Source organism: Cornus florida, unplaced genomic scaffold (genome assembly GCF_030987335.1).
Source record: "Cornus florida cultivar Cherokee Brave unplaced genomic scaffold, ASM3098733v1 CherokeeBrave_3.0.0_Hap2_Chr10, whole genome shotgun sequence".
In the NCBI taxonomy this organism is placed as follows: Eukaryota; Viridiplantae; Streptophyta; class Magnoliopsida; order Cornales; family Cornaceae; genus Cornus; species Cornus florida.
Window position 1 is genome coordinate 37,256,766 of NW_026775580.1, and position 72,089 is coordinate 37,328,854.

Genomic DNA, 72,089 nt, shown 5'->3' on the forward strand with positions numbered 1-72,089 from the left:
ACTTAGAATAAGATTTGTCTCCTTGCATCTTTGAAGCACAAGAGATAGATTTTGGAGATATGAGTCAAAAGAAGATCCAAAAATGGAAAAATCATCCATGAATACTTCCAAAAACTTTTCAACCATATCGGAAAATATGGACATCATACACCTTTGGAAAGTTGCAAGTGCATTGCATAGCCCAAATGGCATGCGTCTATAAGCAAAGGTTCCAAAGGGACATGTGAATGTGGTCTTCTCTTGATCTTGCAGATTAATTGCCACTTGGTTATAGCCGGAATAACCATCACAGAAACAATAGTAGCTTTTGCCGGCTAGCCTTTCTAGGATTTGATCAATAAATGGAAGTGAAAAATGATCCTTCATAATGGTAGAGTTGAGTTTTCGGTAGTCAATGCACACACGCCACCTGGTGGTGGTGCGTTGTGGCACGAGCTCGCTCACTGAATTTTCAACAATGGTGAGGCTAAATTTCTTGGGAACCACTTGAGTGGGGCTAACCCACTTGTTATCAGAGATGGGGCAGATGATTCCCGAATCTAGTAGCTTAATCACTTTTTTCTTGACCACTTCCTTCATGTTCGGATTCAACCGGCACTGTACCTCTCTAGAAGGTTTAGTGTCATCCTCCATATGAATGCAATGCATACAAATAAAAGGGTCAATTCCTTTCAAATCAGCCACGGCCCAGCCAATAGCTTCTTTATGCTCTTGTAGCACCGCTAAAAGGCTGTTTTCTTGGTCCTTTAAAAGGTCCGATGCAATGATGACTGGAAGAGTTTTATTTTCACCAAGAAACATATACTTGAGGTGGACTGGAAACGGCTTTAACTCAAGTTGTGGTGGAGATTTCGAGGAAGGGACCAGAGGAGTAGTGGAAAGTTGAGGAAGTGGTTCTCTTGGCACTTTCCAATGAGGAAAGTCCATGTTAGCACCAATGTCGAGTAAAGAATTTACTTCTTGGATGGATTAATTGATATCAAAGTTTGCAAAATCAAAGTGAGACATGCAAGTTTCAAAAGGATCCTTGCTTAGAATGATGGGGAGAGATTCTTCGACCACTTCATCTACCACATCAATGAGAAATCAATCATCCTCTTCCGAAGGATGTTGAGTTGCATGAAAAATGTGGAGTTTGACTTGTATATTTCCAAAGGCAATATCCATCACCCCGGTTTGGTAATTTATTGAAGCATTAGCCGTAGCTAAGAAAGGCCTACCGAGGATCACATGAATATGTTTCTTTGGATCATGGACCGGTTCCGTGTCAAGAACCACGAAGTCTATCGGAAAGTAGAATTTGTCCACTTTGATAATGACATCTTTTAGAATGCCCCGTGGGTGCTTGGCCAATCTATCATCAAGCTGGAAGACCACTGAGGTTGACTTAAGATCCCCCAACCCAAGTTGTAAGTAAACTGAATAAGGAATCAAGTTCACGCTCGCTCCTAAGTCAAGGAGGGCCCTTTCTATCTTATTGTCACCAATGACAGACGAGATTGTTGGGGCACCTAGATCCTTATACTTTGGAGGGGTGTTGTGCTAAATTATCGCACTCACCTGTTCAGTTAGTCTTACCTTTTTCGGTAAATAACTTTTGGAAGTGCGCTTTTGAGTGCACAAATCCTTGAGAAATTTGGCATAGGGAGGAATTTGCTTGATAGCATCCAAGAGAGGTAGGTTGATCTTTACTTGCTTAAAGACCTCCCACATGTCCTGAATTTTACAACTTTTATTCCTTAAATGTGTTGACTCTTGGAGACGTTGAGGAAACGGAGCTTTAAGCTCATAAGAAGTCTTCACATTTGGGGTGACAAGCTTGGAATTTTCAGTGCTAGACTTTGGATTTTCAGGAGTGAAATTTGGATTAGATGAGATAGGATTTGGATTTTTGGGAGGAAGGATTGTTTCATGTTTTCCTCCATCTACCTTGTTGTCCACAATTCGACCACTTCGAAGGGTGATGATTGCTTGAACTCGTTCATTAGTAGGCCCACTCGGAGGAAGGGCTTCGTCAATCACATGCATCCCTCTAGGATTCTCAAATGGTTAAGTGGGAAGTTTTCCCTTATCTCTTTGAAGAAGTTGGTTCATTGAATTAGCTATTTGTCCCAGTTGATTCTCAAGTTTAGCTATTAACTGAGTTTGTGAATGAACCATTTAGAGAGTAGGCTGCAATGATGTCAACAGTTGCTTGTTAGATTCTAACATTTGTTTGTTAAGGGATCCCATCATTTGCTTATTTGCAGCGAGAATTTCATCAGTTGGAAACACAGGAGATGGAGTAGAGACATTTGGATTATAGGGTGGACAGTAACTCAAAGAGGCCTGAAAATGCCTATTTGAAAATTGAGAAGAGGGCTGATTTTGATGCCCTTGATTTTGAAATGTCAAATTTTGTGGGACAGGTTACCTCCACGAAAAATTCGGATAATCTCTCCATACCAGATTGTTGGTATTGAAGTAAAGATTATTTCTGGGCCTGGAAAACATAACATTTGCTTACTCTTGATTGCTACTAGGAAATTACTCCAGTGTGGGGCAATCTTCCGAGAGATGGAATGGGCTAGTGCATGATACACACAACGCACTTGCCGAATTTTGAGATAAGGAAGGAGAGAGATATGGTGCCATTAATTTATAGAATTTGTGAGCTATGGCATCCACTTAAGAAAATTCTTCCTTCAGTGTCTTTGGTTGACATAAATTGGTGTTCTTTGCATTGGTTGAGGTTAGAGCCCTACGAGAATTATGTTGCAATGAGTTTTCACTCAAATTCTTGAGTAAGGTCCAAGCCTCATTCGCATTCTTAGACATGAACATCCCTTCACATGATGAGTCAACCATGAGTCTGTGTGGGTCAGTTAAACCAGTATAAAAAGCTTGCACCAGTTGCCATATTGGAATTAGGTGGTGCGGACATTTCCTAAGGAGGTCTTGAAGTCTTTTCCAAGTCTTATGAGTTGTTTCCCATCGATTTGTGCAAAGCTAAGAATAAAACGCCTCATTTGGTTGGTCTTACTCATAGGATAGTATTTTTTTAAGAATTCTTGTTACAATTGAGCCCATGTAGTGATAGAATTTGCAGCAAGGGAGTTCAACCAATATTTTGCCCTATCTTTGAAGGCAAATAGGAAGAGATGCAAATGGAGAGCATTTTCAGGGAAGCCCCTCAGCTTGATGGTAGAACAGATTTCAAGGAACTCATCAAGATGCTTATAAGGGTCTTCATTTTCAAAGCCATAAAAGATGGAAGCATTTGAATTATGCTAGATTTGATCTCATATTAGGCTGCCTCGATATTTGGCATCACTATACAAGGAGGAAAGGCATAAGTGGTAGGGATAAAATGGTCCCTAAGAGTCATAGGTGCCACATTTTGAATTTCAGCCCTATCATTATTAATTCCCTCATTCCCGACATTTTCTTCATTATCGGCCATTGTATTAAATTCAAGTTCAATTCCTTTTAAGTTTGCAGATTCCCTAAGGTTTCTTCTAAGAGTCCTTTCAAGCGAATTTATGTCAATGGGAGATTCAAGAGTTGGTAAATATAATGACCTATGGCCAAACATCAACAACACACTTCACAACAAGCACAACACTTCTTCACCATAACATCCACATACAATGTTCCCTTTTTCCTTAATTATCAATAAGACTGAAAATAAATGGCCACAACAAGGACCGATGCTTTATAAGACAGTAAAATAGGAATAGCCTCGACAAGGGCTTCACAAGTTAAATATCACTAAGTTAAACACATGCAAAATATTCACAATTGTTGAGACAAGAACTTTGAAAAACTTACCTGAAGTCCTCCAGATTTATGATATTTTTAGTTTTCCCTCGGCAAGCCTTGAGTCCCTAGAATCTCACAAGAATACTTAAAACACAATGTCACCAAAACTGAATAAGAAAATATTCACAAAACACAATATTCACAATCAAACCAAAGTTAATCCTTGAACCTTGGTTACGAAACTGTTTGCAATCCCCAGTAACGGCGCCAAAAATTGTTTGGTCTCAATTATAATCAACCATTTGCAATAGTACAAATTATTGTAAAATAGGGCTATTGTACGAGTAAGTTGAACCACAAGGATTGCTAGTTTCTAGCAACCAAGATTGTAAAATCGCTTTTAGTTTGATGAAGGAGGTATAGAGTTTTTGTTTGGTTTGTCACTTGGAAACTTAGAATTAAAGATTGCATAAAACAATAAATGCAAGGAATTCAAAAGAGAAAGATTTATGTAAAGAGGGCTAGGGAAGTGAATCAACTACCTACCATATAAACATGCTAGATTAGGATGAACTTGGGGAAACACATATATAAGTGGCCATGATATGTAGCAACACATGGTTGCTACATTATCTTCAAGAAATTCATGAAATCAAGAGGCAAGAATAACCTATCAAAGTTTTACATGCTTGAACTACCTAAACTAGGGTGTAGCCTTAGACATGCTCACTAAGCTAAAGATTATCAAACCCTCAATCAAATGATAAAGCACATGAAGTTAAAAACCAAGAATAGTCCATCAAAAGAAGGCCCTGAGCTATGGACTATCAAATTTCTTAAACAACATGCCATTAAAACCATTTCACAATCTCATTTCCATTGTCACTATGAAAATGCAAGCCATATGATCATGAGAGAAAACAATCTAAGACAAGATAATAAACTCAAAATGATCATTTATAAACATTAATATCCATTACAACATGTGTATAGCTCTAGATTATGAAACTTGGCCCATACATATATTTTATCCCCCAAATTTAACTAAAACTAAGACATGCTTACAAGGAAGGGTTTCATCACCTCCCTAGAAAGGGAGTTAGTTACCCATAGAAGCAAAGGAGGAAGGAGAAGAGGTGATCTTACCCTCCATTTTTGCACCTAGAAGCCACAATACACACACACCCTCAAGAACTCAATATTTCTCTGTCTAAAACCCCTTAAAATATGAGAAATGTCTTACATGATACAAGCCACCAAATATATCCTAAAAATCTTATCTATCTCCCCCAATTCGTGGCCCAAAAATCCCTAGAAGGAAGCCTAGCCATTCATTCAGTCAAAGGGAACAACTTAAGCAAAACCATAGAGTGGGTGGCCTACTTTCTGCAAATTGGCGGGCGCCCACAGCGCAGGGCGGGCACCTGTAATTTTACAAACAATCTGCCCCATTTGGTGGGCACCCGCAAGGAATGGCGGGCGCCCGCAATGCTATAGCCTTGGGCACCAATTTGCTTCATGAACTGATCTTTGCTTAGCCCGTTTTGGCGGGCATCTTCCTTAGCACTTTTTACAGGGAAAACATGAGATCAATGGGTCACTGGCATGGGCAAAATGAAAGTTCTTGACAATGGCATGCTTTGATTATTCACGAACTCAACAAAACCTCACATTTAACTATCTTTGGGGAACCAACCTGAAAGTAAGCAAAAACACACAAATGAAGCTAATATATACAATATGATTAACTAATGGACTTCACTAATGCAAATAAGGGCATTTGAATATGCAATATTCGGCACTTATCGGAAGCTCTTCAATGCTCTGTTGCGCAGTCAGCATCTGTCTCAGTACCATCTGGCCATCCTACAGCTCGGCCACCCTGACTTGTAAAGCTCTAATCTCAACTTGAAAATAACTCTCAGGCTGGGCTGCAGGAACTAGCCTCCTCCTCGGCGGGGTCTAGCTATCTGAGATATCCATCTCGTCCTTTGTAGCCTCATCATCTGCCCTCCTAGCAGCAACTACTATGTATCCCTCATCACCAAACTCTACTGCATCACGACGATGTGCCGGCATATATGCCCATACTTTATTCCATTCCTTCATCCCAAACTTTGGAAATTCCTCACATAACTCTTCTTTTGGACCTACCATAAAATCATGTAGCTCTAACAGCCTGGTAATCATGTATGAAAAGGGTAGCATATGGGTAGGAACAGTCTTATATGGTCCAATTTCTGACCAAAACTCCAGTAGCTGGCAGAAAATCATCCTAGGGAACGAATACCAATGCTCAAACTGAATAGCATACAATGCTTGGAGAAAATCAGTATTCCTAATATTCTTATGTCTAAGAGGATGAACATTTGTAGAGATAATAGAATCTAAAATCCATAACCTTTTAGGAATTTTGGCTTTAGTAATACTACTACGCTTTCTCCTAGCAAATCTACCATCACACAACTTTTGAATTAGATTTTCTGCAATTGGTACTCTAGGAAAAGGTGTGAAAATAGAACAGCTACGTCTCTCATCGATCACCTCAGGAAGCGCATGATAGCATTTTAGAGCTGCAGCAATAGTATCAGGATTAATAATCAACTCATGCCCATCAATCTTAGTCCTAAGTTCCCAGGGGTCATCCTCACTATAAATAAGATTGAGGTAAAACAAATGAACAAGAGTAGGATAAGCAATATGTGAAATTGGACCATGAGATGAAGAAGATGCCTGTAACTAAAAGCCTTCATGGCCCATCTAGTGCGAGGATCATTAATGAATTCCTGTTAATCAAAGGTAGTTTCATATGAAATTGGAATTATCTTCCAAGCATTTGGCACAACATCCTTAGTCACCCTAACGCGCTCAGAAGGAGCAGAATGAACCACCTCTAGCTTTAATTAATAGTATCTTGCAATAAAATCCCAAAAATCACCCAAAATTGTCCAAATCCTGTAATTCTGGGAATTGAGGCTCGAGCTTGAGCTTTCGGGCTCAAGCTTCACTCAATGCTCGAGTTTAAAGTGTCAAGGCTCGAGCATTACCCGAATTTCACCTAAACAGATCTCAGAAATCAGCTCGCAAATCAATCATCAATTGAGTCAAGCAACTAATAAATGTTGATGATGTATACAAGTTAAAAAAATCATTCATCCAAGTAATAACTCATGCTCTGGTCTCTAGATCTAAAAATTTGTTGGACTAAGGAAGAGTTAATGGAAAAAGGAAGAAGAAGGAGAATGTTACCTCTATTATTTCTATAAATCTTTAAGAAGAATGTGAAGCATCACTGGATAGGAATGTGGAGAAAACCTTGAGAGATTCTATAGAGGAAGGACATCCTTTGTGCAATAGGAGACGAAGTACTCAGTTTCCTTATTTTAAACTTTTAGATCCTAAGGTTTGAGCTTGAAGGATTCAAGCTCAAGCTTGCCAACACAAATCCTAAAGTTCACAATGATGGAAGGCCTGAGCTTAAGCTACTAATGCTCAAGCCTTTAGTAGCTGATGCTCGAGCCCTAAGGTTCAAGCTCGAGCATTGAGACAAATTTTTGGATTTTTCTTAATGTTTTAATTTTTTTTTTTCTTTTTTTTATTTTATCTAAACCTAAACTACCTTAAACCTAAAATTTAAAATAAACCTAAAACCTAGAAAAAAAAATAATTAAATCAAAAACTAAAATAACTAAATAAAAATCAAATAAAAATACGGCACAACATACAATGCTAAGTTTAACGTCGATAGCTCGACAGCATGCTAAGTTTAATGTTGATAGCTCGACGAAAACCTGACCTCTGTAGTCCAAGTAAATAGGATCAAGAAGTTCTACTCCCTCCACTATGCCACTCTGCACACTACCCTCTATGCAGGGCTTTAGTCTCTGTCCATTGACCTTAGACAGTTGTCCAGTATTGCAATTTTGTATCTCAATTGCACCGTAAGGTGTAACAGAAATAACCATATATGGACCTTCCCAATGTGACTTCAGTTTGCTAGGAAAAAGTTTTAATCGTATGTTAAACAACCAAACTTTCTTCCCAGGCTCAAAAGTCTTAAGCAAGATATGTTTGTCATGAAATGCCTTAGTTTTTTATCTATAAACCTTAGCACTCTCATAAGCATCATTACGTAATTCTTTGAGCTTTGTTAGTTAGAGTTTCCTATTAGATCCAGCAGAGTTCATGTCAAAGTTGAGCTTTTTTATGACCCAGAAAGCTCTGTGTTCTAATTCTACAGGAAGATGACACCATTTACCATAGACAAAACGATAAGGTGACATACCAACCGGAGTTTTATAAGCTGTTCGATAAGCCTACAAAGCATCATTCAATCTTAAAGACCAAACTTTACGATCTGGCCTAACCATTTTCTCAAGAATTCTTTTAATTTCACGATTGGAAAATTCAACTTGGCCACTTGTTTGGGGATGATAGGGAGTAGCAACTTTATGAGTGATGGAGTATCTTTATACTAAAGTAAGAAAATACCTATTACGGAAGTAAGCACCCCCATCACTAATAATAACTCGTAGCATACCAAACTGACTAAAAATGTTCGTTTGAATGAACTCAATCATGACTGCATGATAGGCAATTTTAGTAGCAACTGTTTCAACCCATTTAGACACATAAGCAACAGCCATAAGAATGTATTCATTATGATTTGACAGAACAAAAGGACCCATGAAATCAATACTCCAAACATCAAAAACCTCAATAACTAAGATTGGAGTTAAGGGCATCATGTTTCTTCTATAAATTGATCCTAACTGCTGGCATCGAAGGCATGACCGACAGAACAAATACACAATCCCAAAAAGGTGGTGGCCAAAAGAAACCGCATTGAAGAATTTTAGTTGTAGTTTTCTTTGCACTGAAATGACCTCCACAAGCTAAACTATGACAGAAGGTTAGAATACTATGAAATTGTCGTGACCCGAGTTTTATTCAACCCAGTGTGTCAGTGATGTCCCGAAAGTCGACCCAGAAACGGATCCTAAATGCGGAAGCAAATGATAAACTAAAGTCTCTAGAGATAGAAGTCATTCCTAAGGCACTAATGTGACCTTCCATGACGTCATGGAAGTTATAGTGAGCAAAAGAGGAAATGAGATTCAAAACGTGCTAAATCGGTCAGTTAAGGGTAAAATGGTCAATTCACAATTTAAACGGAGAAATTTGAATCTAAACAAGTCAAAAAAGATGAATACAACCTAATCTAATCATTTCACAACATTCCAAGAGGTTCTAAAAACTTTGGCCAAGAATTCCCCAAAAATGCCCTTTCCCGGTTTAAGCAAAAACTGACCCTATCTCACTAAAACATGGATGTCTCCCACTATGATTAAAATCTAAGAATGGAATTGGTACCATTGGAAATCTTACTCAAAATCCTTGAGTTTAGGCTCAAGAATCACCCCATTTGTGTTATAAATGAAGGAGATATGACCCACTGAAGTTGGAGCTTTAGTGCTGAAACCAAATCTGGAAGGCAGGTGTATGAGGGGAGTTTCGATCGACCGAACTGGAGTTTCAGTCGACTGAACTAGACACAAACTTACTAAAAACATGTATTTTTGAGAGGAGGGAGTTTTAGTAGACCAAAATTGAGTTTCGGTCGACCGAAATGACTTTGAACACTGAAAAAGGCTACTGGAATGGATGATTTACTATACAAAAGAATTCCCAAAAGCCATAAGTCGACCGATTTGGTGTTTCAGTCGACCAAAACACCTCGAAAAGCTGCGAAAGGACCTGTTATATGCCAAATATGTGAAGGTTCAATCAATTTTTCAATTTCCCTCATGGATTGGTTCAAAAATGAGAGTTTAAAACTGATTTTCAAGGAGTTTTGAGTGTGTGAACATGTCGACAACTTTAATATGCATAATTGAATGTAAAACAATGGCTCATGGCCTCATATACATCATTTACAAGAATCTCAAATGCTAAATCTCCAAGGTTGGTTAAAATATGCTTTTAAGGCAAACTATTGCACCAAATGAATACAAGTGCTAAAGTAAACATATTTGGCCCTTGGCCTCATTACAAACATATCCATAGAGTATCAAAAGGTGCATTTAAGTGCACATTACAAGGTTTGAACAATGAATACATATTTTGTCGTAATAAGCAAAATGAAGTGTGATATGCTAACAAGTGCATATTTTAACATAGCAAAAGTACTCCAAGTAGTCTAGCAAGTCTAAGATTGTTGTGCAACCCACAATATTGCTTCTTTACCTGAAAAACACCCGGTAACTTCAGGGTGAGTAAAAAAGTTTACTCGTGGGGAATGAGCACGCATAAGTTTAACTTATTACAAGGTTTGCAATTATATATAATTCAATCCATACTATTAAAGTGACATTAAAACTTTTAACATAGCATAATGAGATGCAAATTCACAAAGTTAACAACTTGGAATTTAAATGTGAAATCAAACCAAAGTGGATACTTGGATATTGCCCGGATTAAAACCGTACTCTTGGGATCACTTCCCCTAGTGCGCACTATAGTGTAGGGAGCTCTCTATCTCCCGTACTAGAACCAAGTCCTAGCCAAGTCATGTTCTTGATAATATCCCAAGTTTCCAAAATCAACACGTTGAGCAACAAGTCATGACATGTGATAAAACACAATAGGTTCCATGAATCAAATGACTAAATCATTAGAACAATGAGATAGAAATTAATTAAACTAATTAAGTAATTTCTCTAGATTTTAAGAGTAATCCAAATGATTCCAATTAAATATATGACAAAGAGTAACTCATGGATATGCCATATATCAAGTAAAAAATGGAATTTAAGCATGGCACAATTAAGTAGAATTTAAATCAATTTAAATTAAATAAATTCTCTACATTTAAAAACTCATTTAAATCATGCCAAATTAATATACAACAAGGATCAAGTCATGGCCATACCATATATCAAGTCTAAAGTGAATTATATGCAAGCTACCATTAGTCATTTATTTCTTAAATTAACATAGGACATGCATACAACTTTTATATCACTATAAGAACAATTAAATCACTTAGAAAAATAAATTATAACACCCCTTACCTCACAAGAGGATTGTCCCTCTTGAATCCAAGGGAAGCAAAGGAATTTCATGTTTTCCTTCTAGGGTTATGAAGAGGAGAATGAGGCAAGGCTTTTGTATTCCAAACTTAAAGGTTTAAGGTGAGTGGAGGGGTATCAAATATGAAGTCAAAGCTCTAAGTCAAGCTTTACTCCAATGGTGGCTAAGTTAGGATTCTTGAGAGGAAAGAGATAAATGAATTAAAAGTGAAAACCCTAAGTTAAAATGGTGGGATTTTCCACTCACTAGGTGCCCTTACACTACCTCTCACACACACACTAATGCAAGACCAATTGTGAAGCCTACACTCGTCATGAATCTAAGTAAGCTTCTAAGATTAAATATTAAACCTACACTTGTCAGCCATCCATGCCAACAAGTGCTCCTATCCTAGGCCAACAAATGGGTAATTCTCCACCCTTCATATGTCATGAGATTAAGCCTCCAAGTGGTTCCACCACAAAACTAACAAGTGGCACCTTAGAAATGTGACACTTGTCACATTTTTCAGAAATTGCAAAAAGGTCCTTTTTGAAAATATCTTCCAAATTAAATTGTAAAATGGTCCCTAAGACGAAAAATAATTACTTTATTTAATTACACAAAAACCCCTCAAGTTTAGAGTAATTACCAAAAGTTATACATTTATGCCCTTTACAAGAAAAGTAAACATTTAACTTGCTTTTCTACAAAAGTGAAAATGTAGATATCATAGAATTTAAATATCACGGATATATGTAAAGCTGAAATCATCCGAGTGCAAAAAGTGAGGTTATGCAAGAAAAAATGAAAAATGACTAAAGGACGAAATAAGGAAAAAGACGAAAAATGAAATTTCTAAAAAATGAAAAGAAGGAAAATGACCGGGTCATTACAACCTACCCTCCTTAAAAGAGATTTCGTCCCCAAAATCGAATCGTACCTGAAAGAGAGAACAAATGGGGGTACCGGGAACGAACCTCCTACTCGAGCTCCCAGGTAGCCTCTTCAACGCCGTGGTGTCTCCACAAGACCTTAACCAATGGAATGGTCTTGGTCCGCAAGACCTATTCCCGTGAATCAAGAATCTAGACTGGACCTTCCTCGTAGGTCACATCCCCATCAACAACAGCATCTGTCCATCATAAAATATGTGATGGATCTAGCTCGTACTTCCTCAGCATAAAAACATGAAAAACATCGTGAACCCTATCCAGGTCTAGCGGTAAAGCCAAATGATAATCAACTTCACTGACACACTCCAATATCTCAAATGGTCAAATGAATTTAGGAGACAACTTACCAGTCTGGCGAAATATCAGAAGTCCCTTGCGCGGAGAAATCTTAAGAAAAACATGGTCCCCTACTTCAAAAGACAAGGATCGCCTCCTTTTATTAACGTACTCTTCTGCCTACTCTGCGTGGTAGCCAACCGCTACTGAATCAACTTGATTTTCTCTGTAGTCTTAATGACAATGTCAGGACCCAAGACAACGGTATCATCGACCTCGGTCCAACATACTGGAGATCTGCAAGGTCTTCCATACAACGCCTCAAAAGGTGCGATGCCAATAATGGTCTGGTAACTGTTGTTATAGGCAAACTCAACCAAAGGCAAGTAATCCTCCCAACTACCCTCGAAATCCAAGATACAAGCCCGTAACATATCCTCCAATATCTGAATGGTGCGCTCTGACTGACCATCAATCTGAGGATGGAATACCGTGCTAAAATGAAGCCCCGTGTCAAGATCCTCTTGAAAACTCTGCCAAAAGTGAGATGTGAACCGCGGATCCCTATCCGAAATAACGGATACAGGAACCTTGTAAAGCCTGACAATCTACCTCAGATACAGTCCACTCAGTCTTTCTGCACTATCTATCACTGCCATGGGCAAGAAGTGAGCTATCTTAGTCAACCTATCAACTATGACCCAAACAGCATCATTCCCTGCCTGAGACCTCGGAAGTTACAAAATCCATAGTGATATGCTCCCATTTCCACTCAGCTATTGGTAATGGTTGTAACAATCCCGCCAGTCACTGATGTTCTGTTTTCACTTGCTGACAAGTAAGGCATCGAGCAATAAACTGTGAGACATCCTATTTCATGCCCTACCACCAAAACTGTCATCGCAGATTATGATACATCTTCATACCACCAAGATAAACTGCGAGTCGAAAATGGTAAAAATCTTAAAGAACATCTTCACGACAAGACAAGGGAACAAACATCATGCCCTTATACCTGAGACCACTATCTGAATGTAAGGTCCAACCCTCTACATCCTCACCACCTGAAATCTGAACATAGATGGCCTTCATCTCCCCATCCTCCAACTGTGCCTCAATAACCCTATTAACAAGAGCTGGTTGAGCCACAAGGCTAAATAAAATAGCCGGTTAAACATCCTCATAAGATTGTAAACCAAGATCTACAAGCTCTTCTAGCATCTTCCATCTGCGAATGGAAATGCTAGTAAGAGTCCCCCGTGACTTCCTACTCAATGCATCGGCCACCACATTGGCCTTACCCGGATGGTACTGTAACTCAAAGTCATAGCCCTCCATGAACTCAACCCATCTGCGCTGTCTCAAGTTCAAATCATTCTAAGAGAAGAGATACTTGAGACTCTTGTGATCGGAGAAAACCTCAAACTTCTCCCCGTATAAATAATGTCTCCACCCCTTCAGGGCAAAGATAACTGCTGCCAAGTCCAAATCATGTATCGGATAGTTCAACTCATGAGTCTTCAACTGCTGAGACCAATAAGCAACCACCCGCTCTGTCTGCATCAAGACACAATCCAAGCCTTCCCATGAAGCATCACAGAAGATCACATAACCCAAACCACGTTCAGGAATGATCAACACTAGAGCTGATGTCAACTTGACCTTCAACTCCTAAAAAGCAAACTCACATGCCTCGCTCCATACGAACTTGACCCCCTTGTGGGTAAGTCCAGTCATAGGAGCCGCCAAATGAGAGAAATCCCAAACAAATCTCCGGTAGTAGCCAGCTAGGCTAAGAAAACTCTAAATCTCAAACACTGTCTTCGGACGTTCCCAATCCATCTCTGATTCAATCTTCGACGGATCCACTGCAACACCGCCCCCTGACACAACATGTCCAAGGAACTTCACTTCCGATAGCCAAAATTTGCATTTCTCGAACTTGGCATACAACTAATTATCCCTAAGGATCTGCAATACTATCCTCAAATGATACTCATGTTCCTCTACCGAAGTTGAGTATACGAGAATGTCATCAACAAAACCCATAACAAACTGATCAAGATGGTCACTGAATACACGGTTCATCAAGTCCACAAAAGCTGCTGGAGCATTGGTCAAACCAAATGGCATCACCAAAAACTCATAATGGCCATACTGTGTGCAGAAAGCGGTCTTGGATACATCTTCATCCTTAACCCTCAACTGATAGTAACCTGATCTCAAATCAATCTTCAAAAAACATGTCGCTCCCTTCAATTGATCAAACAAGTCATCAATCCTAGGTAAAGGATACCTGTTTTTGATCGTTATATGATTCAGCTTGTGAGAATCGATGCAAAGTCTCAAAGACCCATCCTTCTTCTTCGCAAAAAGAACTGGTGCTCCCTAGGGTGAAGCACTAGGACGAAAAAGGCCCTTAGCTTACAAATGATCCAATTGAGCTTTAAGCTCATCAAGCTCTTCCTGTGCCATACGGTATGGTGCCATAGAGATGGGTGTTGTACTGGGAATGACATCAATGGCAAAAATAACTTCCCTTAAAGGAGGTAACTATGTCAGCTCCTCTGGAAAGACAATCAACAAAATCCTTGACAACTGCCAGAAGAACATGGCCCAAATAACTATCCTCATCGACTAGTAAACTAGCCAAGTAGGATCTATGGTGACTCCAGTCACCAATACTGAAAATCATTGTCGAGTGGGAATCGCTCCGATCTCCCACGAAGTGAAAACAATCTACTGTGGGAGTACAAAGACTCACCTTCCCGCGAAAGTAATTGATCGTAGCACGAAAAAAGGATAACCAATCCATCCCGAGAATGATGTCAAAGCCCGTCATGTCAAAAAATAACAAAATCGATCTCTAAAGTACGCCCAGCTATCTCGATAGCATAACCCCACAAACATGGTCCAAAAACACTAGACCCCAACTGGTGTGTCAACACAAAGGAAACCATCCCGCTGCGTAACTTCCAGACCTAAAGAATGTGCAAATGAAGTAAATATGAATGAATGTGATGCACTTGTGTCAACAAAAACTTTAGCCCAAGAACTGAAAACTGGAAAGATACCTCAAACTGTAGAAGTCCCAGCAGAGGTATCGGCCTGTGGCAATGCGTAAGCTCGTCCCTGAGCCCCCAACTGCTGAGAACAGCCCTGGTGGCCCAACTAATGTCCGGAAGTAGTAGGCGTAGAACCCCTACCCAGATAAGAACCAACTAGCGGCGCCACTGGCTGTGGTACCTGAGGCACCCTGAAACCTGACTGAGCAACTGCAGACTGTGCTGGTGTGGCCTGTGAACCTGTGCCACTCTATGCCCTGCTCCGTGGATAAGGGCAATCCTTCCTCATGTAACCGAGCTGCTTGCAATAGTTGTAAGTCCCCTGAAACCCTTTTGTCGAAGCTATAGGCTTACTAGCCTGTGATTGACTGGTCTGTGGCTGAAGCTGCGGGCAACGAGGCTTGATATGCCCCTACTGCTGATAATAGTGACAAATCACTCCTCGGGCTGACCCTGAAGATATAGGAACTGCAGATGCAGACCGAGCCTATTGTGACTGTCCCTAAGTGCGTGAACTGTCCCCGGCTTTAGCCTTCTTCCACTGATTCCCAGAAGATGATAGAGTGTCGCTGCGAGGTTGTTTATGTGAACCCCTAATTTGTAACTAATCTCGTTCCTCTGCCTCAGCTAGCATTGCCCTCTAGACCACCTCTCTATAAGTCTTCAAGTTAAGAATTGAGACCCGTGGCCTAATGTGAAGATGTAGTCCATCCTGAAATTTTATTGCCCTGCCCTCATCTATCGCCACCATGTCCTCGGCATAACGAGAGAGAGAAGTAAAACCTATCTCATACTCAATGACACTCATTGTGCCCTGATAAAGACCTGTGAACTGTATCCTCATCTCTCGCCTCATAGCCCTAGGAAAAAAGCGGTTAAAGAACAAATCTTTGAACTCATTCCAAGTCATCACCTCTACATCGTGGATATTGGTCATAGACTTCCACCAAATATCGGCATCTCCCATGAACATAGAGGCTATCAAGGAGATCCTCAATCAGTCTATAGGTACTGCCATGCTATCGAGCTTGCTTACCATGAGATAAAACCACGCCTCTAAAGCAAGCGTATCCATACTCCCTGTAAATTGGTCGATCTTAACCCTCTGTAACTTTATAAAGTAGTCTAATACCTCATTAGCAACTGGTGCCAGTGCTGGTACCGGTATCGGGATCTGCATCCCTGCAATATGCTGACGAAACATCTGCTGAATGGACTCTGACCTCCCCAAAGCCACTCCATGTGCAATCTACTCCTCATAAGTCGGCATTCGTGGTGGATTAGGATCCACACCACGAGGTCGAACCTTGGGCCTCCCTGGACCCCGTGTGAGCCTGGTGTCCGAAACTTGCTCATCCACTCCATCATGACAAGAAGACTCTCTGCGAGCCAAAACCATGATGCTAAACGCACGGAAAGAAAGAGGTCAACAATAACACAAGTTATTATGACCGAATGTAACTCACGCTACGAATGCACGAAACAAGAAGCATGTCAATGTATATGATGTACAGTCATGCTAAAGCAGGTAAGCATATACAACATACTAAATGAATACTAAAAACTTCTAGGTACTTAAACACGTAAGCACATAGACATGTTATCAAACTAAGCACGTAAACATGTTATAATACTAAAACATGTTATCAAGGTATATGGATAAATCAATATACACCAACAAAAGTATGATATGCACCCAAAACCCATCATCCTAGGTTTTTGAACCCAGGAGCTTTGATACCACTTGTCGTGACCCGAGTTTTATTCAACCCGGTGTGTCAGTGATGTCCCGAAAGTCAACCCAGAAACGGATCCTAAATGCAGAAGCGAATGATAAACTAAAGTCTTTAGAGATATAAGTCATCCCTAAGGCACTAATGTGACCTTCCATGAAGTCATGGAAGTTATAGTGAGTAAAAGAGGAAATGAGAGTCAAAATGGGCTAAATCCGTCAGTTAAGGGTAAATTGGTCAATTCACAATTTAAATGGAGAAAATTAACAATAAACAAGTCAAAAAAGGTGAATACAACCTAATATAATCATTTCACAACATTCCAAGAGGTTCTAAAAACTTTGGCTAAGAATTCCCAAAAAAAGGCCCTTTTTCCCGATTTAAGCAAAAACTAACCCTATCTCACAAAAACATAGATATCTCCTACTGTGATTGTAATCTAAGAATGGTATTGATACCATTAGAAAGCTTACTCAAAATCCTTGAGTTTAGGCTCAAGAATCACCCCATTTGGGTTAGAAATGAAGGAGATATGACCCTTTGAAGTTAGAACTTCAGTACTGAAACCTAATCTGGAAGGCAAGTGTACGAGGGGAGTTTCAGTCGACCGAACTGTACACAAACTTACTAAAACATGTATTTTTGAGAGGAGGGAGTTTCGGTAGACCAAAATTGAGTTTCGGTCGACCGAAATGACTCTGAATAGTGAAAAAAGCTACTGGAATGGATAATTTACTGTACAAAAGAATTCCCAAAAGCCATCGATCGACCGATTTGGTGTTTCGGTCGACCAAAACACCTCAAAAAGCTGCTAAAGGACCTGCTATATGCCAAATATGTGAAGGTTCAATCCATTTTTCAATTTCCCTCATGGATTGGTTCAAAAATGAGAGTTTAAAACTGATTTTCAAGGAATTTTGAGTGTGTAAGCATGTCAACAACTTTAATATGCATAATTGAATATAAAACATGTGTATATTTTAACATAGCAAAAGTACTCCAAGGTTGGTAAAAATATGCTTTTAAAGCAAACTATTGCACCAAATGAATACAAGTGCCAAAGTAAACATGTTTGGCCCTTGGCCTCATTACAAACATATCCGTAGAGTATCAAAAGGTGCACTTAAGTGCACATTAAATGGTTTGAACAATGAATACATATTTTGTCATAATAAGCAAAATGAATTGTGATATGCTAACAAGTGTATATTTTAACATAGCAAAAGTACTCCAAGTAGTCTAGCAAGTCTAAGATTGTTGTGCATCCCACAATATTACTTCTAACCTGAAAAACACCCAGTAGCTTCGGGGTGAGTAAACAAGTTTACTTGTAGTGAATGAGCATGCATAAGCTTAACTTATTACAAGGTTTGCAATTATATATAATTCAATCTATGCTATTAAAGTGACATTAAAACTTTTAACATAACATAATGAGACGTAAATTCACAAAGTTAACAACTTGGAATTTAAATGTGAAATCAAACCAAAGTGGATACTTGGATATTGCCCGGATTAAAACCGTACTCTTGGGATCACTTTAGGGCTATTAACCCATGGGTACCTTCCCCTAGTGCGCACTACAGTGTAGGGAACTCTCTATCTTCCGTACTAGAACCAAGTCCTAGCCAAGTCATGTTCTTGATAATATCCCAAGTTTCCAAAATCAACACGTTAAGCAACAAGTCATGACATATGATAAAACACAATAGGTTCCATGAATTAAATGACTAAATCATTAGAACAATGAGATAGAAATTAATTAAACTAATTAAGTAATTTCTCTAGATTTCAAGAGTTGTCCAAATGATTCCAATTAAATATATGACAAAGAGTAACTCATAGATATGCCATATATCAAATCAAAAATGGAATTTAAGCATGGCATAATTAAGTAGAATTTAAATCAATTTAAATTAAATAAATTCTCTACATTTAAAAGCTCATTTAAATCATGCCAAATTAATATACAACAAAGATCAAGTCATGGTCATGCCATATATCAAGTCTAAAGTGAATTATATGCAAGCTACCATTAGTCATTTATTTCTTAAATTAACGTTGGACATGTAAACAACTTGTATATCACTATAAGAACAATTAAATCACTTGAAAAAATAAATTATAACACCCCCTACCTCACAAGAGGATTGTCCCTCTTGAATCCAAAGGAAGTAAAGGAATTTCAAGTTTTCCTTCTAGGGTTATGAAGAGGAGAGTGAGGCAAGGCTTTTGTATTCCAAGCTTAATGGTCTAAGGTGGTTGGAGGGGTATCAAAAATGAAGTCAAAGCTCTAAGTTAAGCTTTGCTCCAATGGTGGCTATGTTAGGGTTCTTGAGAGGAAAGAGATAAATGAATTAAAAGTGAAAACCCTAAGTTAAAATGGTGAGATTCTCTACTCACTAGGTGCTCTTGCACTACCTCTCACACACACACTAATGCAAGACCAATTGTGAAGCCTACACTTGTTATGAATATAAGTAACCTTCCAAGATTAAATGTCAAACCTACACTTGTCAACCATCCATGCCAACAAGTGCTCCTATCCTAGGACAACAAATGGGTAAATCTCCACCCTCCTTGTGTCATGAGATTAAGCCTCCAAGTGGTTCCACCACAAAACTAACAAGTGGCACCTTAAGAATGCGACACTTGTCACATTTTTCAGAAATTGCAAAAAGGTCATTTTTGAAAAAATCTTCCAAATTAAATTGCAAAATGGTCCCTAAGACGAAAAATAATTACTTTATTTAATTATACAAAAACCCCTCAAGTTTAGAGTAATTACCAAAAGTTATACATTCATGCCATTTACAAGAAAAGTAAACATTTAACTTGCTTTTCTACAAAAGTGAAAATGTAAATATTATAGAATTTTAATATCATGGATGTATGCAAAGCCAGAATCAGATTCGAGTGCAAAAAGTGAGGTTATGTAAGGAAAAATGAAAAATGACTAAAGGACGAAATAGGAAAAAAGACGAAAAAAGAAATTTCTGAAAAATGAAAAGAAGAAAAATGACCGGGTCCTTACAAAAATTCACTCTTAGGAACACATCTACGAATGATTTGATCAGCATAGTATTTAAAGAGTTAAGGATCTTCCCAATAGTACATCTTTATCTGAGAGAAGAATCGATCATTTTCCTGCTTTGACCAAAACAGAGGAATTCTGCCTATTGCGAGGTAATTCACAATATCAGCAAGCCAAGGCAAATTCTAATGAGAAATCCCAAATAGTTATTCATCCAGAAAGGAATCACCAACTGGAAATGAAGTTGAGGTATTCGTAATCAAAATTCTAGAAAGATGGTCAGCTACCACATTCTCTGACCCTTTCTTATCCCGGATTTCGTAATCAAACTCTTGAAGCAAGAAGATCCATCGAATCAAACGGGGTTTGATTTCCTTTTTGGAAAGAAGATGTTTCAAAGTGGAATGATCAGAATAGACTATGACTTTAGAACCCAACAGATATGATCTGAATTTGTCTAAAGCAAAGACAATTGCAAATAACTCTTTTTTAGTAGTGGTATGATTCAATTGTGCCTCTGAAAGAGTTTTACTCGCATAATAGATAACATGAGGAAGCTTATCTACTCGTTGTCCTAAGACAACACCCATAGCATAATCAGATGCGTCACATATGATCTCAAATGGAAGAGCCCAATTTGGAGGATTCATGATAGGAGCTAAAGAAAGAAGAGGGCGAAGCTTGTGGAAAACTTCTATGCATGACTCATCAAAGATAAAAGGAACATCCTTTGTAAGTAGATTACACAAAGGACGAGAAATTTTGTTGAAATCTTTAATGAAGCGTCAATAAAACCCGGTGTGCCTAAGAAATGATCGTACTCCCCTTACGGAGGTAGGAGGGGGTAATTTAGAGATCAAATCTACTTTAGCTCTATCAACTTCAATACCTCTCTCCGAAATGATATGTCCTAAAATGATCCCTTCTTGAACCATAAAATAGCTCTTCTCCCAACTAAGAATAAGATTGGTTTCCCTACAATACTGAAGCACTAGGGACAGATTTTGGAAACAAATCTCAAATATAGATCCAAAAACAGAGAAGTCATCTATAAAGACTTCGAGAAACTTTTCAACCATGTCCGAAAAGATAGACATCATATACCTCTGGAATGTTAGTGGCACATTACACAATCCGAAAGGCATCCGTCTATATGCAAATGTACCGAATAGACAAGTGAAAGTAGTTTTTTCTTAATCCTTAGGATCAATGGCCACCTGATTATAGCCGAAATATCCATCTAAAAAGCAATAATAGCTCTGGCCAACCAATCGCTCTAGAATCTGATCAATGAATGGAAGTGGAAAATGATCTTTTCTAATAGTTGAGTTGAGTTTTCGGTAATCAATACACACATGCCATCCAATGGTGGTGCATTAGGGAAATAATTCCCCCTCGGAATTCTCAAGTACTGTAATACCTATCTTTTTAGGTACTACTTGAGTAGGACTCGCCCACTTGCTATCCGAGATAGGGTAGATTATTCCCGTATCTAGCAACTTCACAACTTCCTTCAACACCACCTCCTTCATATTAGGATTCAATCTTCGTTGGAGCTCCTGAGATGTTTGGGAATCCTCCTCTAAATGAATCTGATGCATGCAAATTATGGGACTAATTCCTTTTAAATTAGCCACACTCCATCCAATAGTCTCTTTATTTTGCTCAAGAACTTTTAAGAGACTACTTTCTTGGAAACTTGTAAGATTGGAAGTAATGATCACCGGGAAGATGTCATTTAAACCCAAGAAAGCATACTTGAGCTTGTCTGGAAGTGGCTTAAGCTCAAGCTTAAGTGGAGATTCTAAGGAAGGAATAGGCGGAATACTAGAAAGTGGTGGAAGAGGCTCTAATCTAGATTTCCATTGAGGAAAATCTGTGATAGGAGTGGAGTTGAGCAAAGAATTCACATCAGCTATCGAAGATTCAATATCAAAATCTTCATAATTGAAGTGATTCAGACAATCCTCTAAAGGATCCTTGGATAAAATAGTTGGGAGTGACTCCTCAACCAACCCATCAATAACATCAAGGAAGAAGCATTCACTATCATCGTAAGGATGATGAATAGCATTGAAGATGTTTAACTTGACTTTCATATTACCAAAAGATAAATCCATGGCTCCAGTCCTATAATTAATGCAAGCATTCACTGTGGCTAGAAAAGGACGCCCAAGAATAACTGGAATATACTTTTTGGAATCGTAGACCAGTTCTGTATCAAGCACTAAGAAATCGACCGGAAAGAAGAACTTATCTACTTTTATGAGTACATCTTCAACAATACTTCATGGTTGTCTGACAGAACCGTCAGCAAGCTGTAGAACAACCAATGTAGGTTTTAACTCTCCCAGACCTAACTTCTCATACACCGAGTAAGGTGTAAGATTAACAATTGCTCCAAGATCAAGAAGTGCTCGCTCTATCACATTGTTTCCAATGATGCAAGAAATTATAGGAGCACCAGGATCTTTAACCTTAAAAGGAATGTTATACTTAAGAATAGCACTGATTTACTCGATGAGATAAATTTTCTTAGGAACTTGGCTTTTGGATTTCCTTTTTAGAGTGCACAAGTCCTTTAAAAATTTAGAGTAGGCAAGAATTTGCTTTATAACATCGAGCAAAGGAAGATTGATTTTGACCTATTTAAAGCCCTCCATAACACATTCAGGATAAGATGCTCTTGGCTCATAAGCTGTCTCAGGATTAGGAGCAGATGAAGAAGTGACTCCACCTTTAACTCCAGTAGTGGATTATGGAATAGAACTTGAGGAAACATCTATGGGATGTAGATTATGAATGATAAGAACAATGGGAATCCTAAGCCTCTCTTTTTCTTCCTGTCCTTTTTCAACTTGATTGTCAACCACTTTACCACTTCTCAATGTAGTGATAGCCTGAACTTGCTCATGATGAATACTTGAGGAATTGGTTTCATCAATCATGTAAGTTTACCCTTTCGGGTTGGCTATCGGCTGACTAGGCAATTTTCTATCCTCTCTTCGAGATAAAGTACTTGTTATTTGCCCAACTTATGCCTCTAGCTTTGCTATGGCTTGTGAATGAGAATTAAGAAGTTGGGTATTGGCTTTAAGATCAATAAGAGCATTGAGTACTTGATACTCAAAAGCAGAATTTCTAGGAGGAGGTGGAAGATTAGGAGCTTGAGTGGGTTGATTCCTAAACTGAGGTGGATGATAAATACCAGATTGGTTGAAAGAATTATTTTAGGACATAGGATTGGATTGATTTTGATACTGTCCTTGAGATTAAGGAACAGTGGTTCCTTGACTTTGGTTACACCATTATAGATTAGGATGATCTCTCCCGCCAGGATTATTTGTAGAAGAATATGGATTGTATGCTGGTTTAGAGAATGAAGCGTTCACTTGCTCCTGTGGGATCTCAGATGATTATCCCATCATAAGGCAAGTGTCAGCAAAGTGGGAAGGATTAGCACAGATTGAACAAACTTCCTTTGGTAAGGCAGTTTGTGGACTAGTAATAGGAGCAAAGCCAAATGATAGAATTTGATCGAACCTAAGGTTCAAGGCTTCTATTTGAGCAGCTAACTCACTAGATTTGTCAACCTCAAAGAATTTTTCAACTTTATGCATTCTAAGTGAAGACCTAGACCAAGAGGAAGACGCATCTAGTGTTGAATTTTCACTCAGGGCCTCAAACAGTTCCCAAGCGTCAGCCGGACTCTTACGCAAAAAAGCTCCATTACTAGATGCATCAACCATGTTTCTATAAGAATCAAAAAGACTATCATAGAAAATCTGTATTAAGTGCCATTGAGCAATATCATGGTGTGGACACTTTTTTAGCACATCATTATATCTTTCCCATGCATCATGGAACTATTCTCCCGGGATTTGGGAAAATACCATGATTTCTCTTCTCATTTGACAAGTTTTACCTACTGTGTAATACTTTTTCAAGAACTTTTGTTGCAACATCTCCCAAATAGATATGAAATTTGGAGGAAAGGAATGCAACCAAGTTCTTGCTTTGTCCTTAAGAGAAAATTAGAAAAGTCGCATCCTGAATGAATCATTGGTAAGAGTGGTCAACTTGGTAGTTGAACACAATTCCAAAAATACATCCAAGTGCATATAAGGATCCTCTGTTACATACCCATGGAAGGTATGAAGCATTTGAATCATAGGAGGCTTGATCTCAAAATGGGTTGCATCATTTTCCGGAAATACAAAGCACGAAGGAGAAGTGTATGTGGTAGGAATGAAATAGTCCCTTAATTGTGGTTGTGGAAGAACAGGTGGAACTCATCCTCCATTACCATTGCCATTATTATTACCATTACCTAGTGTATCACGATTATCAGCCATATTATCAGAGGAACTCCCTATATTATTCAAATGCTTTTTAAGTTTTCTTAACTGACTAAGAGTTCTTTCTATTTCAGGATCATACACTAAAGGTTTTGACCTACTTTGGCGAGTTAACATGCATTCATTCCACTAATCCTAAGCAGTGACAAAAATAAAATTTTCTAAGTAAAAGAAAACAGTAAAAACTCACAGAAGGTTTAATAAACCGAAGCTTTTATCCCTTAAGCGTCTTTGTCCTTACTGTTAATTTCCTTATACTTGAAAAGAAAAAGAAGTAAGGTGAGATATCAGAAAGTCCGAAAACTGGTAAACCAAAAATAACTAATTAAAAACTAAACTAAATAACAAATCTCCCCGGCAACGGCGCCAAAAATTGATATGTCTAATTTTACAACTCGCAATAGAACGATTCCGTGTCGAATAGTGCTATAAAGAGAGGTGTCTAACCCATAGGGAGATGAGATTTATATTCAGTCTTTAATTTAGTTTTGCTGGTTTACAAGTGACTGGTTAAAAATTTTGCTTGGTTGTCACGATTAAAAACAAACTAAAATTAAAACAAAATATTAAACTAAGTAATTAGAGAGAGAAATCTTAGGGCTTTGACTTCACCACAATCATCATACAATGGTTAATTGTATCAACTCTAGGGATTTAACCAATTATGTTTTTAAATAAATTGAACTCAATAATTCATTTAATTCTGGTTTTAAAGAAAGATGTTTTACAAAATTCAATTAACTATAACCTATCTGCGGTTAACATGAACTATCCACCTACCTACTTTAACTACTTTGCAAGCAATCCACCTTTCCTAAACATAGATTATGAAAACATTCTTTTATAAAAGACATTAGAACACCATTATTCTCATGACCTCTATTCTCATGTCCAGCAAGGCTCCGCCAGATACCGTCCAATAAGATCAGTTGAGAATATAAAACAAACCATTATATCTAAGACAAGGTGATAACAACTTGTAATCTATTTAAAGAATGAAAACCATTTGAGTTGTCTCAATTGCTCATAGTCATATAATTAAGAAAACATAATATATTAAAATAATCCCAGAGTTAATGACAATCAAACCATAATACTAGATTGGGTTACATCAGTGCCCTAAGAGAGGAATTAGCTACTCATGATGATGTCGGATATCATCTGTGTTGGAGTTGTCTACATCGTCACGGACAACACTTCTCTTCTCAGGATCTTCACCTTCTAAGGTTGTGGAAACCCTAAAAATCACCACAGTATCAGCCTTCTGAATCACACTGGAAAAAGAACTTAGAATTTCGGACCTCTTCTATCAAGGCTTAAGCTTTCTTTTATAGAAGAAAATAAGGATCCAGTGGGCATTTAGGTCTTCTGGCTCATCTAGAATGAGATACGGCTTGAAAAAAGAACATTCTCGTAACTTAAATCTGACATATCATAGAAGGCTCGAGCTTTAGGAATAAAGGCTCGAGCTTTAAGGTTCAGGCTCAAGCTTAAGGAACAAGGCTCTAGCTTCTTTGGATTAATGCTTGAGCTTCAAGAATTGGTGCTCGATCTTCACTTTGACACTTAGCTAAATTTCTCCAATTACTTTCCGAAACGTCTTTTTCTTCAACACTTAGAATATTCTTGGGATTTAAATCTTTTAACATTGCTCGATCCAAGCTTCATGGGCTCAAGCACTAGGTACCAGGCTCGAGCATTTAGTTCTCAATGCTCGAGCTTTAATGGATGGTGCTTAATCCTTGGGGTTAGGCACGAGGTCTGGGAGCTTGGAAATCAACTCTTCGAATTCTGACGCCTTGTGCTCGAGCTTAAGGGTCAAGGTTCAAGCACCCTATAGTCAGGCTCAAGCACCCTTTGGTCAGGCTCGAGCCTGAAGGTACAAGGGTCGAGCTTTAATGCCTTGTTGATTTTTCTTCTCTAACTTATAAGGCTCGAGCTTTGGATATTAAACTCCTCCAAACTTCACCATTAAAGTTCTCGGCTTGCTCTGGATGACTAGCAACGACTCTATAAGCTTCGATATCATCATAAAGTCCTAGTTTTAACCATTTCTCTGGGAAAGTACCTACAAACACACATTAAGTATAAATCAGTCTAAATATGGATAGAAGTATTACTTAAGGCCTTAACATAAGTATATTTAGGGGCTCGAATATACAATATTCAGCACTCATCATGGCCCAATGAGAGTATGACACTTGTCACACTTCCAAATATTGCAAAATGATCCTTCCCCAAAATATCTTGTAAAAAAAATTGCAAAATAGTCCCTAAGACAAAAAGCATAAATGTTTCTGAAGAAACTATGCATCAATACCCCTATGAGAAAAAGTAAACAAATAGCATACTTTTCTACAAAAGTAAGACTATGCATTTCATGGAAATAAAATAAAGAAGATGCACATGAAGTTGAAAGTCAAATTCAAACTCAAAACCGAACTCAAAATCCTAAGGTCACAAGAGAAGAATAAATCAAATAATTAAATAAATAATTAAATAATAATAAAAAATTAATGACAGAAAATCAGAAAAGGAAGAAAAGACAGGGTCATTACAATTACAGTGGGTGTTTCTGGTGATAAATAGACACATATAAATTATTGTGTTCAATAATGAAGAGACACATATAAATGGTTGTGTCCAATGATAAAAAGACACACACAATCCGAAAAGACACTTATATTTTTATAAATACCCCATTGGGCTGTCATTTGCAGTTCGTTCAATTCATTTTTCTTCTCTCACTCTCTAGATTTGAACCCAACCCAAATGGGTTCAAACCGTAGGTTAAGTGGTCCGAGCCACTTAGACCATAATCTAATTTCATCAAACCAAGTTAAAATTGGTCTGAACCATTTGGTTCAAATTGCACCAAATTCAGTGTTTATATAGTATAGATGCATTTTTAAGTCAGAGAGAGTATTATACGGAGGGGGTTCACCATATCCATGAGTTTGTAGTGTTGCTACTGGTGGATGTAAACCGTTGTATTTTGGGAGACAAGCACCACAGAGTCCGTCAGTCCCATGCGGGGCGTAAATTATCTTAAGAACATAGTATCCAATACTAGCCTCGGTCCAGGTTATTTATTTATTTATTATTATTTTATTGCTTTAATTTGCATGTTTAATTAAAGATCGAGTTGAATATTTAATTAATTATTTTTTAGCATATTATTAATGATCTCATGGCATATTAGTATAATGTTATTTATATCTTAAATGTCATTTGAAGTATATATTTTCCAACAATCTTAAGACAATTTATTCCTTGCGTAGAGTTTATTATATACTTCTATTTAAGATATAAATAAGTAGAGATTATGCTAATTGAGATATATAAAATAATATTATATACATTATTATATGCTAAATATTGATGTGTTCAATATTATGTAAAATTGAAGCATGTTATTATAAGTAGATTATTAAATTATTTATATGAATCAATATTGGTTGAATTATTTTAATTTTATAATATGATATTATGTAGTATATTATATTACCTTAAACATGTGTCAACTAGAGATGGAAAAAAAGGTATTTAGTTACTTTTATCAATGATTGCACAAGATACTATTATGTATAATTGCTACGAAACAAAGATGAAACCTAGAAATGTTTAAGCATTACAAAAATGAGGTTGAGAATCAACTTAGCAAATATATTAAGGTGTTAAGAAGTGATAGAGGTGGTGAATACAAAATATCATGTACTGATATTTGTTCAGAACATAGTATCATTAACGAAAAAATGATGAATGATATGTTGATAAGTTCTGACTTAACTCAGAATTTGTGAGGAAAAGCTGTGTTTTCCACAAATTATGTTCTTAATAAAATACCTCTAAAGAAAACTATTGTGAAACCATATGAATTATGAAAATGTCGAAAACCTTCCTATATATTCTTAAAAGTGTGGGGATGTCTAACTAAGGTTGTAGTTTTTACTCCTAAGAAAGTTAAAGTATGACCTAAAATGTGGAGACCTTATGGGTGGGTGTGCCGTAGGCGGGAGTAAGAGGCATTGACAGGCTACCACATTGGGCGAGCTATAGGTACATAGTCCCGTATCGCTTAGGTAAGTGAAATGTGAAGTGCTTTTCTGTGGTGGTGTTATCTCAAATTAGTATGAAGCCTTTTGGGATAAAATTCAAGAACAAAACCGTATGGGCTCCACATTTGATAGGTTATGCTCATAATAGTAGTGCATATCGTTTTCTTGTGTATAAATCATACAATGAAAATAAGGATGAGCTTAGACGTAACAAAAGGGCTAGAACGTCTAAATCTTTTGGTCATGATTTTCTAACATGTTTATTGGAGAATGAGCCATAAAGTTTTAAGGAAGTAAAGTCTTCTCCTGAATATTATTATTTCTTAAATTAATTATGTAATATAATTAATCATGTGATATAATATTAAACTATATTGTTATATTTATTTATTCGAGTTCAATATTGTTTTTATAAATGGTTACTATAATATTGAGCTATGTAGTTGAATTACTTAGTGTGCATAGTAATTCAATTTTACAATATAGTTTATTTAATGTGTAATATTATTAAATTTGTATAAGTTCATGACTGGTTTGTGTATTTAATACAATAGACAAAAATTGACTAGTCTAGCTATGTCAATTCTCCCAATAGTCAAGGGAAAAAGATCTATACTAGTGTCTAAGAGACGTATAACTGTGAATGGGCTGAATAAGAGAAAATTTTCCGATTACTCTAAAGAGTTTAATGGAAAATGTTATTGATACACTAAGCTAGTACACTGAGCTAAAAGAGAAGCTAATTAAAGCTAGCAGCTATAAAGTACAATTTAGATAAAAATTAAAATATTACTGAGGTGCAAGCTAATTAACAATAAAATAAATGTTATCCAGCTATAAGCTAAAATGATTATTGAGGTGCACAACATCAAAGTGGGAGATTAAAATCTGCTAGCTGGTTCCATTCTCAACTTGGTAGAAAAAATAAGAAGATGATGAGTAGTCATTTTAGCTATAAGTTATTTGAGTTATACATCATATCTGCTCTTGTAGGAGGGAAGAATACTACTTGTAAAGTAGTAGTTTTTGGATAGTATTTTCCGAAATAAATTCCTCTATTATCAATATAGACAATTTAGATAAGGGTGTACTAAAGTTAAAAACTACTAGAATTGATAATTGAACAAACTTAACTTCAAGCTAATAGTAATAGCAGAGAAGTGTACGTTCATCATAACCTAGTGGTGAGATATGAGAAGAGTGTGCTTAATCTAAGCTAGTAATGATAGTTAAAAACTCACTTTTAACTAGTAATGATAGTTGAGAAGTGAGTGCTCATTATGTGGTGATGTATCCAAAACTTAAATAGTAAGTGAGTTATTTGCTTAAATGATTGAGTTATGTGATGTGTAACACATTAAAAGGTTATGACATATTAATATGACTGATTTAACATGAACCTAAATATGAATAACTTAATTCGTAAATACAAGAGATGTAGAAACAAATATTAATTAGAGCCCATTGTAACTAATATCTCTAACATTAATTCACAATAACCTCTATGACCTGTTAAAAGAACAAGCTAGAGATAAAGTGAGTACATATGCATTACATATTGTTATACATGTTTGTTGATGGACAAATATATAGAACCTTGAAAAGGTAGATGAGGTGAAGTATTTAGTCTGTGGTATTTCAACATTTAGAAAATCATGATAAATACATCATAAATAAAATTGGCCCAATATAAAAAGACCAAAAAAGACCTACATTAAGCCTTTTGGTGAGTGCAGTGCTAGTTCAGCGGTAAAGCATGTACTGTTTAGGACCTTTGGCCTGTGTTCGAAACCCATCAGCATCATTCTTACTCCCCCTTTAACATCTAACTCCCCATATCATTGCCAAGTCAAAAAAAAAAAAAAAAAAAAACAACAACAACTTCAAAGTTGGATAAATTAATTTATAAATCCATTCATAGTTCAAATCTTATAAAATTGAATTCCATTTTAAATTCCTCCAATTTAAAAAACTGAAAATACTACTGTATTTTAAATTTAAATCCCACCAAATCACATCATTCCAAATGCTGTGTAACTTGGGATACTAAGAGCAAATCCAATGGTCTCAAATCTAGCGATTCTGGGCCATATTTCAATGGTCGCCAAAAATTGGGCACCACCAAATGGGTCGCTGAAAACCGCAGCCCTCTTGGTGAGCCGCGGGCCAGCCATGCACGCCCGCATCAGTTTTGTTTATATTTTTTTTATTCTGGCCAGAACAATGTTTTAGCCCAGAACACTGTTCCTAAGGGCATGTTTGCCTAAATAATTGAACCAAAGTGCCGTCAAGGTGCCAAACAGTGCCTTAAAGGCTTTTTTTGGGCAAAAAAAGTTAAAAAAAAAAAAAAAAAAAAAAAAAAAAAAGAGAGAAAAATGTTTTTTAAAAAAAAAAATTACTTTTTCAAATATTCCTACTAACATATAACCATTTTAGGCACTGTTTGGTTGACCCAAATAGTGCCTTAACAGCTATATTGGCACAAAATCCTATTTTTTTTTTATTTTTTTTTAAAAATAATTATATATATATTTATTTAAAAAAAACCTTTCATTTTTCCTCTATAAATACATCAACCCTACTTTGATATAGCCGTTTTAAAAATATACGTAGTAGCCGTTACAAAAAAATTAAAAAATTAATTAAATTAAAAATTTTAAAAATATTAAAATGTTAATATTTTTGGAGAACAAAAGTGCACCATTAGAATACATCCGATAAATGAAATTTGGAAACTTTAAAATACTGACATGGTTATGAAAAATGCTGAGATGGCTATTGAAAAATGGTGATGTGACAAATTCAGAGAGCACATTGGAGATGCTCTAAACCAATACTAACTTGGACATTCCGTGTGTTCCCTCTTTCCCTTGTCTTCGTTTCTCAGCCTCCACGCACACATAGCAAGGGAGATGATGAATAGACTTACAGACAACCTTATGACCGACATTCTCTCGAGGCTGCCCTTCAAAACCCTCACGCGATGCACGTGCGTATGCAAACTCTGGCGCAATATAGCACGCGACCCTCGTGAAAATACTACTGTATTTAAAATTTAAGTCCCACCAAATCACATCATTCCAAACGCTGTGTAACTTGGGATACTAAGAGCAAGTCCAATGGTCTTAAATCCAACGATTTTGGGCCGGATTTCAATGATCGCTAAAAATTGGGTCCCACCCAATAGGTCGCTGAAAACCGCGGCCCTCTTGGTGAGCCGTGGGCCAGCCATGCAGGCCTGCATCAGTTTTGAAAAATGGTGATGTGACAAATTCAGAAAGCACATTGGAGATGCTCTAAACCAATACTAACTTGGACATTCCGCGTTTTCCCTCTTTCCTTTGTCTTCGTTTCTCAGCCACCACGCACCCACAGCAAAGGGAGATGATGAATAGACTTACAGACGACCTCGTGACCGACATTCTCTCGAGGCTGCCCATCAAAACCCTCACGCGATGCACGTGCGTATGCAAACTCTGGCGCAATATAGCACGCGACCCTCGATTCATTCACTCCCAACTCAATAGTCGATCCTCCCAGCAAAACCCTAGTTTCATTCTCTGCACTACCCTCTGGTTCGATTCCGCCTTCCGAAGCCAAATCTACTTTCTAGAACACAACGAAACTTTGGGTTACACTTGTGAAAAGGTCAGTTTTTCAATACCCGATCTCAAAGAGTTTCGATCTATCAGTTCTTGTAATGGTCTCCTCTGTTTGGTTGATCGCATGAACAGAGACCCAATTTATATATGCAATCCTTTCACTAGATGTTGCACTAAACTTCCTATTCGGATTGACCCACCACAGAATATTGGTGGATTGGTAATGGGTTTTGGATTTAACCCAACAAGAAACGAATATAAGTTAGTAGAGATTATTAATTCCTCTGGACCTTTCATGGTTTCAGAATCTACGGTTTATGTGTACACTTTAGGTGATGGGTTTTGGAGAAATAAAGGTAACGTTCCTTATGTAATCCTTTCGCAGCAATTGGCTTTGGCTTCTTCGGAAGCATTTTTGTGTGGAGCTCTACACTGGCTCTGTTTATTTCCCGCCAAGCACATTGCTTCTTTTGATATTGCAAATGAACTATTTGGAGTCATACCGTATCCTGAAATGGTTGTAGATGGTGGAGGTGGTTTGTCATTGGTAGTGTTGGGTGGGTGTCTTTCAATCATGGACTCTTCATTTCATGAACATATTGATTTGTGGATTATGAAGGATTATGGTGTTAAAGAGTCTTGGGTTAAATCTTTCTCCATAAGATTTCATCTGGTTGGGTGGGACATCATCAAATATGTTCGAACTCTATGTGTTCAGGGAAATGGAGAACTTTTGATGCTTCATAATAATCAAGCTTTGCTTTCTTATAGTCCCAGGGCCATGACATTGAGGAAGCTTAGAATTGCAGGGCTTCCATCTTGGTTTGAAATGGTTAACCATGTAGGGAGCCTTGTTTCACTTTAAGACTGTTAAAGAAACAAAAGAGAATATTGAGAGGTCGAAGTGAATGGAGCTGGAATGTTGAATGAAGATGTAAGGAAGTTGACATAAAAAAATAGTTCGATTTAGAAAGGAAATTGAGGCCAATCACAAGGATTATTCTTGTGTTCTCCTTGAAGAAGACTTGTGGTTGGAGTGTCGCATAGTTTATGATCTTTTGAGCTAGGGGCACAGCAGCCAAGGGTTATGGGGGTGCTTCGGGTTCATTTCCCATCAACTGCTGCACTCCATCAGCGACCTGAGTTTGTAAACCTTTCTTTGAACTTATTCGTGCTTTTGTTTTCTAATCTTACTGAAAGTAGAAAATTTGGTTTTTCTATTTGATATATATGTGTGTGTGGTAGAATCTAGTAGTAGCTGTGCGTAGTAGTTCTTAGTGCAGGTAGGCAGTCCATTACAAGAGTTTTACTCATTTGAATTATTGTTTAACCTGAGCACGCTCTATTGTCATTGATCTATAATTAGCATCCAAGTATAAACTTATTTAGCTCTTTATGAATTGTTTCATTTTATGCTTCCAGTGTGGAAACATGAACTAGAAAAAAATTTAACTTTGCATTATTATGAATTATGGATGCCAACTACCAGGGGCCAAAAAGAAAGAAGATGAATTTGTAGGGTAATTGTTTATTGCTTGTTTTAAAGCATGCAACTAGAAGACTTACCAGTGCTCTTCTTTCTGGAGGATGTTTTCCGTCCATAATTTTCCTTTACTGCTTGGGAAGTTATCACGAAGTAATAAAAGAATGTAGCAGTTTGAACGAAAGATGCTAATATTGTAGTCAACAGTGTTGTTCCTTTTGTTGGGGATTATTTAGCTTAAGAATGTCTCCAAACATCTTTGATTTACATTATCGGGCATTTTTTGGGCCTAGTTGATGGCAATGAGCTTCGGAAGGTTAAGTAAATTCCACATTTTTTAATTGGATTGTTACAGGGGAAGACCGTGCAGTATTAAGTGTTATTCACCAACTTGTTTGAGTGCAAACACATCAAGGCAGCAACAAGCTCTCTTGATACATGAGCCACTCAATGTGTTCAGTCACCTGGACAGTTTGATGAGGTAGTCTTTGTTGTAGTTGAAGAGTTTTAGTTGTAGCAGAAAATCTGTTGCATATAAGCCTCCTCACCAGTAGGCAGAGTACCAAAACAATTTGATTGCAGGAACACTTTCTTTGCAAAGCATAAACATTAAATTATTTCTTTCCTGTTTCTCTACTTGGTAATAGTAAATATTAAATTACTTGTCAAAATTATATATAAAATAAAAAATAAAAAAAAGAAAGTAAAAAAGTTCTGCATAGTTAGCCTGTGACTTATTTTATGCTGTAATTCAACATACATACATATTGGGCAGGCCAACTGAGGTTGGTTGGACTGAAGTATATTATGGTTACCCTTCTTGATGTGTTGGTTTGTTGAGATTATGCTCAGCTGTGTAATTTTAAATTTAAATGCTAAATAAAACAAAATTGAATGATTTTAATTACCTGTGTTGTCTATTGCTTCTTAACAGTACAAACATTAACTGTTTGTTTCAAAATTGAATGATTTAATTACCTGGTGTTGTCTTTCCATTGCTAGTTGTTTATTAGGGTTTTCGAGTTATCCCACACAAATTAGGGTTTTCGAGTTGCCAATTAAACCCTATAGAATTAAAGAGAGAAAGAAAGCCCTACACACACGAATTCAAGAGAGAGATAGGATGGATAAACTTGAAGATGACAACATTGTCATGGAAATACTCCCAAGACTGCCAGCTCATGCGATGCAGTTGTGTATGCAAAAGTCGGAGCAACTCAGCATGTGACCACGGGAAAATCTACTACTTGGAACGCTACGAGACACATGATTACACACCTGTACAGAGGTCAGACTTCCACCCATCTTTCTACAAAATAATCCTGCATTACTACTAATCAGTTCTTGTAATGGTCTCTGTTTGATGCGTTCTCGTAACGGAATAAAAAATATATATATATTTAATCCCATCACCAGATCTTATCTTGGACTCCCTGACCTATAATCCCCAAACCATGGCATTGAGGAAGCTTAGCATTGATACTGGGATACCATCTTGGTCTGAAGCACTCACTCATGTGGGGAGTCTTGTTTCATTTTCAGGCTGTTCTAAGGACATGAAGTAGTGTTAGCTGTGCGTTCTAGCTCTTACTGCAGGTAAGCTATTTGTTACAAAGTTGATCCTATCCTATAACATGTTGGTATTGCTTAACAATTTAACCTGAGCACAATTGATTGGCATTGATCTACAGTTTTACTTCATCGGTTTTATCTATGGGCTATAATTATTATTGAAGTTTAATTGCATTGATCAAATGGTAAAGTACTTTAGAATTATATGACAATGAGTGAGACCTAATATGATAGACTTATGGTTAAAAAAAAAAATTATAATAATATGATAAACTTCGTTTCAATCACCATGGTTCGTGTGAGAGCAAGAGGTTAATTGTGAGTTATAGTTCTTAGTGCAGGTAAGCTAATTATTTCAAAGTTCTAATGATCCTCTCTCATAATATAGTATGTTGGCATTGTTTGAGCTGAGCACAAGTAATTGACATTGATCTACAGTTCTACTTCTTTGGCTTTATCTATGGGCTTTTATTAGATTTAATTAGGGGTGACAAATTACAACATGACAACACGACACGAGTTAAGGATTTGGGTTTGGTATAAACGGGTTTGGGTCATAAAAAGGTCGACACGATTAACTCGTATACTTAACCGTCGGGTTAGTGTTGAAGGGTTCAACCCGTGTAACCCGTTTATGTCCCATTTAACTCAACATGTTATAATTGTGAATATGACTTATGAAATATGTTACCTATTTAAACCCAATTACTATGGATAGTTAAGTCACTTCAATATAAACCTTGTTTATGCTTTATGATTTTTTTTTTTTTTTTGAATATTTGGGTTAATTATAATAATTTTTTTCTATTATTTAGTATTTGATTAAATATTAAATGTGATAAACGGGTCATTAAACGGGTTAACACGTTTACTTGTTTAATAAACGGGTTGGGTTAGTGTTAAGAATTCTTGACACGATTATTAAATAGTTTGAGTTTGACTTTACCTATTTAGTATAATATCCTTACATCGACACGAATATGATATACGAACACGAATTGTCACCCCCTAGATTTAATTGAGCGAATCATATGAAAATGAGTAGGACCAATTAAATCTCATCAACTTCTTTCCAATCCACAGGTTTCTTGTGATAACAAAAAGTTTTCCACTAACGGCCATTCCTGGCTCGACTCAGAATTGACCGGAATTTTGACCACAAGCACCCCACCCCACCACCCTAGTGGAAGTTGCCCAGAGACATTTCCCTCATTGCTCTTCTTTGACAGTTGTGTACCATAGTCAGTAGCTAGATATGGATAAGGGGGCATGGAATACAAATGATGAACTACAGCAATGGTTAAAGAGCCTAACATAGCTAGGTTCAGCGTGACTTGAGTTGACTTGAGTTTGTTTTGATTCGCTATTTATTCCTGTCTCTTGTTCGTCTCTAGCAATGGTTCTCACAATCATTCATTCCTTCACCGATCAACCATCAAAACGAGTTCATTGATAATCATATAAAGCAGAAGAAATTTAAATTCAAAGCACTGCCTATTGTACCCTCTTCAAATTTACATATTTTTCATATTTCTAGAATTAAACAAAATGATTTGCAAATAAAAGTGCTAATGCTACAACTAGTCCATAAATTGTTAAGATCAACCATCAAAACGAGTTCATTGATAATCATATAAAGCAGAAGAAATTTAAATTCAAGGCAATGCATATTGTACCCTCTTCAAATTTACATATTTTTCATATTTCTATAATTAAATAAAAGGATTTGCAAATAAAAGTGCTAATGCTGCAACTAGTCCATAAATTGTTAAAGCTTCCATAAAACTAACACCCTACATGATGACTGGTTGTGGAGGGATAGTTTCGTTTTTGTAGGTTGGTCCGGTCTATATTTATGGGGTTCAATAGTATTGTGACCTTGTATCATCATTATAATGAATTATCAAAAGAGCATTTATACCAATTTTGATTGGTTTGCATAAAATTTGAATTATTCGAATATTATAAGAACATTTTGATCAAATTTCATAAACATTTAAACGACTGTTTTTCCTTATACTTCTGAGTAAGAAAGCATTTTTGTATTAATCATGCATTCTTTAATGAGAGTTAGTTTAAGAATTAGTTTCTACCCCACACTAAACCTATATGTAATTTTCTTTATGTGTATACGGATATTCATCTTGTTGCCCAAGTATTGACTCTAGAGGGGGAGTGAATAGAGTCAATGATAAACAATGGATAATTTTTTTTCAATATAGAAAAACAATTTCAACCAAAGTACTTAACACAATTGTGCAATTATAAAGATATGAAATAAACAATTAAATAGCACAATTATAAGAGAGATAAGAGAAGAGAAATTGCTAATATTGACTCGGTGATTTTAGCGAGGTTCGAAAACTCCTACTCCTCGGCTCAAGACTCCTCTTAAGACTTCCCAATCCACTATGGCTTTTCTTTACGGGTGGAGAGCAAACTTTTATATAAAGCAAGACTTTGCTTCTTTTCCTTACTAGGAGAACACCCTTCTCCTAGGTTTCTTTTGGGTCACACCAACCCTTACAAGTTTGTAGAAAAGATTGTAATTGAAATACAAGATTGAATCTCTCTCAAGATAGATATACAAGTGCAAGCTCACAAGAAATATCTCTCAAATATTGATGTACAAACTTTAGCTCTCAATTAGGGTATATATGAATATAAGTGAAGCTCAAACTCTATAAATGATATGAATGAGAGAAGATGATATAAGTAAAGAACAAAAGCTCTAATGAACTCAACAAGATCTCTCAAGTATAGAATAGAACAAAAGTTCTATGAAGATTCGAATTACAGCAAAAGCCCTTTGAATCCTTAGTTAAATCTCTCAAGATTTGTATATGAGTGAATGAGAGAGATGAAGAGAAGATTTAAGAACAAAAGCTCTCTTTAATGCAATGTGAAGGCTTTCAAATGATGTCTCTTGATTATTAAGACATTCCCCACTCTATTTATAGAATTTGCAAGCTCAATATAGCTGTTAAGGGCTGAATTCACAAAGGTCGAGGAGAAAAGAGCCGTTACATTTTGAAATCTGTAGATTCGACAGGAATCGGTCGACGTATGCTACAAACCGGTCAACGTCTTTGCATGAACCGGTTGATGTATGCTCCAAACCGGTCGACGTATGTTATGTTTCTGAAATTTCAGTACTGCCTAGATACCGGTCGATGTATGCATCAAACCAGTCGGCGTCTGTATCAAACCAGTCGACGTAAATGATCTCCTCGAATTTTGCTACTGCCTAGATACCGGTTGACAGTTGCATCAAACCAAACTGACAGATGGCAGCTTATACATAGGACTTTCAGTACAGAACATCTGCACACAGCTTATTTCCATTGAAAACATTTAAGTAAATGTCTTTACAGTATTTATATGTCCATTTGCTTTAAGTTTAGAATATAAATAAGGAAGTACCCCCCATTTGGATTCAATAAAAAATACTAAAAAATTGAAATTCAACTAAATCAAAATGTAGAAATTTAGTTTTAGTACAAATTTGGATTTCCGACAGTTTTGATAAAAATGAATCCTTATGTAGACCAATGTAGACTTGGTCAAAAATTCTGATAAAATTAGTTTAGGCTAGTTGAAGTATAAAGAGTTATTAGCGGGAAAAATTATTTTGAAATAATCATTATTTCAAAATTTTATTTTTCACACTTAGCCAAAAACACAGTTTTCATAACGTGCATTCTGGGGTCCTAATGTCCATTACCAACTCATGGTAATGAAGGCTTCTTATGCCTTAATTATTGACCAATATGAATTATATGATTGATGTGCATAGTCTTAGCATTTTTAACACAAGTGATGAGTTATTTCAAAGCTTATGCAAGCTTGAACTAACTCACTCTTTAGCAATGACTTCATGTGCAATTATATATGAATGAAGTGCATAGTCTATTGCTAATATATATAGAAACATATAAATGATGATATGATATATATGGTCCTATAGAGATGAGTTTCAAATGGATTCATAAATACTTTGACATTAAATCCTAAACACTCACCATCCTATCTACCCCTTTCTTCACGCTTTGTCCATGATCGTGTAGGCTTTCAGGCAGACTCGTTTTCTTCCTTTCTTTGAGTTGCTTTCTTGCTTGTTGTAATCCAAGCTATCTTTGGATAGACTTTACATTTGATTCATTGCAACTTCAAGTTCTTTTGACTCATTTATTTTCCATATATGTGATCTTGAGTAATGGAATACTTGAAATGGTCTTTATGATCTCCATTGAATATAAGTAATTTATACCACTTAATGTGAACATTAGGCCTTAAACACCATTAATGGTTTGTTATCATCAAAAGAACTAGATTGTCCTTAGATGAAATCCTTAAGGTCAACACATCTCAATATTAATTTTTAATTTTTTTATTTATCCAAAATCAGTATCGCAAGACAAGAAAGTGAGAAAATGCATATAGGATTTCAAAATCATGAAGAATAAGTTGTTTTTGTTCATATATTTGTGCATTTATCTTCTTACCTGCTTTATAACATTCATTACTAATTTCTCATAAATGGATGTGATATTTTATTCCTTCCAACATGCTGAAGTAATGGTAATAGTTTTCCAAAATGCTCTCCAAACTTTAATGGTGGTTTATTACACTAATCACACCAAAACTTAACAATTATTTAAATTGTAGTCAATAGTATTGTTCCTTTTAGTTGTAACAAAAAATCTGGATAAGCAAATATGATTGCTGGAACACTTCCTTTGTAAAGCATAAATATTAAATTATTTCTTTCCTGATTCTCTATTTGAGAATCGGAATTATTAAATTACTTAAAAATAATATAAAAAAGTAAAAAAGAGTTGCATAGGTTTTTTTTTTTTTTTTTTTTTTTTTTTTTTTTTTTTTTTTTTTTTTGGGCATAGACAAACACCTAAGAAACCAAAACCAACAAAAAAACTAAGATCTAACATCGGCCACAGCAAAAGGAATGACAGAAGGAGGTAAAGAAGATAAAAGCTGATTTGACCCAAGCCTAGTTCGTGAAAGAGCAGCCAACGCATGAGCCACCCGATTACCCTGGCGACGCACATGAGTCAAAATAGCAGACGAAAAACGGCGCAGGTCCCGATTAATATCAAAACATAGAGAAGCAATTTTCGAAGGACAAGACTCCGTACACAACACACCATTCACCACAACTGTGGCATCCAATTCAAACCATAAGCAAGATAAACCCAAATCCAAAGCCCAAAGAACAGCACGCTGACACACTACAATTCTGCCTCCAAAGATGAAGAAGCGGGAAAAGGGTGAAAAATAATTATGTGAAGCACATTACCCCGAAAATCACGGAACACGACGCCACCACCCCCTTGAAAGGACTGCCCACAAAAAGAAGCATCAAAATTGCACTTAACAATTCCAGAAGGAGGAGGATTCCACAAATCCACCAAAGGGATAGACGGTGCTGGCTACAAAGAAGAACAACGAGACCTAACATCATGAAACTCCCAAAAATTGGCAACAGCCCTCCGAACCACAACCTCAGGTTGCCATAACAACCCCTCAAAGACCAATCGATTCTTAGACTTCCAAATACCCCAAATACAAAAGGAAAGTAAACTAAGAACATTTTCAAACTCCGAAGAAAGAATAGCCTTTTGCACCAAAAATTTCCAACCAGCCCGAAAAGAAGGAAAGAAAAAAGCCGAAAAATCAAGTCTCAGTGCTGATAACTTCCACACTTGAATGGAGTGAGGACAAGAAAAAATAAGATGCACCACAGTTTCCTCCTGTAAACCACAATGAGGGCAAAGGGGCGACACCACACCCTCGATCCAACAAAGCTAATTGAACCGGTAAAGCATGCAGACAACAGCGCCAAAGAAAATGTTGCACCTTAGACAGAGTACGACACTGCCAAATATAAGACCAAGAACAATTAGTAGTAGCAACTCTTGAAAAATTAAACATGGAAATGGCTAGTTTATAAGCAGATCACACTGAAAACTTACCCAACCTCTCTGGCTTCCAAATGACTTCATTCGGCTTATCCCCTGCTAATACGAATTTTAAGAATTTCCTGCACTGTACAGGAAGGGAAAAACTGAGACAACACATCCACCTTCCACGAAGACGTAGAAGAATCAATCAACTCAGCCACAAAAGAAAATGGAGGTGGATCCTGCGGAAGTTGGAGCTTATCCGAAAGCGTAAGAACCCAATGATCTTTCCACACATGCGTAGAAATTCCATTCCCAATCAATGAGCGGACTCCCTGAGATAACAACACCTGAGTAGACCAAATACTACGCCAACCCCAAGAAGGATTGGAGCCCAAAGAAGCATCCAAAAACGATGAAGATGGAAAATACTTGGCCTTATAAAGCTGATATAGCATACCCTGTTTTTTCACCTGAAAATGCTAAGCATGCTTTGCTAAAAGGGCTAAATTAAAAGCCTCCAAATCGCGAAATCCAAGACCACCCGAAGGCTTACTCTGGCAGAGAAGATCTTAATGTATCCAATGAATTGCCCTTGTTTTATCCTTATTATACCACTAAAAAGAACGAATATGTCTCATCAAATCTTGACACAATGTAGTGGGAAGCTTAAAATAAGACATAACATACGTAGGTAAAATACTCAACACTGCCTTAATCAACACCTCCTTTCCACCCGTGGATAGAGATTTAGCATTCCAAAAGGTTAACCTAGACTTATGTTAGATGCGTTGGTTTGTTTGTTGAGATGCTCAGCTGTGTATTTTTCAATTTAAATGCTAAATAAAACAATTTGATGCATAACCCAACATATGAATGTTTTGAAAATTCCATGATGAACATGTAAATAAAGTATAACTGATATTCCACAAGTCCAGAAGAGGAATGGTCATTCCAGATGGAATGAGCATTATAGGAAATGGCCATTCCACTTTTTAAAGTGGCACGCCAAATAAGAGAAAGGGAATGAGAAAGTGGAATTGTCATTCTATTCTAACCCATTCCATTACACCAAATTATGCCTTAGGGTTTTCAAGGTATCCCGCACAAATTAGGGTTTTCGAGTTGCCACTTAACCCTATAGATACCGGGCTTCCATCTTGGTCTGAAGCAGTCACTCATGTGGGGGAGTCTTGTTTCTAAGGACATTGAGTAGTTACTCATGTCGGAATCGTAGTGTAAGGTGTGCATTATATAGCTCTTACTGCTGGTAAGCTATTTGTTACAAAGTTGATCCTATCCTATAATTAACATGTTGGTATTGTTTAACACCTTAACCTGAGCACAATTGACTAACATTGATCTACAGTTTTACTTAATCAGCTTTATCTGTGGGCTATAATTATTATTGAAATTTAATATCATTGATCAAATGGTAAAGTACTTCAGAATCATATGAAAATTAGTGGGATCAAATCTCATAAACTTCTTTTCAATCCACATGGTTCATGTGATAACAAGAGGTTTATTTATGTGGTTAAATATTTTTGTGACTGTGTATCATGAGAATATTCTTATAATGAATTATCAAAAGAGCATTCATACCAATTTTGACTAGTTTGCATAAAATCTGAATTATGAGAATATCAGAAGAACATTTTAATTAACTTTCTTAAACATTTAAGCTGACCGATTTTCCTTGTAATTTTGTTTGTGTTGAGTATGAAAGTATTGTTGTATTAATCCTGCATTCTTTAGTGAGAGTTAGTTTAAGAATGAACATTTACCTCTCACACCAAACGTATTTGTAATCTCCAATGTTTTTTATTTTATTTTATTTTTTTATTTTTATTTGTGCATGCATTTATCTTCTTATCTACTTTATATTACTAATTTGCGTGAAATTTTATTTAGTCTATTGATGTTAGCATACTGTCATATTGCTTATAATCAATTTGCTATTTAATGTATTGGGGGAAAACTATTGGTATCAGTTATGGTGGTCCAATCTACTGATCCTCCCCTCCATACACATAAGATAAGTTGATAACTAAATTGATTAATTTCACATTATATTTGTCATCATAAGAAATCTAGCAAGGATACGGGTCAAATTTTATTAGATGTTTTTTTCCAAAAAGTTTTTTAATAAAATAAGAATAGATAAACTAAAATACCATTTTGCCCTTAATAATCAAGTGAAAAGGAATGGTCATGGTCCTATCTAATTGATGTATATATGCTTGTCGGCTAACTAGTGCTACAATAAAAATATTCGAAATAAATAATATATAATATTTTTGTAATATATATATATATAGATATTGTGAATCAAATAAAGAAGAGAGCAGGTGGCTGCCAGCCGAGGGAGGGGAGAAGAAGGAAAAAGAAAGAAAAGAAAAAGAGAAAAAGAAAAGGAAAGAAGGAAAAGTAAGTGGATGGCCCCACAAGAGGATTTTACATTTTGGACAAACTACAATGACCTTCCCTGATGTTTGACTTAATTGTAACTAAACCTGAATTTTATCATTTTTTTGCAACAAGTCCCGTTGAGGTTTGCAATTTTTTGCAAAGACCTCCCCTTTGTACAAAATTTCATAATTTTTGTTAGAAAATTTGGTTAAAGTGACTAAAATGCCCATCAACTAGGTGTAAAAGACCATATTACCCTTATAATATATGGAATAACAAAAAAAAAAAATCATGCTTAAAAACAAGAGCAACCACCACTCCACCGGTAGCCGTCGTCGCTGCCAAACAAACCCACAGAGAAACTAAACCCACAATTAGATACCCCATATCTCATGGTAGCCATTCCTTCACAATACAATGCACAAAATGTCAATACAAAACCAAACCCCAGAAAAAAACATAATAGCGTATCTTTGTGTAATGATATGCTCATGAGACTACCTCTCAAATGGTCAAACTGTCAACCAGCCTACAAACAGCAAACTAGTGTTCTTTCCTCTCTAACTTTTTCTCATTAGCTGGCATATATGTATATACATTTATATTCAATATTGTATCAATGTAATGATATATTGCATTAATTTTAGGGTTTGATTTTGATTAATTTTGAAAACAAATGTTGATTTTGTACATATCAATCAATATGGATGGATTTGAGGTTTGATTGATCAATCTTGGAGTTTTAGCTTGATTTTTCCAGTGAACCACCAAGCACCCACCCACCCACCCACCCACCCATCTTTAATTCTCTCTGAATCTTGTTCCAGTTCCGGCGAAGAAAAGCCCCAAATCGAGACTTCTTCTTCATGGGTTTGCATATACGACCATGGGCAACAGCACCACCATCACAACCACGCGCAGCCGCCGACAGAACCATTACTCTCAGGGAAATCCGCGTCGTGTCCCTCTCTCCATCACCGTCCCTAACAACATCTCACACGACTACATGCACTTTGAGTCTCGAAACAGATGGCGCGTCCCTCTCTCCATCACCGTCCCTGCCCAGACTCACGCGACCACACCCACGCAATCGGACCCAACCAGTGCTGCTCCGCCGTCATCCAGACCATCGCCGCCCAATTCCGCCGTCTAGTCCATCGTTCGCTGCTTCCACAACCTCTTGACCTGCAAGCCCTTCCTCAACGAGAATTCCAGCAACATGAAGACAAACCGAGAGCCTGAGAGCATCAACAAGAAGAAATTCGGTGAAGAGCCCTAAAAATTCAGTAACGTGAAAACTGGTGGCGAAGGAGAGGAGAGAGGAATAATGGGTAAGTGCTTGTGGGCAAAAAAGTCATTTGTTATTTCTAGATATTTTGATTTTTTTAACAATATAATAATGAGTGTAGAGGAGTAAATTCATAACAAAATCTGACATTGGGGGGTCTTTGTAAAAAAATAGCAAATTTCAGGTTTAGTTGCAATTATGCCAAACCTCAGGAGAGGTCATTGTAGTTTGCCCTTACATTTTATATACACCACGCTTATCCTTCTCCAGACCGTAATCTCTCTCTCTCTGCATGAATTCTCTCTCTAAAAACCTAACATTTCAAGCTTTGATCCCTCTTCGTCTTTGTGAATTTGATCTTGCCATAAAAGGCAAAGTTGTCAAGCTCGTCGTGGGCTTCATTTTGATCGGAGCTGATTTTCAATTGGCCACCCATTGAATTCCGAAAATTGGGCTGAAATTGGGGTTTTTTTTTCAATACTTGAGATGGGGGTTTCTAAGCTACAATTTCTTTACCCTTGGTGTGAATTTTCTTCATAGAAATTTATAGAATTGTTCACTAGACTTTGAATATTATTTATGGTTATTTGAAAATATATATAATGAAGCATGATGAGGTGTTTTTTGTGTTGTATGTGCTAAGTTGTGTGTCCAATTAAATTGTAATGAAATATAAATGTTTATTTGAATTATTTATATGCCCCATTTACTTATGATGCTATATTTGATGAGAATGAGAACCTAACTTGTTATGGAAAAAAAAAAAATTATTTTAAATTTGATGTTAGTGAAATGAATATATTTTTCTGTTGACATTTGATAACATGTGACATTTCATGCATTATCATTGGGTATGAAATGGGAAAAGTTGTTTTATGAAACAATAGAAATGATTTTTGGGAAAAAAGTTTTGAAAGAAGTTTGCGAAAACCCGATCGCCTAGGAGTTGCCTAGGGACCGTGACATTAGTGTGACATAGAGGGAACTGGGGAAACTTTCCTAGTGTGTTTGAGTTACCTAGGCCCAAATAACGCCATGGAGTTGCCATGGGTCAAGGACAGTTAGCCAATCATTCTCTCATGCCGCTATGGAATTGCCATGGGATGGGTTGCATTAATAGTTGGAAATGATGACGGATAAAGGTTTTTGAAATGTGGAGCGACATTGCACACCATTGCATTCCATAGCATGTCATGGTTTGATGAGAATTTGATTCATTGTTGTTGGAATTGATGCTATGTTTTCCCTTTTGACTAAGCATGACCCCTCTTTCCTTTTCCTGTGCTTTGTATGAATTCACGGGATCACAAGAGGTGTGTCTTAGGCACCACCAACTGAGCAATTTGCTCATCCCTTATTTTAACATTTTTCAGGATACGGAAAGGAAGTGGCGGACGACGCTCCTCCACAGATTTTGATAGGTTAGTAGACTGTTTTGACATATTTTGTAGTTATGATCTCATTTTATTATTATTATTATTTATAAACCCTGGGATGACACGTATATTATGTATTGATACAGGAAAGGACGATAACGTCTTTAGTTGACCTCGGGTTTGGGTAAAGACTTGATTAGTGATTTGGACCATCGGGTTCGGGTCGTTACAATTTTTGCACTAGATAAGATTTAATTAATGTATGCAAGCATACTTTTTTGTAATATTTATGTTAATAATTAGGTAAAGAATGTGTGAGGTAAATAATATATATATATATATAGTTTGGTTGATAAAGAATGAAGTAAGGAGTAAAGAGGTTAGTTTGGTCCAATAAAATGATTTGTAGAGGGTAGAAAGGTTATTCCATGATTTAAATAAGTTAACTAACAAATTAAAGGGTAATAAAAAAAAATTATAGGAATTTTAGGCTTGCTTATTTGCATAATGTAAATTTTTTTTTTTATATTACTACACATACAAAATGTAATTTTTTTTTTTCCTATATGTTTATTAATTTTTTTTAACATATAGTTATTTATACGTAGTAATTTTAATAGGTTCAAGAATGTGGTTGTCCTGATAGTAGTGTATATGTATGATTTTTTTTTTTTTTTAAATTATCAGTCAGTATATTAAATAATTATTTTATACTTATCAAAAAAAAAAAAAAAAATGTATGATTTTTTTTGAAATTGCATTTGTATTCATTTGTTTCTCTATGACATTGTAAGAAAAGCTAAGGGGTCGAGTTTACTACAATTACTTGAAATGCATTTGGATAACATCCTTGAGACTCAGTTGAATTTAGTTAAATGATATAGAGACGATATTGGCACTTCCCTTCTCAACTATTGCACTTCACACTTTTCCCTTCTTTTTTTTTTTTTTTTAAATGATAAAAAGTCTATTAAACTCTCCCAAAAATATGTCTACGGCATCACACCCAGATGAGCCAGATTCCCCGTACCAAACACGACTCTACCGAAAAGAAGATCCTTGAATCACATACAATTTCAGATGTACAATTAATTTAAAGACATATACTCCAAAAACTTAGAATATATATATACATATATATATATATGGAATTGACCACCAACATCTAACTTAAAATCAAATAGGTCAAGTTAGCCCATGACGTATATTGATTAAATAAATCAATTTAGTTATAAAAATCTATTAACATTATACGTGCAGCGGGGGCGGACCCATGAATGTTTATTAGAGTTCTTAACATATATTCTTAATATAAAAAAAGATCAATGAGTGCTATTAAAACACATTTAGTCAATTTTTACATAGACACACACAAAATGGACAAAAAAATTTGTAACTATAAGGACTAGTTTGGTAGGGGTGAGAATAAAAAAAGTGAAATGGAATGATTTTCTTTCCATTTGTTGCATGCTTTTAAAGGTGAAATTATCATTCCTCACCATTCTTCGAGAATGGTCATTCCACCAAAATGATTCCTTCCCTTGACCAATGGAATGTGCATTTCATTACCGCATGGAATAAGATTAAAAAAAATTTATGACCAAAAGGCCAGATATGTAATATTTTCAATTTTCGTCATTTTTTCATTTTTCAGAATTTTCTGTTTTTGCAAAGGCATTTTTGTTTTTTTTTTTTTTTCATTTTGCGTGCCAGACATCGTGGGATGTGTCCGAGAGTTGATTGGGACATTTCCTTGAGTTCAGGATTCTTAGAAATGTACCGGTAGCCATTTCGGCATTTTTTAATTTTTCAGGCCGAAAGTCCAGTGTGGGACCCGCTACCGGAATTATCACGTACGGGAGTTTTGTTTGGGTCCATTTGCATTTCATTTATTTTAATTAGTGTGCTTTGTGTGTATTTTATATAATTGATTGCATATATGTGTGTGTGGTGTGAAATAAAAAGGAAAAAGGAAAATTTTTTTTTAGTGGTGGGACCCACCGCCACTAACATTTGAATTAGTGGTCAAGAGGCCACTTTGGCCTCATTTTCTTCCTCTCTCTCCCGGCTCCCTCTCTCTTTTCCTTCTCTTTTTCTTTTTCTTTTCTTTGCAACTTCAAACTTCAATTACCCTCTCAATTTTTAGAATTTGTTAGTGTCGTTTGTGGCAAATCGAAGAGCTCGTTGTGATCTACGCGTTGATAGGAGCAATTCACCATTTTGGCCAACCTAGGAATTTCGAATTTTGGGCTCATTTTGGGGGTTTGAATCTAAGTGAGATAGGGGTTTCTAATTCACAAGTTCTTGTACTTTTGTGAATTATTTCTTCTTAAATTATTGCCTAGCATGCTTAATTTAAATAAATTCTTGCAAAAGTTGCTTAAATGTTGTATGTGAAATGTGTAGTTGTGTTAATTGATGTCTTATGAGGAAGCATGCTTTTATGAAATAGAATTTATGCCTATTATGCTTACCATGCTAGATTAATGTTGAATGAAAGCTTGAAATGTGTATTTTAGAAATTTATTTTGAAAGGCATGTGTAATATTGAATTTAACTTGAAATGCATGAATTTCCTATTTGACATGGCATTGAAACATATGAGACATTCAAGCATGGCATTGGGAAATAAAATGGGAAAGTTGTTTTGAAATGGAAAGAAAAAGAGTTTTGGGAAAAAGTTTTGATAAAGAGTTTGTGAAAACTCAGGCGCCTAGGGATTACCTAGGGTCCGTAGCGTTAATGTGACCTAGAAGGAACTAGGTAAACTGCTCTAGCGTGGTTGAGTTATCTGGGCCCCCAAATGACGCCACGGGGTTACCATGGGTCAGGGACAATAGGCAATCATTCTCTTGTGTCGCCATGGAGTTGCCATGGAACAGGTTATGTTAACGGTTTGAAAAATGAGGAATGGAATGAATTTTGAAAGTGGGGAGCGACATAGCCTGGCATTGCATTTCATGGCACGACATTGTTTTAGATTTGAAATTTTTGTTGTATTCTTTTCTGGCAAAGTATGATCCCGTTGCCCCTATTTTTATTCGTTGTATGGATTCACGGGATCACAAGAGATGTGTCTTAAGTACCACCTACTGAGCAATTCGCTCACCCTTTTGTATTAACATTTTTCAGGTCACAGAAAGGAGGTGGCGGATGCCAATTCACCACAAGCATGAAGAGAATAGAAGTGTGTATTTAGCAACCATTTTGTAGACTTGAGATTTTGTTTTTTTGGTTTTGTTTTTTTTTTTTTTTTTTTTTTTTGTTTTTGTAAAACATTATTTTGGAATGTATTTAAGTTTGCTTAGCATAGCCTTGTAATATAACTTAGAGCCTAGACTCTATTTTGTTGTAAACTAAACTATTTGTAAAGACCATAAGCATTCCTTATTAGAATGAAGTTAATGATGTTGTTTTGTATAAAAATGTTGATGTTTCAAATCATGGAATGTAAAAAGTCATTTTGCAATGTGTTTGGAACAGGCTTAGAACATTTTTCAAAGTCTCTACCAAAATTTTCTTCATTCTCAGCATTCACAGTAGTTTAGTAGCAAGATTCCCAGGTTACAAAACCATTTTGGCCGACCGATCATTCTAGTAACTTCAGCTACTGTTTGGGCCACAACCGGCCGACCGGAATGGCTATTTTGGTAGACCGATACAGACTTCACTTCGGCCGACCGAAGCTCTATTTCGGTCGACCGAAATGAAGCTGCTTTGGCTCATTTGTTCCTCATTTATTTTGAGTTATCCTTAAGCCTTGGAAGTTGTTTAAAGTCCTCTTGAAGCATGTTTAGGGCACAATGATGATGTGTTGACATTAGAAATGATGGGTAAAGACCCGATTAACGGTTCGGACCCATGGGTTCGGGTCATTACAAAGTTGGTATTAGAGCCATGGTTCGAATACCATTAGGATGATAGGTAGAGGCCTACTTAGGATTGCATGGGGAAGTTGAATTGCATGTTTACGTGCTTATGTGTTAAAGTGCTTAACTGTTTAAGAAGCATACTTACTTGTTACCTGTTTAAATGTTTAATGTTTTGAAAGACATGCCTATTTGCTAAGTGTTGACATGCTTATGTGCTAAAATGTTAAAATATGTGTTACGTGGCTAGAATGTTTATGTAATAATGATGGGAAGCATGTTATATGTGATAAGTTGGCAAGTAGTGAGTATGGGTAATGACATGTAAGTGGTGCATAGTAATGCGGCGGGCAATTGAGCACGGGTTGTGCAAGTATGTATTATAATAAAATGATGATAAGGATAAACAAGGTGTTTAATTTCACATAATGATTTAATGGACTCGTTATTTAAACTGATGCAGTTGGATACGATCGTGTCAAAGGTTATGTTCCGGTTATTTTGTATATATAAATACATATATATAAGTATGTCTTGTATATATATATATATATACCTATGTACTTATATGCATGTATGCGGTCAAGTATGGGATGGTTGTGTGAGTATTGACCTGAGTAGACGAGGAGCTCGGTTGCTCCAGGGTTGTTGGGTGCCAGTTCTTATCGAACGAATGGCTTGGTCTTTTAGCACGTGGACTGAGCTATTTGGTGTGTAGTCATTTTGATTTTCATAGTGCATTTTGTGCGGTGCAGAGAGCACGAATTTTGATCAGTGTACGGGTTTTGTGACCAGAAAGGTCAGGTTTGTGATGCGAGGTTGTAATGACCAGGATTTTTTGGATAAATTTTCTTTTCCGTTGTCTTTTCCCTTCTGAGTTTGGTTTCTTGTCTATTAGTATTATCTCGAGTGCTCTGAAATGATTTCTAAGACTTTTTTCATTGGATTGACAATTTTCTTTGAGGATCGAGTCATTTCCATATTTTCACTTTTTAGACACTATTCGCTTTTCGTCATTTTCCCTATTTTGTCTTTTCCCCGTTAGTCACTTTGTTGGCGTAACCACACTTCTTGTGTTCAAAGTTGGTTTTTGACTTCACGTATCTTCATTCTCAGTGATTTCCATGAAATACGTATCTTTACTTTTGTAGTAAAGTACTCTGGTTGCTTCCGGTGTCCATAAGGGCATGAATGCACAGTTCTTTGGAATCTTTTTATTTTCTTGGGGTGTTTTTCATAAATATCTTTTGAAGATATTTATTTCAGGAGTTTCTAAGAAAGTATCTTTTTGGAAGATATTTTCATTCTGGAGCAATTTCGCAGTTTTCACTTTTTGGAGGGGCCATTGTGCAATTAATGAAAGTTATTTCTAAATGCCTTATTTTGGACCTGAATCCTCATACGTGATTCATTTTCACTTTTTATCGAGTCGTCTACTCTTGGGATTTCCTCCTGGTCGTTATTTTCCAGTTTCAGGGTTTCTGGCCCCAATTAGTGCCAAACTTGTTTGGGGCATAACTTTCTGCTCGGGACTTGGTTTTCGATATCATTTCTTTTGTTGTTCATATTTTCTCATTTTGAATCTTTTTCGTTCATAGAGTTTCACCATTTGAACACGTCTGCTCAAATTTTACTTTTTCGGACCCGGCGGGGCCCGTTCGGGGCACTTTTTGAGATTTCTATAAAAAGGGGATGAAATATTTCATTTTTCATCTTCCCCACTCCTCTTGTACGACCTGAAGCTCTCATGGCAGCCCAAGGGAGGCTGCCACCTTCTCTCTCCTCTTTCGATTTTCATTCCTTTGTCAAAACATAGTAGTGCCTTAGTGTTTGTTGCTCGTCTTGGCGGTGCGCATCTTTCATCCTTATTGGAACCCATTTCTGACCATTTTTCTAGTTTGGATTTAAAGTCAAGTTATGATTTTGATGGGGCTTCCTTGGGGGTTATGATCATCGTGTTGTCCCCGACAAAACCTAGTAGTTTCGTCGGATTCGGAGCCGTTCCATTTTGATGGCTTTTGAGATTTTCATCTCAAATTGAGGTAGGGAATGTTTTAGGATTGTTTGTGTGTTGTATTAAGTGTTTCTCATAATTATACAACGTATATATATGCCTTGTATCAAATCTAGAAAATTAGTATTTTTATTTCTTTGTATAAGATTTAAAATTCAAAGGTGTATATGGCTTAGATTTGAATTGTGGCATGATGATAAATTATGTTTTAATATGTTTGTTAACATATATTAAATTGGGATTAATTGAATAAGAATTGCACTTTTTATTTAATATTTATCTTTTGTGAAAAATTAAATCGCATGGCCGTACCTTGCATAAAATTGACTTGTGATATGCTTTTAAATTATGTTTTGGTTTTTTGTTTAACATACTTTAATTTGAGAGTATTTGGACAAGTAGAAAAATCTAGAGATTTTAATTAAAATGATTAATTAAAATCTAATTAAGGGTTCCATTGGCCTAATTAAGTGTTTAACTTGATATTTGTGATAACTATGACTTATGTTCTAACATATGTTAATTTGGAACCTCTTGATGTTGTTTTAGAAGTTAGGGATTTGATTATCATGATTTAATTAAATTCCACTTTATTGTTCTTATGGCCTAATCGAGTTTTGATGTGGTGTATGTAATGACCATGCTATATTGTTATCATGTATTAATTGGAGGTCATTTGATTGAGATTTGAAACCTAGGGAATTTAATTAGTTTATTGATTAAATTCCATTTCTATTGTATTATTGATTAACTTATGTATTTGACATTGATAGTATGTTAAAAACATGACTTTTGACTTATAATGAATTTATTTATGTTTTCAATATTGGATTATATTGTTATAGCGTGTAACGAATCGCACATTGAAGATTCGACATTGTCATCCTATAGTAGTTGTGGATTTAGAGCATGTATTTTGTGGATACAATCTACTTGTGCATGGAAGGTGACTTAGTGCATTATATAAATTACGTATAAGTTATGAACTTATTTGATTATTTTGGAGTCTTGGGACATTGTTACTGTGATATGGCTAAAGTTTGGCTTTAGTGCGGGAGGTATGAGTTCTCCCCAATTGAGATAGTGCGTACTAGGGTAGTCTTTCCAGCTGGTTAATGCCTGGAATAACCAATTTGTTCTTGGTTTAGTCCGAGACGTGATGTCCAAGTCTTCCACTATTTTTTTTCGCATTCAATTCCAAGTTGACAACCAATATTTAATTGTGACTTATGGTTTTGGTTATTGGCGATTTGATGTTGTTAAGTACATCCATACTAAATTGTTATTTTTAGTTATTTTCATAATTTTAGATTTCAAGTTGATAACTTAGAGAATCTATGTCTTGATGTGTTGTATTAGAAATTCTATTTGTACTAAATTATTATATTTAGTTGTTATTGCATTTTAGATTTTAAGATGGTAATCTTGAGAATTTATGTTTTGTTACTTTGAATAGCATACTCTTATTTTGTTTGAAAAGCATGAATGATGTGATTTATGCTAGAAATGATCTTAGGTAGCTTAGGATGCTCCTTGGGTCTCACATTGACATAGATGTTAGGTGGAATGAACCACAATAATTAAATCATGCAAACTTGTAAAACGTAGGTCGATGCATGCTCATTTCCTACGAGTAGCTTTATATTGCTCACCCCTACGTTACTGGGGCATATTTCAGGTACAGGATTCGAGATTGGAGTTTTGCACTCGCTGTGGGTGAATTACAGAGTTGAAGTCTCTTTAGAAGTATTCTTGTTTGCATGCAAGTGTTGGCATGTTTAGTTTTGCTTATGAAATGTAATTTTTTTCAAATTTGGAGGTTTAACATGTCAAATGTTATAAATGAATTGTAATAAGGCCTTGGGCCATTGTAATATGTTTAAAATGTTATCTTTTACTTGCGTGGATGCTCACATCATCACACACTTGCATATAATGTAATTTGATCATGCTATGGGGGATTCAAATGAAAACATAAGATCCATTTTCAGAAATTGTGCATAGCAGGTTCATTCTCAGTATTTTAACCTATTTCAGTCGACTGGTGGTTTGTTTCGGTCGACCGAACCTCCTCGAATTTCAATTGTTTCGTACAAAGTCCAATTCCAGTAGCCTTTTTGCACGTTGAGGCTTATTTCGGTCGACCGGTTTGTCATTTCGGTCGACCGAAGTGAATATCTCCCTCTGTGTTTGGTCCATTTCGGCAGACCGAAGCTCTATTTCGGTCGACCAAAATGGAGCTGTTTTGTGGTTTTTGATTGGTCGTTTGTTTTGGCTGGTTAGTTTTGTCTGTTGTTCCCACAGAACTTGGTTGATATTGTTTAAACCATTTAGTGGTGTACTTGGTCTAGTTTGAACTAGATCTTATTCCTTTGGTTGTCATTGGTGCCATAGGGTACCATTTGACCTTTCATTCTAGTTTTGCTTCTGCATTTCGGATCCGCTTTAAAGTCATCTTTTGGTTCACCGCTAATGCACCGGGTTAAAAAACTTGGACTGTCACAAGTGGTATCAGAGCTCCTAGGTTCGAAAACCTTAGGACGATGGGTTTTGGGTGCATATTATGCTTTTGTTGCCATGCTCTATGTGTTTATATGATTTATGATAACATGTTTTGATTGATAACATGTTTATGTGCTTACGTGTTGTATGTGGTATGCAATCTGTTTAGCTTATTTTAAATTCTAATGTAAAGAGCATGACATGTGACGTATGCTAGGTTAGAATTGTGTATGCATAACTATATTGCATATTTGGCATGACATGGGGTTGGTCATTGAGGCACGAGTTGAGGTTGATGGTGATGGTAGTCACAGTTTCGTGGTGGTGTAGGTTATTGTCGACCTAGTATTGGTTTTGAGTAGGTGGATGGTCACCTTTTCGTTTAAGCTCTCGTGAGATGAGTCATTTGGCATTGCCGTAGCGGTGGATTTATTGGTTTTGGGCCATTATGAGGTTATGGACCTCTTAGGATCTTTGATTGTTCGGGATGATTCCTCTGGAACTTGCATTTTTCGTGGGCGGGTACGTTTGTGGGCTGGTGCATGGTACTGTCATGCTACCGTACTGGTAAGCTACAAGTGTAGTTCGGATGGAATCAGTGTTGGTTTTGTTTTGATAGGCGTTGTCCTTTTGACCGATGATGATGATGGTTGTTTTGGAGATCAGTTGTGGTGATTGATTTGGTTGTTGCTGGTATGGCCATAGTTGCCATTTTCTTTGGAGTTCTCCATGCGTGATGACGCTTTTAGGATCAAGTCGATTGATTGATGTTTCGGGTAAAGAGAGCATTGCATTGTTAGTGTCACTTGTAGTGTCACCTCTAGATTCGGATATGGATTGTTAAAGTCTTACTATTGTGGTAAGGGCTCATGTTTGTTTTAAGACAGGTTGTTGTCACATGGGTTTTTGGAGTCAGTTTATGGCTAGGAATTATCCTTCCTTTTACCTAGACACTCTAGGACAAGATGTCCATAGGGTTCATTGTTGCATCATTTTTATCTTCTACAGTTTCGTTTTCTACCATGTTGGTAGTTTGACTATGATATTATGATGCATGAATAGGTGGAGGTCTATCCACATTTACCTTTTTGTCGTGTGGCATTAGCATGCCTTCTTTATATGCTTAGAGATGCCATGTTGTTATTGTGCTTTAGTGCTTACATGGAGACGTGTTGCATGTACATTTGATTTTTATCTATGTGAGTAGATTTACTTCTTGGTAGTTGCATTTCCTTGTCATATGCATGACTTCTAGGTTTGGTTTCCCTTTTGTTCTTCCCTCGGTTGCACGTAGTGTGTATGTGGGTTTCTGTAAGGGTTCGCTGTGAAATTCCTTGTAGAGGAGTTGTCACATTTGTTTTGTTTTGAGCTATCCACTTCCCTAAGGTGGGAAGGATGCTCCATTTCGTGGTTGTCATATCGACACTTATGGGAGGATAGGGTTTCTTCTTTTTTTTGGTTCGTGTTAGGGACCTCACAAGGAGTGAGTCTCTTTTCTTCGTTGCGTTGTGCACTGTTTTGGGGTTGGTTGGTCCATGAGGATCATCGTAGTTGTCTTGAGTCCTTGGTGAGGATTTGATGGATTTTAGTCGACTTACTTCTATGTAAGGGGTGAAGTCTTTGACCTTGCTGTCTTTTATTTTAGAGATGGAGTCGTGGTATTGTCCTTTTTAGGACTGGTGGTTTCTTTTCTTTCGTGTCTTCCCTTGGGGAGTTTCTGCCGTGGTTGTTGACGAAGTTGTGGTACTTAGAGTGAGTTGATTGGTGTGAGATCATTTTATGGGGACTTGTGTCCATATTATTGAGGATTTGTTTTATTGTGAGGTGAGCTCGATGCTCTTTTGAGAATGTCTTGTAGAGACTTGTTTCCGTTTTGGAGACCTAAATGTGATTAACTTTTAGGAGAAGTTTTGGAGGATTGCTGTTGGATATGGCTTGTTGTGGAGTTTCTCGTCCTAGTTATGACTAGGCATAGTTTTGAGGAATTGTAGTTCCAATGATTGTTTTTGGATTGAAATTGAGGAATTTTGATTTGGCTTGGTGATGCCAAGCACGGTTTTGAGAGACTCATTTTGTGATTTTGATTGTTAGGATTTTGATGTATGTACCACTTGGTGGACTTGTATTTTGAGGATTTAGTTATCCATGATAGGGATGTGGATCTGATGTTTGATTACGGTGTAGTCTTGTAGTTGATCTGTTTCAGGGAGAAATGTAGGACTTTCAATGAAATGTCTTGTGGTGAGGTTCGTTTTGATTTATGGAGGTTTTCATTTGCTTGACAGGCTTTGGATTCTTGATTGATATTGTTAGTAAGAGAATTTTGAGACATTGGAGTTGTTGGATTTACTGTGTTGAGGATTTGAGGCCTTAAGCATAGTGGTGCCTATGACATTGTTGTCAGAGTTTGGAATTGGACGGGATGGTTCGGAACGTCTTTTGACCATATTCAAACTCTTACAGATGCCTGGTTCCCATATTGCCTTTGGCCATGATCGTTTTGCGACATTGATGTCATTTGTATCGAGAGTTTCATGGGTAGACCTAGTGGGGGGCAGGTTATGAACTAGTGCCTTATACTCTCATGCTACCGTACTAAGTTGTGTTGTAGGTGAGTGTTATTTGTCGTCGATGCTACCTTACTGACGAATAAGTGTGGGCGGGCACTAGGTACTGTCATTGCTACCACACTTTTGAGTACCTCGTGGGTGGGTTCTGGTTGCTATTCGTACTGCCACGTTGTCTTTGTTCTGTACCTTGATTTGATCTATGGTTATCTTGGAGTTCTTTTGGTGGATGTTTTTGGATCGGTTTGATGGTTCAGCAGGAGGGATGGTCACGGTTGTTGTTTTCTGTTCTTTTGTCTCACCTTAGGTTCTGTGTGTGAGTTTCGACTTGTTGTGTGGCCATGTAGTCATTTTCCTTTTGAGAGGTTGTCCTGTCATTAGCACATGGGTGCGAATAACATTGGTCTGTGCGTTATCTTTTAGTTTTGGGATTGCTTTTGTATCGCGTTGTGTGGGATACTCGGAGGTGTACTCTGTAGTTATCCTGGTTTCGCCTTTTTGTTTTGTTAGGGCTGGATTTCGGGGATGAAATCCCTTTAAGGTGGGACGATTGCAATGACCCGGATTTTTCGGATAAATTTTCTTTTTCGTTGTCTTTTTCCTTCTGAGTTTGGTTTCTTGTCGATTAGTGTCATCTCGAGTGCTTTGAAATGATTTCTGAGACTCTTTTCTTTGGATTGACAACTTCCTTTGAGGACCGAGTCATTTCCATATTTTCACTTTTTAGACACTATTCGCTTTTCGTCCTTTTCCTTATTTCGTCTTTTTCCCTATTTTGTCTTTTCCCCGTTTGTCACTTTGTTGGCTTAACCACACTTCTTGTGTTTGAAGTTGGTTTTTAACTTCACGTATCTTCATTCTCAGTGGTTTCCATGAAATACGTATCTTTACTTTTGTAGTAAAGTACTTTGGTTGCTCCTGGTATCCATAGAGGCATGGATGCACAGTTTTTTGGAATCTTTTTCTTTTCTTGGGGTGTTTTTCATAAATATCTTTTGAAGATATTTATTTCAGGGGTTTCTAAGAAAGTATCTTTTTGGAAGATATTTTCATTCTAGGGCAGTTTCGTAGTTTTCACTTTTTAGAGGGGCCATTGTGCAATTAATGAAAGTTATTGCTAAATGCCTTGTTTTGGGCCTGGATCCTCGTACGTGATTCATTTTCACTTTTTGTTGAGTCATGTACTCTTGGGATTTCCTCCTAGTCGTTATTTTCCAGTTTCAGGGTTTCTGGCCCCGGTTAATGCCAAACTTGTTTGAGGCATAACTTTCTGCCCGGGACTCGATTTTGACGTCGTTTCTTCTGTTGTTCATATTTTCTCATTTTGAATCTTTTTTGTTCATAGAGTTTCACCATTTGAACACGTCTGCTCAAATTTTACTTTTTCGGACCAGGCGGGGCCTGTTCGGGGCACTTTTTGAGATTTCTATAAAAAGGGGATGAGATATTTCATTTTTCATCTTCCCCACTCCTCTTGCACGACTTGAAGCTCCCATGGCAGCCCAAGGGAGCCTGCCACCTTCTCTCTCCTCTTTTGAGCTTCATTCCTTTGTCAAAACATAGTAGTGCCTTAGTGTTTGTTGCTCGTCTTGGCGGTGTGCATCTTTCACTCTTATTGGAACCCATTTCTAACCATTTTTCAAGTTTGGGTTTAAAGTCAAGTTGTGATTTTGATGGGGCTTCCTTGGGGGTTATGATCATCGTGTTGTCCCCGACAAAACCTAGTAGTTTCGTCAGATTCGGAGCCGTTGCACTTTGATGGGTTTTGAGATTTTCATCTCAAATTGAGGTAGGGAATGTTTTAGGATTTTTTGTATGTTGTATTAAGTGTTTCCCATGATTATACAACGTATATATATGCCTTGTATCAAATCTAGAAAATTAGTATTTTTATTTCTTTGTATAAGATTTAAAATTCAAAGGTGTATATGGCTTAGATTTGAATTGTGGCATGATGATAAATTATGTTTTAATATGTTTGTTAACATATATTAAATTGGGATTAATTGAATAAGAATTGTACTTTTTATTTAATATTTATCTTTTGTGAAAGATTAAATCACATGGCCGTACCTTGCATCAAATTAACTTGTGATACGCTTTTAAATTATGTTTTGGCATGTTGTTTAACATACTTTAATTTGAGAGCATTTGGATAAGTAGAAAAATCTAGAGATTTTAATTAAAATGATTAATTAAAATCTAATTAAGGGTTCCATTGGCCTAATTAAGTGTTTAACTTGATATTTGTGATAACTATGACTTATGTTCTAACATATGTTAATTTGGAACCATTTGATGTTGTTTTAGAAGTTAGGGATTTGATTATCATGATTTAATTAAATTCCACTTTATTGTTCTTATGGTCTAATCGAGTTTTGATGTGGTGTATGTAATGACCATGCTATATTGTTATCATGTATTAATTGGAGGCCATTTGATTGAGATTTGAAACTTAGGGAATTTAATTAGTTTATTGATTAAATTCCATTTCTATTGTATTATTGATTAACTCATGTATTTGACATTGAGAGTATGTTAAAAGCATGACTTTTGACTTATAATGAATTTCTGAGTTTATGTTTTCAATATTGGATTATATTGTTATAACGTGTAACGAATCGCACTTTGAAGATTCGACATTGTCATCCTATAGTAGTTGTGGATTTAGAGTATGTATTGTGTGGATACAATCTACTTGTGCATGGAAGGTGACTTAGTGCATTATATAAATTACGTATAAGTTGTAAACTTATTTGATTATTTTAGAGTCTTGGGACATTGTTACTGTGATATGGCTAAAGTTTGGCTTTAGTGCGGGAGATATGAGTTCTCCCCAATTGAGATAGTGCACACTAGGATGGTTTTCCCAGCGGGTTAATGCCCATAATAACCAATTTGTTCTTGGTTTAGTTTGAGATGTGATGTCCAAGTCTACCACTATTTGTTTTCGCATTTAATTCCAAGTTGACAACCAATGTTTAATTGTGACTTGTGGTTTTGGTTATTGGCGATTTGATGTTGTTAAGTACATCCATACTAAATTGTTATATTTAGTTATTTTCACAATTTTAGATTTCAAGTTGATAACTTAGAGAATCTATGTCTTGATGTGATATGTCAGAAATTCTATTTGTACTAAATTGTTATATTTAGTTGTTATTGCATTTTAGATTTTAAGATGGTAACCTTGAGAATTTATGTTTTGTTACTTTGAATAGCATACTCTTATTTTGTTTGAAAAGCATGAATGATGTGATTTATGCTAGAAATGATCTTAGGTAGCTTAGGATGCTCCCTGGGTCTCACATTGACATAGATATTAGGTAGAATGAACCACAATGATTAAATCATGCAAATTTGTAAAACGTAGGTCGATGCATGCTCATTTCCTACGAGTAGCTTTATGTTGCTCACCCCTACGTTACTGGGGCATATTTCAGGTACAGGATTCGAGATTGGAGTTTTGCACTCGCTGTGGGTGAATTACAGAGTTGAAGTCTCTTTAGAAGTATTCTTGTTTACATGCAAGTGTTGACATGTTTAGTTTTGTTTATAAAATTTAATTTTTTTCTAATTTGAAGGTTTGACATGTCAAATGTTATAAATGAATTGTAATAAGGCCTTGGGCCATTGTAACATGTTTAAAATGTTATCTTTCACTTGCTTGGATGTTCACATCATCACACACTTGCATATAATGTAATTTGATCATGCTATGGGGGATTCAAATGAAAACATAAGATCCATTTTCAGAAATTGTGCATAACAAGTTCATTCTCAGTATTTTAACTTATTTTGGTCGACCGAACCTCCTCGAATTTCAATTGTTCAGTACAAAGTCCAATTCTAGTAGCCTTTTTGCACATTGAGGCTTATTTTGGTCGACCGATTTGTCATTTCGGTCGACCGAAGTGAAGGTTCCTCTCCCTCTTTGCTTGGTCCATTTCGGCAGGCCGAAGCTCCATTTTGGTTGACCGAAATGGAGTTGTTTTGTGGTTTTTGCTTGGTCGTTTGTTTCAGCTAGTTAGTTTTGTCTATTGTTCCCACAGAACTTGGTTGATCTTGTTTAAACCATTTAGTGGTGTACTTGGTCTAGTTTGAACTAGATCTTGTTCCTTTGGTTGTCATTGGTGCCATAGGGTACCATTTGACCTTTCATTATAGTTTTGCTTCTGCATTTCGGATCCGCTTTAAGGTCATCTTTTGGTTCACCACTGATGCACCGGGTTGAAAAACTTAGGCCGTCACAGAGGTTTTATGAGGTACGTATGACTTTTAAGGGTTAGTGTTTGTGACTCGGGTTATAGTTCGGTGAAGCGGTTCTTTTCGAACCGGTTGAGGTAGGTGTGACAGAGGTTGCTTGAGTCACGAATGTGGTCTATGAATTGTAGATGTGTATTTTGAGTATTCTTGTACAGTCTAAGGAAGTGTGTTGGATATGGTTGGTTGAGAGGTGATTTCCATTCTGAGAAACTACAGGAATGTGTCGAGGGTAATTGACTCTTGGTGAGTCGATTGCATGGCTCGGTCGATAAGCGGAGTTTCGAGTTGTCACGGTTGTCGAGAGAGTCTCGAGGTGGGATATAATGGTCAGCTTTAGTTGTGTAAAGTAGGGTTGCACTATAATGCAAGTTGTGTGAGGTTATTAAAGTGCTCAGTCATTTGCAAATGAGGTGATTGATGTTGAGTGTTGTGTTATCAAATGGACTATGTTTTGGAAGTTGAAGGTTGTGGGTTGGAGTTGTAATTCAAGTTGTGTTTGAAGTGTCAGGGGATAATGCTTAGTCTTTGAGGATCCAAAAAGGTGGATTGACGACAAGAATGATTGGGACGAGGTTGATCTTATAGGTTTAGTTGGTAGCCTCATTTTACTTTTGTCGGGGCCAAGGATGTTTTGAGGAACGAGAATGAGGAGAAGTAATGATGTTGAACTTAGGGCATGAAGTTTCCTCGTTAGGCATGTAGATCACCTTAGGAAGAGTGGTTCAAGTAGTCGGTTAAGCGTTAGTGATTGATTGCATCATTGATGATTTTAAGGAGATAATTGGGTGTTGAGCATTTGAGATTTGTGCTCATTTTGTTTGAGGATTTGTCAGCATGACATTGCCATAAGGAGGTTCTTTTCTTGTGGTATGTAGTGGTCGTTATGGGGAGTATCGAGAGTAATGTTTGTTCTTTTGTTACGATGATATTATCTTAAGGATATTTGAGAAAAAATCCTTTAGTTGTGACTGGATGATCCGATGGAATGATAGGTTTGAACTATTATTTGAAATGAGTAGTAGTGAAGGTGCTATCGTATGATGGTTGGTGAGGATGAGCAGAGCGGTTTAAAGAATGATCCAAATGTGGTTTGGAAATTAAGAGTTGTTTGTTGTATGTTGTCAGTTAGGTGATGGGATTGTGCATTAGTTGAGGTGATGGGATTGTGCATTAGTTGAGGTGATTGTGGACTGTTTAGTCTTTTAGAATCAGTGAGGACAATGTAGCCGGTTAAACACCTTTTTCTTTTGACGAGTCGTGGGTTGATGTGACTGTCGTCACGAGTCTTGTGCATGGTGTTTAAGGTAGTGTCACCTTGAAAGGTGGAGGTGGAATGGGTGATTTAATGTCATTGTTTAGCATGGAGGTTGTCATTTGGGAGAGACAGGTTCTTGATGGAATGGGACGTGGTGTCCAACGTGCTATGATTGTTCTTAGAGTTAGTGTGCCGTGCGTGTTGGTACTTTTATCTGAGTAATTTTGGTTGGCATGGTGTGTGGAGTAGCATGTGCGAGGTTCTAGTGTTCATAGTGTATGACGATCCGTTAGTAGCGAGGTCGCCTAGAATTAAGGTTGTAGTCCAGTATGTGTTTCCAGTTGGTCCTTCTCCTTGTGTGTAAGAAGTTATTTTCATCTCAGGTGAGATTGGGTGTCCACAGATGGACGATTGTTGAGTAGTGTGTGACAAGGTGTCGGGTGCATTCAGGTGTGAGTTTTCAGTCTCTTGTGAGAGCGGGGCTCGTTACCCTTCCCAATTGTTCTAGTCTTGGCAAAGGCGTAGTTTGTTATGAGTCTTGTTCTCCATTTAGGAGTTGTGCACGTCCGTGGGTGGACGGACCTGTGTGTGGTTTGTTATGTTGTTAGAGTTCATTGGTGGAGTTCTTGGTTGAATGGGTCGACTCACTTTCATGGAGAGAGGTGGAGTCTTCGATTCCTGTAGTGCTTGTTTTGAGTGTGGTTTTGGCCGGTGGTATGTGAGGCACAAGTTGCCAAATAGGGAATGTGTCGTGAACAGTAGTTTGAGGATGATTAGGTGGTGTAATGTGAGTTATGTACTTGGAAGTTTTGTTGGCATTTGATTCGAGTAGTGTCTTGAAGACAAATGTTGGTATTGGTTGAGTGTTAAACAACTAGAAAGTGAGTGTGGGATTCTATTGAGGAAGAATGGGGATGATTGACTTTGGCTTTGAGGTTTCAGGCATGAGATGGTCATATTGTGTGTTTGGATGAGATTAGAATTGAATTGAATGATGTTATGGAGTTGTTTACCTGGTATGGGTATTATGAGAAGATTAGAAAGTTTTGATGCTGGTTGATGATTGAGGCATTTGGTGCTGTGCTGTTTTTGTTTGTTATAGTTATGTGATTGAGATATGATTGGAATTCTGAGAATAGGTATATGATTGTATAGTTGTTGAGGTTACGTAGAGTGATGGATGGATAGTGAGTGGCTTTCATGGTTATTTTGTGGACTGTGTGAGGTTGTGTTTGAGGTTTGGATCTGAGGACATGAACGACGTCTGTTTTGAGATCGGATTGATGATGAGAATGGCCTAGCTAACCATTTCTCCTGAATCAATCCCTCTTTAGCACGATGTCGAGTCAAAGTTCAATGAATGTTTTAAGTTGTCACGAATAGTGAGAGTATGGTATTGGTCGTGTGTCGGTGTGGTGGTGTGGATTCAGGGAGTTGTCTCAGGTAACGAAGTATGTTAGATATGACCAAATTTCCAATCCATTTGATTATTAAAGATCTCATTTTGAGGAATTGTGTCTTGGGTACAGGATAGTGCGCTTTACTGATTTGGTGACTAATGTTTATATAGTTATTGGGGGATTCATTGTTTAATCATCTTGAAGTTGTAGATGTAATGATTGTCATGTAGTGCGATTAGTATTCATTGGTGCAGTTATGTGATGGTGTAGCTACGTGTTAGATAGAGAGTACTTGGACTGACGGGGATGTATAGAATTGAGATTTTGTGTCATTTGAAGGATAAGTTGAGGTTGGATGTTGTCTTATTCGGTGGTCTAGTGACCATTCTTCTTGTGGGCTTTGAAGCCTTTCGTGACTATGTAGAGTATACTGATGTTCATTGTGAGTCATACGTAGGGTCTAGTTGGTCTTGTGTCGTGATGAGGTGAAAGATGAGTACTCGTATTGGGTTTTAGTGGCACTAGTGTGTGATTACCTGGTGATGTCTGATGTCAACGTTAATAATGTTGTGAGTTCATGGTTTTGGGGTTTTTGTGAGGTTTTCTCGGGAAGGTGTGTAGCTGTGAGCCTCCTTCTTTAAGGAGGCTAGATTTCAAGGATGAAATCTTTTAAGGAGGGTATATTGTAATGTTTTCGATTTTTGTCATTTTTTTATTTTTTGGAATTTTTTGTTTTTACAAGGGAATTTTTGTCTTTTTTAGTTTTACGTGCCGAACACTGTGGTTTGTGCTGGGTGTGTCCGAGAGTTGGTTGGGACATTTTCTTAAGTTCAGGACTCTTAGAAATGCACTGGTGACCATTTCAGCATTTTTTTGTTTTTCGGGCCAAAAAGTCCTGTGTGGGACCCGCTACTGGAATTGTCGCGTACGGGGGTTTTGTTTGGGTCCATTTGCATTTCATTTATTTTAATTAGTGTGCTTTGTGTTGATTTTATATAGTTGGTTGCATATATATGTGTGTGGTGTGAAATAAAAGGGAAAAAGGAAAAGATATTTTTTTAGTGGTGGGACCCACCACCACTAACATTTGAATTAGTGGTCAAGAGGCCACTTTGGCCTCATTTTATTCCTATCTCTCCCGGCTCCTTCTCTCTTTTCCTTCTCTTTTTCTTTTTCTTTTCTTTGCAACTTCAAACTTCAATTACTCTATCAATTTTTAGAATTTGTTGGTGCCGTTTGCGACAAATTTGAGAGTTCGTTGTGATCTACGCGTTGATAGGACCAATTCACCATTTTAGCCAACCTAGGGATTTCGAATTTTGGGCTCATTTTGGGGGTTTTTGCATCTAAGTGAGGCAGGAGTTTCTAATTCACAAGTTATTGCACTTTTGTGAATTATTTCTTCTTAAATTATTACCTAGCATGCTTAATTTATATAAATTCTTGCAAAAGTTGCTTATATGTTATATGTGAAATGTGTAGTTGTGTGTTAATTGATGTCTTATGATGAAGCATGCTTTTATGAAATAGAATTTATGCCTATTTTGCTTATCATGCTAGATTAATGTTGAATGAAGGCTTGAAATGTGTATTTTAAAATTTTATTTTGAAAGCCATGTATAATATTGATTGTTGACTTGAAAGGCATGAATTTCCTATTGACATGGCATTGAAATATATGAGTCATTCAAGCGTGGCATTGGGAAATAAAATGGGAAAATTGTTTTAAAATGGAAAGTGTAAAAGGTTTTGGGGAAAAGTGTTGATAAAGAGTTTGTGAAAACCCGAGCGCCTAAGGGTTACCTAGGGCCCGTGGCGTTAATGTGACCTAGAGGGAATTAAGGAACCGCTGTAGCATGGTTGAGCTATCTGGGCCCCAAATGATGCCACGGGGTTACCATGGGTCAGGGACAGTAGCCAATCTTTTTCTCATGTCGGCATGGAGTTGTCATGGGACGGGCTATGTTAACTGTTTGAAAAGTGAGGAATGGAATGAATTTTGAAAGTGGGGAGCGACATAGCATGGTATTGCATTTCATGGCACGACATTGTTTTAGATTTGAAATTTTTGCTATATTCTTTCCTGGCATAGCATGATCCTGTTGCCCTTATTTCTATTCGTTGTATAGATTTACGGGGTCATAAGAGATGTGTCTTAGGCACCACCTACTCAGCAATTTGTTCACCTTTTTATATTAACATTTTTTAGGTCACGGAAAGGAGGTGGCAGATGCCAATCCACCACAAGCATGAAGAGAATAAAAGTGTGTATTTAGCAATCATTTTGTAAACTTGAGGTTCTTTTCTTTTCTTTTCTTTTCTTTTTGGTAAAACATTATTTTGGAATGTATTTAAGTTTGCTTAGCATAGCCTTGTAATATAAGTTAGAGTCTAGACTCTATTTTGTTGTAAACTGAACTATTTGTAAAGACCATAAGCATTCCTTATTGGAATGAAGTTAATGATGTTGTTTTGTAGAAAAATGTTGATGATTCAAATCATGGAATGTAGAAAGTCATTTTACAATGTGTTTGGAACAGCCTTAGAACATTTTTCAAAGTCTCTACCAAAGTTTACTTCATTCTCAGCATTCACAGCAGTTCAATAGCAAGTTTCCCAGGTTGCAGCGCCATTTTGGCCGACCGAAATAGGCATTTCAGCCGGTCGATCATTCCAGTAGCTTCAGCTATTATTTGGGCCACAACCGACCCACCAGAATGGCTATTTAGTCAACTGGTACAGACTTCACTTCGGCCGACCGAAGCTCCATTTCGGTCGACCATAATGAAGCTATTTTAGCCCCTTTGTTCCTTCTTTGTTTTGAGTTCCTTAAGCCTTGGAAGTTGTTTAAAGTCGTCTTGAAGCATGTTTAGGGCACAATAATAATGTGTTGACATTAGATATGGTGGGGATTAACTTAGGTGACCTCGGGTTCAGGTAAGGACTCGGTTAACTGTTCGAACCAACGAGTTTGGGTCGTTACACGATCATTGCCCTGTTTCACCGAATCTGGGTTGGGGTGATGGGTACTATAAAGGCGAGCCGAAGTAAGAGCATCGCCGTTGGCATCTTACTCATTAGTGAAGTAAGAACACTGTCGTCGATCATCGCACCACTCGCCACCTCCATCTTCTTTATCTTTCCATTTGATTTCAATTGTGCATAAGTTGCTTTTTGCAGCAAATTTGGGATATAGATTCAAATTAGGGGAAACCACGTTGCCACTGATTGTGAGGTTTTGGTTGTTTTGAAGAATCAAATGGTGGAACATACAAGAACACAACATAAACTAACCCTCTACGACAAGCTCCTCCAAAAAATCTTCCACCGCCTCCCTCAGCCGCCTCTCTCGTCTCCAAGTGCTGGCTTCGCCTTTGCCGTATTCCTCCGCTGTAGGAGATATATTCGACTTCCTCGTCTTCCTCTCTCACTACCCTTACCTCTCTCCCCTCTCTCACTATCATTGCCAGAGAGAGATTCACCTTTTCTCCATCGCCTTTTCTTGCCACAATCTTCAACCCTCGCTTCCTCACTTGCCTTATAATTTCTCTCTCTATCTCTTGCCTCAATTTCACTTCTAATGTTAATTTTTTAATTAAGTTTCTTTATTAATGATAAAGGGTAATGGGGAGAAAACAATATAAATTCATTCCATTCCAGCTTTTATGTTACTCCAACCAAATAGAGGTATGCGAATGATCATTCCATTTTTACAACATTTCATATTTGCAAATAAACACTAGAATATAATGGTCATTCTATTCCATTCCCATTCCCATTCTATTCTTAGCTTCATTCCATTCCTATCCTATTTCTTTCATGCGTGCCATATTAACCTTAATCCTGCGTTTGGTGTGTAGGAATGGAATGGAATGGAATGCCCATTCCAACCATTTCTCTGTTTGGTATACAATTTAAAGTGGGAATGATCATTTCATTGGAATGAAAATTCATTCCACAACTAAACCTATGGAATGGCCATTCCATTCCCAAGTAATTTTTTTAATAAAATCAACTTCCCAAAAAACTCTCATGTTCCAACTCCAAAAACCACCACAACCACCTCCACCTTTCACCACTACCATTGCCTTCCATTACCACCGCCAACACCGACTTTCACCGTCGCCCACTATTTTCCACCACCACCATCACCACCAACACCATCTCCCTTTGTTGCAACCACCACTGTCGCTCACCACCGCCGCTCACCGCCACCGCCACCGCCACCTCCACCCCCTTCCACCACCACCGCCTTTCACCACTGCCTTCCACCACCACCGTCACCGCCTTTCACCACTGCCTTCCACCACCACCGCCACCGCCACCACCTTTCACCATTGTTACTGCCTTCCACTGCCACCACCACCATCACCACCGCTTTCACCACCGTTATCACTACCACTTTCTACCACCACCTTTCACCACCGCAACCGCCTTTCACTGCCACCACCACCACCGTCGCCGCCACATACGCCTTCCACCACCACCACCACCACCACATTTCACATACGCCTTCCACCACCACCACCACCACCACATTTCACATCCACCATCATCACCTTCCACCACCTTCCATCACCACCACCGCCACCACCACCATCATCACTACCTTCCACTACCACCTTCCACCACCGCCATTACCTTCCACCACCATCACCTCCACTGCCTTCCACCACCACCATAGTCACCTCCATTGGCTTCAACAACAGCCACCTACACCATCTCCTTCCACCACCACCACCACACTATTGCCACCACCTTCCACCAACACCACTGCTACTTTCCACCATTGCCACCACCGTCTCCTTCCAACACCACCACCTACACCACTATCATTTTCCACCTCCACCAGCATTGTCACCACTATCCACCACCGCCATTGCCACCATTTATTTTTAAAAAATTATTAGAGAATGTCATTTTGTTAATTTAATTTTTTTGTTACTAAGAGAGATATTTTGAAGAATTCAATTTGAAATTTATTCCATTCTAAATTTTAAATTGGTTCGACCAGACACTATAATGGTTATTATCATTTCATTCCCATACATTTCATATTTACAACCAAATAACAGAATGAGAATGGTCATTCCATTCCATTCCCATTCTCATTTCATTCCTACTTTCATTCAATTTCATTCTATTCCTGCACACCAAATGCATCATAAGTGCGTTAACAATGAAAAGAAATGGGTTTTTGACAACAAGTTGTCCTCTGTGTAAAGATTGAGTCAACATTTTAAAAAATGTTCATGAATGGATCATATGAAAACATATGCACATATAAGGGTTGTATGAAACTTAGTGTTGAAGATCAATCACCTCACTAATGTTATTCCTAGGACCAACCTCCTTTCTTCAAGCTTTGCCTACAATGCTCCAAGATTAAACTCCTAATCTAAATCACCCATATTCCCTTTATAGATCTTTTAAACCATAGAGATACATGGGTTTGAATGTAGATTAATATATTTGAGACACCTTTGTGAGGAAGATGAACTTTATGCAGTTCTTTCTCTCTCTATGTCATGCCTTTTGTTCTAATTACCCTAAGAACCTGTTTGGGATTGTTTCTTTACTACTTACAAGCATTTTTATTTTGAAAAATTGCGTTTAAATGTATTTGGTAACCATTATAAACGCTTTAAATAGTTTCAAAATTTAGTTTAGTAGAGCGTTTGAATGAAGCTAGAATTTGGAACTTATAAAATTGCGTTATGAGTAAAGGTTGAATATTTTTGGTAACTCTTTCTCATTAGACAATTTTATCCATTTTATTTTTTATAACAAAAATTACACCCCTTCTTTATAAAGTTACTATTATCAAATATGGCAACAAATATGGCAACATCATATTAAAGAATATTATTGGAAAATTAACAATAGAAGTATTTAAAAAAATATTGTTACCAAATAAATTAAAAAATAATTTAATTGTGAAAAGTACTTATTATAATATCTCACCAAACCCCTAACATGTTTTTTACTGACCGCAAATTTTTGACAGCTCTATTGATAAAAACCTTTTTTCTATTCCAACAGCAACCCCAAACAAACTCTAAATGGGTGTAGATAGAGACATTATATATTGAACTCTTTTTGGAGAATAACTCCCCATTCACCTTTAGATTACTCTAAGCAACCTTACATTACCACACAATATCTCCACACTCTTGGGCTTGTCTTTCTAAATTTATGGGTTAGGGGCGTATATCATATTTGGGCTCAATCCCTCTTAGGTTAGAATGGACTTGTTTAATTAAACCCGATCAACTCATGTCACAATTGCGGTAGGCCCATAAGCTGAGGAGAGTCAGTGATGTTAAGTCTAAAGCAAATGGGTTGTAGTCAGTTATCCAACCCAGATAGAATTGTACTCTTTGTAGAACAAAAATCGTGCATGATAAAGATAAGGGCAAAGTCCAAACAACCCCCTCTGACCTTTTTCCACTAAACCCCCTTGACTATTTTTATTCCAAACCCCCCCCCCCCCCCCCCCCCGCCTCAACTATTAGAGGGGGTAACAGATTCATAAGGGACGTTAACTAAGGATGCAAAATGATTAAAGTATCCCTTAGGCAAAATTTGTGAATTGCCATCATCCGCTTTGCAAAGATTCAATGGAGAGGCTAAAATTCACAATGATGAATTGATTTTTCTCCTATATAGGACCCAAGGAAAAAATAACAATAATAATCACTGAGTCTAAAGCAACTTTTCAATTTTTCGATGAGTTATTTTTTTGCTTTTCCTTCATTTCATCATCAGGCAAGTAGCAGTACGTGTCCTTTTGCGAATGAATACCTATTTACTCATCAATGGTTGTTTTCAGGAGAGATATAATACTCTTTCTTTTTCTTTTTTTTTTTTTTTTTTATGTTTATACTGATGTTTAAATTAAATTTCGAGTCCCAAATCTAGTATTGTAGACTGATATTTGAAGTTGCTTTGTGATAAGCGTCTTTCAACCATACATTGTTGTGAAAACCAAACTAATGTGAAAAAATCACACCTATATAACTAATTTTTAATTTCGTATTTAATATGAATCTATATAAGCATGTTAAATGCATTGTATTTGAACTGTAGTTTTGTTCTATTTAATTGCTTCAAACACCACCAATTGGTCATCCTGATAATGGGTTTTGATTTTTGTGTACTAAGTTGTTTTGTTTTGTTTTGTTTTTTTTTTTTTTTTTTCTTCATGTACAAGTTGTGTTGGGTGTCTATGATTTGTCACAAAGGCTTGGAGACTATCAACTTGAAACTTAACTGCTAGAAGCTGTTAGTATTAGATCAAACATTTTATTATGATTGGTTTTCCTTTTCTTTACCAACAACCATTCTAATTTTATTTGTTTGAAGGTACAAAAATTTTCTATTGTGGTTTTTATGGTGATGGACTTTTGGTGTTTTTATGATCTTTTGTGTGTGTATTTATTTTGACAACAATAGGATTTTTTTTTTTTTTTCGAAATATGACAGCAACAGGAAATTTAATGGGGATACTACATATGTAACAGGTTAAGGAATACTTTAGTCATTTTGCATCCTTAGTTAATGTCCTTATTAATCTATTACCCCCCACTGATAGTTGAGGGAGATTTTTTGAAATAAAAATAGTCAAGGATGGTTTAGTGGTAAAGGGTGAAAGTCAGAGGGATTTTTTGGACTTTGCCCTAAAGATAACAACTACCGAGTAGGAAAAGGGAAAAAGAGTTGTAAATTTTTGTAAAATGGTATTTACAAGAAAAATACCTTAAATTATATAACAATCTTTATTGGCAAGTCCTAGGAATATTTGGAAAGAAGATAAACTAAAGTATTGTGAGACTTCAATAACAATAATAATATCATCTATGCTAATATTTTTAGTTATCACTTTCTAAATATCAAATTTTATAACTTTTTGTATCTTGTTTAATAAGTCAATAATAATGTTGTTGAATTATTATTATTATTATTTTAAACTGAGTTAAAATTCATTATGTTGTTGAATTGTGGAATCTAAGTACTTAATTTTCTTCTTCCAAAAATTAAATTTTTGAAAAATTAAAACAATTGATAAAGGAATTTGATTTTCTAACAATGTTTATTTCTTTACGTTTTTTCTTTATAATTTTCTTTTAACATCAATTTTTTATTTATTTATTTTGTCCAAGTTGTATTTTTCTCATTTTCTATATTTTCTCAAGATATATATAGTATGACTAGTATTTAAAAATATATATAAATTACAATTAACTTATAAATTTATAATATTTTTGTTA

At 36.8% G+C, this 72,089-nt stretch overlaps 1 protein-coding gene, 1 long non-coding RNA gene and 1 other non-coding gene across 3 annotated transcripts; all 3 read left to right on the forward strand.

Annotated features, from left to right (window-relative positions):
* The first annotated feature begins 23,683 nt into the window (after positions 1-23,683).
* Positions 23,684-23,789, forward strand: LOC132280346 (small nucleolar RNA R71). The gene has a single exon (XR_009471555.1). It is a non-coding gene; the product is annotated as a small nucleolar RNA R71 (small nucleolar RNA).
* Positions 23,790-31,676: 7,887 nt separating this feature from the next.
* Positions 31,677-32,759, forward strand: LOC132277502 (F-box protein At3g07870-like). Its single transcript, XM_059779356.1, has one exon. It carries the CDS (start codon positions 31,677-31,679, stop codon positions 32,757-32,759), a length of 1,083 nt encoding a protein of 360 aa, XP_059635339.1.
* A 9,697-nt stretch (positions 32,760-42,456) lies between these two features.
* LOC132279703 (uncharacterized) lies at positions 42,457-46,985 on the forward strand. The gene is made up of 3 exons (XR_009471384.1): positions 42,457-44,613; positions 45,944-45,991; positions 46,093-46,985. It is a non-coding gene; the product is annotated as an uncharacterized LOC132279703 (long non-coding RNA).
* Positions 46,986-72,089: the final 25,104 nt, after the last annotated feature.

Coding starts and splice junctions, on each gene's coding strand:
- LOC132277502 (XM_059779356.1), top strand. CDS start 31,677: ATGATGAATAGACTTACAGACGACCTCGTGACCGACATTCTCTCGAGG.